Genomic DNA, 71,156 nt, shown 5'->3' with positions numbered 1-71,156 from the left:
AGGCAAGGGGATCCTGATTTGGTATATTCTATAAACCTCTGACACCCCTTGCCTATATATGTAACACCTTTGTTTACCCTAATCAATCAATCTTTCCACGAAATCTTTATTGCTTTCAACCGGGTTGGACGGCCCGGGCGCCGGAGGCGCTCCTGGTGCAGCTATCATGGCGTGTGCCGCGTTTGCCATCGTCGGGCTCCCCTATGATGATGAAGCATTCTCGAGTTGGATCATAGTCCCCCTCACTGGAGTCATTGGAACAGGTGAGGCAATAGTCTGCCGCAGACTGAAACGACAAAAGGCCCCGAGATCACGGATCCCGGTGTAGTCCCACTCCAGGATCACACGGTCGTGCTTGAGGACGTATCCCCCATCTGCGGAGTAGGGGTATGAGCTGTCAGGTGTTGACGCGATGAGGTTGCGGGCCGAGAGCAAGTGATGCCCGGGCAAGTCCTCGTACGCGCTCATGTCGGTGCTGATAGAAGATGTGTAGGTCACGGCAAAGGCTCGCATCCCATGAAGGTAGAGCAGTGGCCTAGATGCGTCCCCCTCCGTCAGCGTCATGGTTGCTTTTGGTGGTGAAGAGGTGGATGTTGGTGCAGAACTAGGGCCAACACACCAAAGCGCTAGAACGAGCAGCGAGCGACGGCACGAAGCAGCGTCGATGCTCAGACCGGTCAGACTGGTCGGGTATACCGGTCAGATCAGTTGTCGCTGGGCAGGCCGGCGGTGGAACCAACGAACATCGCCCGGGAAGGACCCGTCGGGGCAGGCGCACAAAGGGTTGTTCTAGGGTCGGCAGGCCACCTAGAATGCCCTCAATCGACGTAGAGACGAAGGAGGAACAGCAGATAGTAGATGGGAAAAAAGCTTGGGCAAAGAGAAAGTAAAAAGATAAAAGTTTTTGTATTTGATCGATTGGATACCCTAATCGGCCGTGACCCTTTATATTTATAGGGTGGGGTAGACTTATCCCGCAAGAAATCCTATTACAAGATCTAAATCTATTAAAACCCTAGTTGTACTCAGATTCCACTTGGATCGGTCAGACCGGTCGGACCCACGGGTCAGACCGGTCAGCCCTGCCGGACCAGCTACAGCATCTCAGACCGGTCAGACCGCCTGGGATGACCGGTCAGACCAGTTGGTCTAGACTGCTGCCAATTTTGGTCGTCAACATATGCCCCCCTGTTCTTTGGCAAAGCTTGCGTGCCAAAGAACACTGTTCTGGATCAAAATTGTCTAAGGGCGATGAATACATTGTCCATTTTTTGTGCTAAGGGTGATAACAATTTATCGGCCGTATCTTGCTTCTTCTTCAACTTGCTTAGGCCTCCATACCTGCTTCATGATCGCTGACCTTGCTGGTACAACCTCCGCTTGCTGTTCCATGGACTCCTTCTTGCGCATCCGTTGCGGCCTCCTATTTTTGGGTGTGAGACAAGCCTGAGGGACACCACCTCAGGTGTATATACTTTGAATCTTGTTCTGTACTCTCCTCACACTCTTTGCTGCAATCAATGTCCTTTGGGACAAGATTATTGCTAATCGGTCTTTGTGAAGCAAAACTTGGATATATAGGAGGAGAATGAATATAATACGACTGCAAGTGCATCCTACTATAATCCAAAGGCGTATAACAAGGATACCAGCAATACCATGGAGCAATCGGTCCATTAAGTGAATGTGACATTGCAATATTATTACTTTGGCTTGGACAAGAAATCGATTGCTCTTGATGCTTTGATGGTGGCTTCGTATCCTTAGCATCCTTAGCTTTGTTTGGCTCTTTCTTCTATTTTTGAGCAGCTCCTTTCCTTTCATATTTAGCCAAGAGCTCTTTGAAGCTCGGCTTTGTTTTGTTCTTGTTACTGAAATCTTTTGCAGAACTCCCAGAAGGACTAGTCAGACCGGTCTTAGCAGACCTGGCGCCTTTGTTCTGTTCTTGCCCCCCGAGCGTCGAATTCTTCAATGAATCTTCAGGGACCTTCTTTGCTAGAGCTTCCTGGCAAGATTTTAAGAGCTCAGATCTCTCTTCACCAAAAATTTTATTTTTCCTTTTTGCCGATTCGGCTTGATTTGGCCGAATTAATACTTTGGGATTACTCAATTCGAGCATATGTGTATGTGCAGGGAAAGGATTCTGATCCACCTTCATTTGTGGAACAATTATTCGGCCTTCATTAATAGCCAATTAAATTTGTCTCTGAAGTACATTGCAATCATTAGTCGCATGAGAGAAAGTATTATGAAATTTGCAATAAACTCGCCGCTTTAATTCTTCAAGCGGCGGTATGACATGCGACACCTTGATGTATCCATTCTTATGTAATTCATCAAATATTCTCTCATATTTGGATATATCAAAAGTAAATCTTTCTTGCCGATCTTTGTGAATTGGCTTAAGAGAACCGCAAATGCAAGGTTTATCATTGGAGGGACAAACAAATTCAGTGGTATAAACATCTTTACCTTCATCGTCCGAACAATTGGAATCACACCCAAGCACATAAACAGGACGATTAGATTTTTCATTGGATTTTTTAGAATCTCTAGCTTCTTTAGCTCGGCTTTCATTAGCCAGAGCTTTTTGTAGGACTTGACTAACATCTAGAAATTCTTGTCCCTCTAGCTTTGCTTTATGAAAATCAAGTAAACCAGCAAAAGCTAGATCAGCTAAATCTCTGTCAGAAATTGTCATACTATAACATCGGTTTCTAGTATCTCTAAATCTTCTAATATACTTAGAAACACCTTCATGTATTTATTGTTTAACCGATGAAAGATGTGACAATCTCAATTCAGTTTCACCAGTAAAGAAATAATCATGGAATTTCTGCTCTAAATCAACAAAAGTGAAAACTGAATTGGGTGGCAATAAAATAAACCAAGTAAATGCAGCACCCGATAGAGATAAAGGAAATAACCTCAATTCGTAAATACCATTAGTGCTAGCTTCGCCACATTGTATAATAAATTGACCAATATGCTCCAATGTAGTTCTACTATCATCACTAGTGAATTTAACAAATTCAGGAATTTTAAACCCTTGAGGATATGCAACATAATCGTAATTCTCAGGGTATGGCCTTTGATAAGATTGGCATTTGGCTTTAGGCTCTATACCAAAAGTTTGCCGAAATATCTTAATCACCTCCTCTTTAATACTACCCGATCCAACATCATCGGCGTTAAGCCGATTTGTGATCGGTGTACTACTAGGTTGAGCAAGGTTCAACAGTGTAGAATGTCGCAACGAACTTGCTGTCCCATATGGCACATTGGCATTAGGTGATGCATTATAATTAATTCAGCTATACTAATTAGCTAAATTAGTCACAATAGCATTATTAGTTAAAATTGCTGAACCACAGATTGTCTTATCGGTATTAGATGTTGACGCATTATTACCGACAAACTTCATACCAAGATGTATTTCCATTCGGCTAAAACGGTCATCAAACATATCATCCATATTTTGACCAATAAATTCCAACTTATTATTTACATGAGAAGCAACAGCACTATCTATCATATTAGTTACTTCTAAATCAAGAGCAGGCTGTTTATTCACATCAAATTTTACCTCAAATTGTGAAGCATCGAAGGCGGCATCCATCATGACCTTCCCTTGTCGGTCAATGGAGAAGTGCGAGATGTACTGGTTCTTGGCTTCTTCTTCCAGCCTCTGGATCTCTTTCTCCTTCTCTTCTCTGATTTTCTTCTGGATGTCATAAAGAATCTTCTGATGCTCGGCCAGAAGTTGTTGAACATTCGGCCTCCAGGTATTGGCAGCATCAACTTCACTAGGTTTAGGAATACTGGCCATGGCAGCCGATTTATTTTTCTTCCCCAGCGGAGTCGCCAAAAAGTATGTTGGCGCAGAATTAGGGCCAACACACCAAAGCGCTAGAATGCGCAGCGAGCGACGGCATGAAGCAGCGTCGATGCTCAGACCGGTCGGACCGATCGGGTATACCGGTCAGACCGGTTGTCGCCGGGCAAGCCGGCGGTGGAACCAACGAACGTCGCCCGGAAAGGACCTGTCGGGGCAGGCGCACGCAGGGTTGTTCTAGGGTCGGCAGCCCACCTAGAACGCTCTCAATCGATGTAGAGACGAAGGAGAAACAACAGATAGTAGATGGGAAAAAAGCTAGGGCAAAGGGAAAGTAAAAAGATAAAAGTTTTTGTATTTGATCGATTAGATACCCTAATCGGCCGTGACCCATTATATTTATAGGGTGGGTGGACTTATCTCGTAAGAAATCCTATTACAAGATCTAGATCTATTAAAAACCCTAGCTGTACTCGGATTCCACTTGGACCGGTCTGACCCACCAGTCAACCCTGCCGGACCAGTTACAGCATCTCAGACCGGTCAGACTGCCTGGGATGACCGGTCAGACCGGTTGGTCTAAACTGCTGCCAATTTTGGACGTCAACAGTGGCGTCCTCCACCGTGGCGCCAGGTTATGGCACGCTAGCTTCGACCCACTTAGGGGAGCTGATGCGAGCTGCCCTGCGCCGTTCCATGCGCGCTCTTCGCGCGCGCTGACCCGAGCGCCTCCGGCATTAAGGCTGCGGCGCTGGAGCATCGGGGTCAGCTCTGGGCGGGAGGAGCTCTAGGTCGTAACCGTTGCCGGTTGCCCTGAACTTGAGACTCCCGAACCAGATCACCGTATCTGCCGAGAGCGAGCGCGACTCGTCGGCCATCTAGAGATCAAACGGGAATGAAGGATGATTGTCACGCAGCTGCACCTACCTGGCGCGCCAACTGTCGACGTCCAGACCTCGCAGTCTAGCACCAACCAGTAACGATGCTGCGTGTCCTAGTCCCTAGATGGTCAATACAAGAGAAAACACAATTACACCGGATTTATCTTGGTTCCGGCCGGTGTGGCCGTACATCCAGCAGTGAGGGAGCACTGTATTATCTTGCATAGGGTGCTTGTAGTAGGGGGTACAAGCTTTCAGCGAGAGAGGGAGAGAAGCTCCCAAGTCTCTAGATGCGCTAGAGCTGATTGAGGCAAGTGCCAATATGGGGAGAAGAGAGTGCGAGTGGCTGTCTACGTATGCGTCTGCTTTCCTTGCCTGTGTGCTCCTCCCCCCTTTTATAGACTCAAGGAGGGACAGATTACATGCACGGGTAATCTTTGGAGTCGCCCCTTTCTCCCCAAATTGGGGGAGAACAGTCGATGGTTCCTGTTGTCGAGCACTGCGGGGCATGGCGCCGGGCGTGGCCGTCGTCCTTAGGAGTCTTTTGACCGTGCCCGGGACATGTCCCTGTCCTCTGGCGCCAGTCGACGGCGTGGTAGTGGCTGTAGGGCGTACTGTGCTCGGCGTTTGATGAGTGGGGCGCCAAGGGTAATGCTGACGGTGGCCTTGCCCCGGTCAAGAGCCGTACTGCATTCGAGAGGTGCTGCCCACGCTCGCCGAGGGTCCTGCAGAGGAGTAAGTACAAAGATTTGGTAGCATAGTGGCGGTGTAGTGTCAGGCATGTCCGCACAAAGCCGGGAATAGTAGCACAGTGACCAGAGCAGGCGGATGGGACTCCGGTCACATCTGCTGTGCGGCGTGGCTGCTGACGCCACCTGGCTCCCGCCCCATCCCGCGGAAGGGTTAGCGATAAATGCGCCCGTCCCGTCAAGTGGTTGGGTCGCAACTCCGGTTCGCTGGGGGCGGGGGAGTCTCGAACGAGGCGGAGTTCCCCCCGCGCCGAGGCCCCGCCGAGGGCTCGGCCGAGGGGGGCCTCGAGCGAGGCAGAGTTTGCATGCGCTCCGAGGGTGACCCCTCACCCTCGGGCGAAGCGAAGATGTGACGTGCTATCGGGGGTCTCGGTGGGTAGACCTCGAGCGAGGCGGAGGTTGCTCTGCGGCCTGTGAGGCCTCGGAAGAGCCGTACGGTGGCGTTGGGCCCTGGGCCGAGTGTGTATTTGGGCCTTTTACACCTGGAGAGGATTTGGGCATCCAAGTATAGATGATGGTACTGCTCTAGGGGAGGATTTGGCCCGAGTGCCTGATTGCGTTTTGCGCATTTGGGAGCATTTTAGTCCCTAGGTTAGGGTGCCCCTAATTATGGTACCCAACAACAGTTGAAATAAATGAGAAGCAAACAAAGCAAAAGAAGAAAGTTGAATCAAGTGATGGAGAAAGCACCGATGAGGGACTTGCCATGATGGTGAAGAACTTCAAGAAGTTCATGAAGAAGAGAAACATCAAGAAAGAAACCTCACAAAGAAGATGCTACAAAGTGTGGTGAAAAAGATCACTTCATTGCGGATTGTCCTCAAAACAACAACAATGAAGATGAAGACAAGAAGTACAAGGACAAGGGCAAAGACAAGAGTTATGACAAAGAGAAGATGTACAAGGAGAAGAGTAAGGAATACAAGAAGAAGAATGGCAAGGCTCATGTTGGTGAAGGATGGGAGTCAAGTGACGACTCCGACAATGAGGGCACGGCATCACTTGCCTTGTTCACTACTTCAACAACACCAAGGCTCTTCAACAACCTCTCCGATGATGAAGATGATCACCCCATGTGCCTTATGGCTAAGGGAAATAAGGTATCAAACTATTCAAACCCTCCATCCTCTTCTACCTCCACATCTAGTGAAGTAGAAGATGACTTAGAGAAAGAGGAGGCCCAACACAAAGAAAACATGATAAAGAAGTTTGGCAAGGAAGGTTATAAACAAATTAAAAAGCTTGTGGAGAAATTAGAGAAAATGAAAGAGATTCTTAAAGAGAAAGAAGACTTGCTCATCCTTGAGAAGGAGAGAAATCTTTCTCTAAAAGAATCTTTAGCTAAGGAAAAAGATAAGGTTGAGAAGTTGGCAACGGACTTGTCTCTTGCCAATGACTCGAATCTGAGGATGTCAAAGGATCATGCCTTAGCAAAGGACTCACTAGCAAGTCTAAAGAATGCTCATAGTGAACTTCAAGAGAGACATTCACACCTTGAAGATATAAACAAAGAACTTGAAGTTAGCTATAGCACTCTTTGGGAGAGAACCAAATCTAGTTCCAAGGCTAATTTTGACTCTAATGCCTCCACTAGCAAAGGGTGCTCGAAATATTATAATCATGGTATAAATGCTTATGTCACTAATCTTTCCAAGCTAGAAGAAGCAATCAAGGGCAAGAATGATCAAATCCACAAGTTGAACATCCTAGTTGGTAAGGAAAACCTCAAGCCAAAGAGTGACTTTAAGTCATACCCGACTTATGACACGGCTAGAAGGTTTCCAAGCATTGGTGATGGACTTGGCCTTACAAGAGGAAACAAGGTAAATTGTACTAAGATTGTGAATGGCCAAGTCATCCCACTTGGGAAGAAATGAGCTAATCTTTAGGATTTGATGACCATGACTCACAATGGCTCAAAGGTAAATGTTGACCAAGGTAAGAACAAGGTTGAGACTACAACAAAGGTCAACACAAGCAATAAGAAGGTGCCATCTCCCATATCACACAACTACACCTTTGACTACACGGTTGTGATTCAAAATGGGAAGATGGTCGTCAAGTACATTGGTGGTCATATTAGGAAGTTTAGGAGTGTGTGGGTGCCCAAGATGACTTATTCTAACCTCCAAGAACCCAAACAAGTTTGGGTACCTAAAACTTGAGCCTAAATTTGTTTTGTAGGCATACTCCTCCGGTGGAAGTGCATGGTTGATTGATAGTGGATGTTCAAATCATATGACCGGGGAGAAAGACTTGTTCACTTCATTGGAAATGGATAACATACCCAAAGAAACTATTGTCTTTGGAGACAATAGCAAATGAGAAGTTATTGGTTTGGGTAAAATCGTTCTCACTCACAATAATACAATTAATGATGTTTATTGGGTTGAGAAATTGGGATACAATTTGTTGTTTGTCTCACAACTTTGTTTGATGGGCTATAATTGTCTCTTTACTAACGAGGGTGTGACCATTACTAGAAGGGAGGATTCCTCTATTACTTTTACGGATCTTTTGAAGGGCAAAGTCTATATTGTTGATTTCTCTAAGGAGAAGATTGAGCTCAAGACTTGCTTAGTGGCAAAATCCAATTTGGGTTGGCTTTGGCATCGCCAACTAGCCCATGTTGGCATCGCCAACTAGCCCATGTTGGCATGAGGAACTTGGCCAAACTTCAAAAGGACGGGCACATCCTAAGACTAACCAATATTGTTTTTGAGAAAGATAGGTTGTGTAGTGCATGTCAAGCGGAAAAACAAGTTGGTGCTCCACATCCTGCCAAGAACATCTTGACTTCATCAAGACCATTAAAGCTTCTACACATGGATTTATTTGGACCAATCACCTACATAACATTGGCGGTAACAAATATGGTCTTGTAATTGTTGATGATTTTTCTCGTTTCACTTGTGTATTCTTTTTGCATGACAAGAGTGAAGTTCAAGGAATTGTCAAGAAATTCATTAGAAAATGTCAAAATGAATTTGAGTTGAAGATCAAGAATATTAGAAGTGACAATGGCTCGGAATTCCGAAACACCAATGTTGAAGAATTTCTTGATGAAGAAGGAATCAAGCATGAATTCTCTGCTCCATATACCACTCAACAAAATGATATAGTGGAGAGGAAGAATAGAATGTTGATTGAAGCTACAAGAACCATGCTTGATGAGTACAAGACTCCGGATAGCTTTTGGGCCGAAGCAATCAACACGGCGTGTCATGCCATCAACCGTCTCTACATCCACAAGTATTTGTGCTGAAGCAATCAACACGGCGTGTCATGCCATCAACCGTCTCTACATCCACAAGTATTTGGGCAAGACACCCTATGAGATAATCACCGGTAACAAGCCTAAGGTGCACAACTTTAGAGTTTTTGGTTGCAAATGTTACATACTTAACAAGAAAACCAAAAGCTGAAAGTTTGTACCAAAGGTTGATGAAGGTTTTTTACTTGGTTATGGTACTAATGAGCACGCCTATCGTGTTTTCAACAAAACCACCGGTGTTGTTGAGACCACGATAGATGTGAGGTTTGATGAATCCAACGGCTCTCAAGGAGAGCAAGTTGATATGAATCTTGTAGATGATGAAGAACCTCCAAGTATATCAATCATGAGAATGGGTTTAGGTGAAGTGAAGCCAAGAGAAGAAGGGAGTCATGCTACGGTTGAAGCAAGAAATGAAGATCCATCATCATCCACTAGAGTTGAGCCACCAATTTCTCAAGTCCCTCAAGATCAAGGTCATGCTCATGGTGACGATCATGATCATGGCATGGATCAAGGGGGAGTACAAGATGAAGAAACTCAAGAAGAAGTACCTCAAGTTCAACATTATGATGATGGTGAACCTATTCAACCACAACACCAAGTGTCTCATCCAAGAGTTCATCAAAGTATACAATGGGATCATCCCGTTGACAATATCCTTGGGAGTATTCGAAAAGGGGTAACTACTCATTCTCGTTTAGCAACTTTTTGTGAATATTACTCGTTTGTTTCCTCTTTGGAACCTCTTAAGGTAGATGAAGCACTTGGTGATCTGAATTGGGTCATGACTATGCAAGAAGAGTTGAACAACTTCACAAGAAATGAAGTTTGGGAATTAGTGCCAAGACCCAAGCAAAATGTGATTGGAACCAAGTGGGTTTTCCGGAACAAGCAAGATGAACATGGAGTTGTCACAAAAAACAAGGCTAGATTGGTTGCTCAAGGTTACACTCAAATTGAAGGCTTGGATTTTGGAGAAACATATGCTCTGGTGGCTAGGCTTGAGTCAATAAGGATATTGTTAGTCTATGCCGCTCATCATGATTTCAAGCTATATCAAATGGATGTCAAGAGTGCTTTCTTGAATGGACCTCTATCCGAGCTAGTCTATATTGAGCAACCCCCGGGTTTTGAAGATCCCAAGCATCCCGACTACGTGTACAAGCTCCATAATGCGCTCTATGGGCTTAAACAAGCTCCTAGAGCATGATATGAATGCCTTAGATAATTCCTTCTCAAGAACGGCTTTTTAATGGGCAAAGCCGATTCTACTCGCTTTACTAAAAAAGTAGGAAAAGATCTCTTTGTTTGTTAAATTTATATTGATGACATTATCTTTGGTTCTACTAATGAAAAGTTTTGTGAAGAGTTTAGTAGGATCATGACCGAGAGATTTGAGATGTCCATGATAGGTGAATTGAAGTTCTTCCTTGGTTTTCAAATCAAGCAATTGTAGGAAGGGACTTTCATATGTCAAACAAAGTATACAAGTGATATGCTCAAGAAGTTTTACATGGCCGATGCTAAACTAATCAAGACACCTATGGCCGTGAATGGACATCTTGATCTCAATGAAGATGGAAAATCCGTGGATCAAAAGGTATAGCGCTCCATGATTGGATCTTTGCTTTATCTTTGTGCATATAGGCCAGATATTATGCTTAGTGTGTGCATGTGTGCAAGATTTCAAGCTAATCCTAAGAAATGCCATTTGGTAGCTGTTAAAAGAATCTTGAGATATTTAGTGCATACTCCAAACTTTGGCTTGTGGTATCCCAAGGGCTACACTTTTGATCTACTTGGCTATTCCGATTCGGATTATGCCAGTTGCAAGGTAGATCGAAAGAGTACAACGGGGACTTGCCAATTCCTTGGTCGGTCCTTGCTGTCTTGGAGCTCTAAGAAACAAAATTCCGTTGTGCTATCCACTGCCGAGGCCGAGTATGTTGCAGCCGGTGCTTGTTGTGCTCAACTACTTTGGATGAGACAAACTTTGAGTGACTTTGGCTGTGAGTACAAAAAGATCCCTCTCTTGTGTGACAATGAGAGTGCCATTAAACTAGCCAATAATCCCGTCCAACACTCAAGAACCAATAATATTGACATAAGACATCACTTCCTAAGAGACCACGAAGCCAAAGGAGATATTGCACTAAGTCATGTGAGTACCGTTAAACAACTAGTCGATATCTTCACAAAGCCTCACGATGAGCAAAGGTTTTGTTTTCTTAGGAGGGAGCTAAATATCTTGGATTCTCGTAACTTAACTTGATTTATTGCAAGCACTTTGTATTGATGACTAGACTAGGAAAAATGATTTTTTTGTGAGTTTTTCAAAACATTTGATGTTGTGATCTTTGGATCACTCCTTGCCTCAAAAGATCATTGTTATGTATTGTTGAATGTGGTTGATCATTTTTGAGTCAAGGGTCTTATATGTCCATACACTTTTATCATTTCTTTCGGACCCATAATCTCTCATCAAGTTTCTGGCAAAAACTCTCTGGAGGAACCAGGATGATCCGGCCCTACCGTGGATCATCCGACTGTCTGTTCATTTTCGCCTCTGGTAGAACCCGGATGATCCGGCGTACCCCCGGATGATCCGGCCCTGGGACTTTGGCTATAAATAGCCCGCGCCCATTGGAGCCTAGCCTTTCTTTTATTTCTTCCACCGCCACCGCCCTTTCTTCCCTCTCTCCGCGTGCGGCGATTTGAAGTCTTGGCCGTGGGTTTTTGCTGCGGGGGATTCTTTGGATTCCCCACACATCGGAGACTCCGTTCCCCTCCATCTTTCCTCCGATTCGCGTGGGAAAAAGCTCAAGGTAATCCATTCAAAACTCCCGTCGCCCGATCTATCAATGTAGGAGGTTCTAGTTCAATTCCTTTAGGGGATAGCATCCTAGTACTCCATAGAATTCATGCCTAAAGTTTCACAAGTTTTGGTTGGTCGAATCCTCGGTTTCAAAACTTATAGTTTTTCATTCAAAATCCACTTGCCCCGATCTCTTAATGTAGGAAGGTCTACGCGATTTCCTCTGGTGAATCACTTTCTTTATCTATCTAGAGGTCATACCTAGAGTTTCGTAAGATTTGGTGGGTCGAATCCTCGGATTCATGAACTTGATGTTTTTCCCCGCGTAGAGCCGATGATTCGGCCTATGCCCGGATGATCCGACCCCTCCAGGTCCGGATGATCCGGTGCATAGTCGGATGATCCGACTCTGCTCAGGAAAGAGCAACTTGTTCATGATTCCTCATCCATTCTCGGTCATGTTCTAAATCATGTTCCCATATTCTTTTGACCAGATGGTGAAGACAAAGGTTTCCAAGAAGAAGGATCGCTCCACCGACTCTGATTCGGATGATTATTCACCTGGCTCTGTAGGGGAAGCTCGTGGCAGGCCCACTAGCACCAAGAAGGGTATGTCCAAGAGAAATGTGCGAGGTCGTGGTGCCAGCAATCCTCCAGGGCAAGGCAGAGGTAACCCTCCAAGAAAATCCCGTGCACAGTCCAGTTCTTCAGCCTTAGCACCTCCTAAGAGTCCGATAGGAGAGCCTGATGAAGATATCAATCTATCATATCTTGTGGATTCTATGGCCTCTATCAGACGTCCCACTCGTGATCGTCATGATCCTGCTATGGTTAACTACAAGAGGGGTGGGAATTCAATTGAAAATCTGAGATACAGTGAGGATCCAAGGGAGGAAGAGCGTAGTTTCTTTGGTGATGCTAGATTTTGGTTTCCACATCAGGCTGACTGGTATGAGTCAGTTATCATGACCATGAAGCATGTCACCATAGAAATGAAGTGGATTGAATGGAATTATCTGAGAAGGTTAGCAGCTCCTGTCACATAACTAGAGGGTTAGCAGCTCGTTGTTAGGAGATGGATTTAGTTGACATCATGAGCTTCCAATGTAATTGGAATGAGAAGGTGGTGGCACAATTCTATGCCACACTTTTTATTGAGGAAAATGGGAGAATTATTCATTGGCATCTTGGAGGAAAGAGGTTCACTTACAATATGGCTGACTTCAGCATCTTGTTTGGGCATACTGGAAACTCTATCTTTTTTGGTGGTAGCTATATTGTGAACCGAGATGACTCCAAAGTAGACTTACATGCAGTTAATGAGTTTGAGCCCTCCAAGATGCACTTTATGTATGATAGGGCCTATGATGATATTGTGTATGGGCAATTCAAGGGACTCACTCCATTCTATAGAATGCTCAACACTTTGTTTCGCTTTACTCTCACTCCTAGAGGAGGTGATTCAGACAACATATCTCATAGGGCCAAGAACTTGCTTGCTCAGATGGCTCCAGGGAAGCCCAAGTTTGCTGTCATGGAGTTTATTTGGAATGAAATTCTTGAATGCTCATATGATTCCACTAGTGCTTGTCACTATGCTCCGTATATCTTTCACGTGATCAAGACAGTGACACAGCTCAACATCTTGCGTAGTAACATTCATGCTCCATATCGTACAAGCAAGGGCAAGATTGAGCAAGCACTCCATATTGGGACTCACATAACTAGAATTGATCCTTTGGGAGACTTTTCGGGTGTCTATCCATCTTCTTTTGCTCCCGGTGCTCTTGGTGTTTCATCTTCTAGGGCTGCTCCCTCATCTCCTCCTATGGGCCCTTCTACTTCTCGGAGTCGCAAGGCTTCCAAAGCAAAGAAAAGCAAGTTGACTATGATTGCTCAAGGAGTATTTGCTTGCTTTAACATGTGTCGCCAAAATGCGCAAGAGATACGCAAGCAGAAGAGGCATTTGGATGAGAAACTCCTCAAGTTGGAGAGGAGACAAAAGGAAATTATGACCCAAAATTGACCTTCCTCATTCCCCAGTTCATGAGCCTTAGGACTATCCTACTCCTCCTAGAGTCTACAATTCATGGGATGACTTTGTGCCACCACAAAATCCTCTTGGTGATGATGATATTGAGCTTGACTATGGTGGACAAGAGATTTCCGGTGGCGATGATGAAGAAGAAGAAGCGGGAGGTGATGATGATGCGACCGAGTCCGATGGCGATGGCAATAGTGAGAACGATGAGTAGCTTCCTTTTTGGCGCTTGATGCCAAAGGGGGAGTGAATTTGGTGCTTGGAGACCCCCCACATATCTTTATCGTTTATCGCTTTCAATTCTTGTATGGACATGTAAGGAACTATGTGACGGTGTTATGTGTGGTGTGTGCCACGTGAACCATTTTAATTTGTAAGACTTAAATTGCTAGTGTGTTGTTGAACTTGATATCTATCTATTGTGTGATGCCTATGGATGGATGATGTAATGTTATATCTCACTTTATTTGTGTGTTCATCTTGTCATATGCATCACGGTTATTTTATCACATTAAAGCACATATATGCAATGTTCTATCAGGAGTTCACTTAAATATGTGCATTGGCATTTGAGACCACTTTGAAATATTCATGCACATATTTAGGGGGACCTCTCCTATCTCTTGATTTACAATTCACGCATTTTATTCCTCCCTTTATGAGCCCAAATTGGTATTGTCATCAATCACCAAAAAGGGGAGATTGAAAGTGCATCTACGCCCCTAAATTGATTTTGGTGATTCTTGATTATCACAATTTGGGATATGATGCTTTCAATAAGATGTGTGCAGGAATAAACGAAAATAATCAAGAAGAAGATGAATAGAAGGCGCCCAATTCAGATTCATTGTATGATGGATTCTATCGGAGTTTTAATTCTAATTTTCGGTTTGAAATTGAGTATAAGACCACCGTACTATTGTAAGCATCTAGGCCCTCAAGGTATGTTTCGGTGATTAATGACAACTATTATTGTGACTAATGAGTTTGTGCAGCTTAATAGATCATTATCGCTCATTTGGTCATATGTCAAAAGAGGCCCCTCAATTTCATTATTCAAAAAGGCGATCTTGGTATTCAACTCAATTATGTGTCAAGACTAAGGATCTTTCTAGTCCTAAGTGTCATAAGGTTGAGAAGGACACTTAGGTTAGTATAGGTTTTATAGTTTTGTAGTGATCGCACTATTAAGAGGGGTTAAGGCTAAGTAACTTGAGCATGGACTTGGTCATTTGAAAATGGATGCACACTATGGTCACTCAGGTTTCTAGAAGTTCAAGTAAGTGGTTCTCAACTTATATCTCAAGAATATTTGGATTTCATTCAAGACTCAAATCAGAAAAGGCAAAATCAGAAAAAGTCTTTAACACCGGTTTAACCGACGACCTCAATTTTCTATACGTCGGTTAAACGAAGTCAGCAGAGTCTGGACAAGTCAATACACCGGTTAAACCGACGTGTTTGAATTTAACGTCGGTGCATTAGTCCAGAGTTGTTTTTTTTCAGGGTATTTCAAGTTCTATACACCGGTTAGACCGACAATGTTTGAAATGGGACGTCGGTGCAATTGACCCGTGAGATGGTTTTTCCAAGGACTTCAGAAGTTGTACTCACCGGTTAAACCGACGATAGGTTTGAGTTAACGTCGGTGCAGTTGTCCAGAGACTTGGTTTTTCAGTTGATCAGTGGACAACTACACTCACCGGTTAAACCGATGATACGTCGGTTAATCTGCCCAAGTTGTAACGGCTAGTTTTCAGAAGAGGCAGTTTACATTCATCGGTTAAACCGACGATGACTATTGGAGGTACGTCGGATTAACCGGCGCTACGCAGTTTTCTGGCAGCTTTTCTCCAACGGCTCTATTCGTGTGAGCTGCCTATATATACCCCTCCAATGGGTCATTTTGCTACTCTTGACACCAGGCAACATCCATACACTCAATACTATAGTCAAGAGCCACCTTGAGCTTCATCTTTCACATACTTGTTCATTCAATCAATCAAGAAGCAAGATTAAGGACTTGAGTAGAGAGAAGCTTGTGTGCATCCGTTCTTGGTGATCGGTTCTTGCTCAAGTGAAGGCCTTAGCTTGTTACTCTTGGTGATTGGCATCACCTAGGCGATCTTGGTGATCGAGGTGTTTCTCGCGGAGCTTGCCAAGGATTGTGGGAGCCCGGAGAAGAAGATTGTACGTGGCTTGATCTCCACCACGCCGGGATGGTGAACGGAGACTCTTAGTGAGCGCCCTCGTCTCGGTGACTTGGGAGGTGACAAGACTCTTTGTGAGTGTCACAACGTGGATTAGGGGTGTGTGCCAACACATCGATACCACGGGAAAAAATCCGGTTGTCTCTTGTCCACTCTCTTTATTCAAGCATTTTCTTTCATGCAATTTATTCATGTGCTTGACTTAGAGATCATAACTTAGCTCTACCTTGCTAGGCTTTACTTCTCTTTTTATCTCTCTTAGCTTGTGTAGGTAGCTTAGTTATCTGGTTGGTGAATTGGTGCCTTACTAGCATTGCATAGGTTAAGGTTGCTTTACTTTATTTTAGAAATTGAAAAAGGCCCAATTCACCCCCCTCTTGATCCATAGATCCTTACAACTATCAAGCGGGATGCGTTTGATTGATCTAGGTCGTTAAAGTGCTTTATTGAGATGACTTATACACTTGAGAGACACATTTTTCACTCACAAATCACTTGTGCACAGAAGTTTTTGCACAGGGTCGGATGATCCAGTCCTATCTGCCTGTTCGGCTCTGGACACGGCCGGATGATCCGGCCCCTGCAGTTTGTGAGAACCCGAACCTTTCTATCCTAGTCCGGATGATCCGGCACTACTCCAGATGATCCGGACCGGGAACTTTCTGTACATTTCTTCTATCTAAAATAAAAGAATTTTGAGTGAAACCTGATGATCCGGACGTATGCCGAATGATTCGAACCTGGGAGTTTTCGAGTGTGTTTTAGCCTATTCTGTTACCCATCCGGATGATCCGAGGATACCCTGGATGATCCGAAACCCACAAAAAACACACATAACAGTCACCAACGGGGGTGGGGCTATAAATACCCCCTCACCCCCCTCATTTACTCTTCCCTTCTCTCACGACCAACTTAGCTCCAAAAACATTCATTCCTCCACTTCTCTCCATCCAAAAGCTTGATTCTTGCAAGAATTCACCTAGGGATTGAGAGGAAGTGAGATTTGGGAGTTGGTGTGTGAGCACTTCGCAAGCTAGCACTTGTTCATCTCAAGAAGCACTTGAAGCAACCTTTGATTCGTCGATTCGCATTCGTTACTCTTGGAGCTTTGCTTCTAGACGGTTAGAGGTGCCGGTAAGCTCCCATTCTTTTGTGGTTGAGCCTCCGAAAGTTTGTATTACCCCTTCTCTTCGTGAGAACAATAGTAAGTGACTCAATCCTCCTACGTGGTTGATTGGGTGAGGAAAAAGGGTTAGAGGGCAACCCTACTGTTTGTGAGCAGCTCAACGGAGACGTAGCTCCTTCGTGGAGTGAACTTCGGGATAAATCTTGTGTCTCGTTTACTTTTGTTCTTCATATTGTTCTTGAGCTCGTTTTGACCCTATCTACTTTTTAGTAGCATATCTCTTGTGTAGAACTTATTCCCAGACTTGTTTACTTCATTTGTCAATTTTGTATTCAAAGGAGATCATCAAAAGCTAGGTAGATATCAAATCTTGTTCAAGATTCTTTCTTGTTGTCGGATCATCCGACCCTACGCAGGATCATCCGGGCCTGAGAAGGACCGAAAGATTCGATGTAAGGCCGGATCATCCGAACCTGACGTTTTCCTGCCAAATTTTTTCAGGAAATTTTTAAACAGGCCTATTCAACCCCCCTCTAGACCTAGTGTCGATCCTTTCAGGTAGGGGTCACCTCCAACCCTTTTCTCCCCTTCTCCCATGTCCGCACGCGCACGGGATTGCTCGCCAGAACAACCGCGCCGCCTCCCGCTGTCGATCACCCCTCTCCGGCCATCTTCTCGCCTACTTAACCACTCCATCATCTTCCCTGTGATCTCTCCCTCCCAGACCCCTCCTCAGCCCGAACCAAAGCCGGACGGCCATTCTGGCCAAGTCCGGTGAGGCACCGCCGTGTTTGCTCGTCGCCGACAATCTCTCATGCCGTTGAGCTGCTCATGCCGAGCGCCCGAGCTGAGCCACCAGCCAAAGTCGCCCAACCAAGCCATGAGCCCGATCCGCCCGATCCGCTATGTGCTGTTGGATCTTGATCCAATGGATCACAACCAACACAACTGACTCAAACGCACCCCTGTACCGGTCAACTCTTAGCCTTTTTGCAAAATAGCCCCTCTATTTCTCTAGAAGCAATCTGTGGTCCAACCTAGTTCAAAAGTATTTACGAGAAAGTCCTTTCCTTTTTGTTTTAGCCCCTGAACTTTCTGAAAATAGAACCCGCCATCCTTCTGCCCTTTGTTTTCAATCTAACCCCTGAGATTTATGTTTATTGATGTTCTAGCCCTTGTTTTCTTCAGATATAGCCCCTGAAATTTATGTTTCTTCGCAAATAAGTCCCTGAAATCTTGTTTTAGTCATATCTTCCTTTTTTCAACTCCGTTTTCAGCGATTCTTGTGGTCCCGCGATCCTTGCAACACGTACAATATCTTTATCTCCATATTTTTCTTTGTTTATACAGTTTTTTTGTTTTCCTTCTTTATTGTATATTTTTGTTTGTGTGATCTTGTAGATAACGCGCCGTTCGAGGGAAATCAAGCACAACAGTTTGAGGGAGAGACACAACAATTTGGCAAAGAAGGCAAGTGAACTTCTCCCCCTGCATATTTTATTTTCTCTTAATAATAGCATGAAAATTCACTTTACTTTATTATTTTACTGCATAAATTTGATGGGACACCTATTAAGGACTTACTTAGTCTTTTAACTCATGAAACCTTGAACACCTAATTTAATAAATCTAGTTGGGTAGACATGGTTAGATGCTTAATCTTGGGATGGTGATAATGAACTTTTGAGAAATGTTAAACATGCTTTATTTATGTCGATATACCTGAATAATTATAAAATCACTTCATTTAATTGGAATATGGAGAACCACCAGAAAAACAGTACAATCACAAGAACCATATGGCTTTGATCTTGACTAATTAATTAGAGACTCTAGTTTGCAGCGGTCTTACCAAAAAGGCAAGAGAGGTGGCGGTAGATGGGTTATAACCCAGTCCTCTTGGGAGGTGAGCTTTGCTAAGACATTATGCCCATTAGAGAGGTTTATGCTCTAGTACTACTCCGAAAACCTTAGCGGACTACTTCTTACTAGAAAATCGTTATAAAGGTCTCGTAGCGTCTCTATGCAATCACACCTCGTATGGTGAAATTGTTGGGTTCAAAGTTCTTCTGAACTTTTACGCGACTTATGGTGAAAATGTACAGCCTCTGCAGAGTGTAAAACTGATATATCAGTCGTGTTTACGGTTAAGAACGGTCTGGACCTCGTATGATAATTGAACTTGAAGAATAATTTAAATTGTTTAAACTTGAAATTTTGTATAAATTTATTTAATTTGAAATTGTTTGATTCCTTGAAAAACACGAAATTTATATATTTTTTTTGGATGGAGGAAGTAGGAACACAAGATACGTTATTAGAACAGGTGTAGCCAGGTAGGAGTACCCGCAAGCCCAGAAACCCAACGAGTCCGACGGAAGAACCCAGAAGCCGTACACCCAGGCTCCTAACATTTTCTCCTTAATCTAAAAAAAAACATTTTCTCCTTATTATCCTATAAAATATAAACCCTGACGCTACTGGCCATGGCCGCCGCCTCGATCCTGTCCGCCGCCTGCTCCTATCCGCGCCGCCACCCCGCCGCGCCGCACCTCTCCCACTCCGCGCGCTTCAAGGTCCCGGATGCCATGCCGGAAGCTCTCGACTGATGATTCTCGAGTCCTCACGCGGGTTTTACTCACAATTCCTCTTTCCTTTCTTGGTTTCGCAGAGGTTCGACAGGGTTCGCCGGTTCTCGCCCGCCGCCATGTCGACGCCGTCGGGGCCGAAGGAGGCGCCGGGTAATAACCCCGGTCTCCACACCGAGATCGACCCCGCCACCAAGGGCTACTTCCTGCAGCAGACGGTAACCCGAGCTTTACTTCCTGTCTGTCTATTTCACCCAGGTGTTCATCAACATTCAAGCACCTGTCTATGCTATCCTGCTCGGGCTTCCCCTTTTGGTTCTAGACGCGTGAATTTGACATATGGTCGCGCACTTGGTGAAGTTGGGGTGATCCGAATGGTAGTTATTCTAGCAGGGTCAGGGACTCAGGGTATAATAATTCAGGGGGCCCGGGATGAACATGCAATGAAATTGGGAGCTTTGATGATTTTTGTTGACTATTCGAGTAGCACTGTACTGTCGGCCTTGCTTATTTCCCCAATACCCAAACAACTTACTGCTGCTTATGTGCTGCGTGGAATGCAGGGGAAAAAATCTGTTGGATTTAACAAGATAGATCATCTGACAACGATTTGCAGCTATCAATTGTGCATCAGATCCCCTGAGCACGTTCCATTTTTTAAATGACAGAATTGGATCCAAAATGTTTAATGTGCTTGTGTTGCTATTAGGGTGTTTGGAATGCTTTGCAACTGAATGACCATATAGAGTTATTTCAGATTTCACATGCTATACTGATATCAGAGTGTTTTTGCAATTAGACATTGGTAGACAAGGTTGTTATCATGAATGTTTCTGTTGTTATATGGATTTTGAAAATTTACGTTGCTTTTTTTCCAGATGTTACGTGTGAAGGACCCAAAAGTGAGCCTTGACTTCTACTCCCGTGTGATGGGCATGTCGTGAGTTCTCTGTCTTTCTCTTCCTGCAGATAATGTACCCATGCATGGCAGATGAAAGCCTGCATAGCTCATTTCTGTTCTTGGTGTTCTTTAGATATATATGGATGGATGTTTGGGAAGGAAAACTAAAGTATCAGAGTTTTTGTTTTGGTAGTGATAATGGGGATTGGAAACTGTTAGCGTGTATGTATTGGGCCAGCCTCTGGCCGTGGGCTGTAGCTGCGCCGGCCTCCCTGGCAGGGGATAGATGGATGGTGGATTAGGAAAGGATCTCCTCAGATTGTTTTTGATTCTATAAACCAAGCCCTAGGACCTCACATCATCATTGCCTCTCCATAATCAATCTATTATTTCCCGAGCCATATTTGCTCTTAGAAACATTGTCAATCTATACTTGAGGGTTAATTCCAGCCTAAAGGAGAAATGAGCTCTCACATGTTTAGAATGCCAATGGCAATTCTAAATCTGCTGAAGTACCACGTGACAATATAGGCAATTCTAAAACAATTGAAGTACCACTTGGCAATATATTTAAGCAGAACAGATAGTGAAGTTATGGATTCTGAAGTATACGAATTGTATATACATTTGTAATCACTTTTTACTTTTCGTAGTGTTAGCCTAGATAATGATTCAAGTCAATAAGTTATATCCTCGTAGATAGATGATGCTAGCAGTTGTAGTTGCCAACACAAAGAAAGTAATTTCATCAATGGTGTTATGTAAACATTAATGGGAACATGTGTAGCTGATTCTTGCCACTCATAGTGACAGGATAGCAATGGAAGGACTATGTAAACTTTGCTTGTAGCTGCACTGTTTGAAGTTCAAGTAAAATATCACATGGTGGTTGGATAACGTTGGAGTCTTTAATAAAGTATTTGAAGCCTGAACATAAACAATAGTGAACAAATATCAAACACCCATTCACAGGTACAGAATTCAGTTCTACGTCTGGCCTTGAGAACTTGCTCTTAGTATGCACTAAAACAACCTTCAAGGCTGCCTGTTGCACTGATGATGAATGTACATGGATATACTGCTACAATCATTGTCATTAGTTCTGTTTCTGTATGATAGTATCAAACAATTTGATGTTGTGTTCTGTGAAATCACAGGCGAAAAAAAAACTGAAGTCCAAATGTTGACGTGATGTCATGAACCTAGTTTGAGCAGTGTAGTTGGAGTTGGACCTTTGGGCATTTGAGTAGTGCTCTTGTAGTTGCCAACTTGCCATTGTGGGAGCTCTATCACTATTATCTTGAATCAAAATCTTAGAACATCTCTCAAAATCTACAATGGTGGCTTTGTATTCTGAGAATCGTACAGACAGGGCAGACCCCAGTATCAGAATTTGATTTCTAGTTTTTCCCCTTCCCTGCAAATACAACCTACTCTTGGAGGGTGTAGTGGCTATTGCCTTTATCTGGTTATGCAAGATTTTCTACTACATTAATTGACAATAGTATAGTATTTTATATTGGATAATTGGACACCAGTACATTGCATGAGTCAATTCTTTTCTCGAATGGCTTGTTTAACTAGTTCTGTATCTTGATTTCAATCCTAGACAAGAAACATGCAAACTTGAGCTGTCTTGATTGATATTCATGTTTTACCGTTAAAAGTTTGATTCATAGGGGTTAGAGTTAGGACCAATGCCCTTGTGTTGGACAGAATAATGAGTTAATATCCTTAACAAAGGAAATTAGATCAAATCCATTATGCATCAATAAACCCAAAAAAAGCCATAAAGTCAGTTTGGATTGGGATCATTATACATTTAAAACATATTTTATTTGAATTTGAACTAAATCCCAAACATTTCTAGAGCATTCACTTTCTGGATGGGCCCTGAGATTAATGGACAATTGTGTGCCTCAGAGTCAGATGTGTTTTTGCATTTATGTTTTGACTAATGGAAAATAATTAGAAAAGTTCATTGAGAGATAAAGATCTGCGAGAGAAACCTACAGTAACTATACATAATTACATTCAACACTGTAAACAGCTGCAAGCAGTACATTTGTGTGCAGTTAGTAGTAAGGCAATTAAACTGTACTAGTACCACTGCTTTTGATACTAAACAAATTTGAGAATATATGTTTTGTGGCTCTAGATTCCTCTTGATACCATTGCTCCTACTACCGAAACAATTAGTTTGGTCATTGTTTTGTGTTTTGGATCAAAAGGATTTTTAGGTAATTTGTATGTGCATATATTATCTTATGATTTTTACTACCTTTTTCTTCTGCTAGGTTGCTGAAAAGATTAGATTTTGAAGAGTTGAAGTTCAGCTTGTATTTTCTCGGTTATGAGGTAAAAAATTTTATGATCTAGTGGAACCATGCATTGCCTTCAAATATAATTTATATGATATTGCTTCATAAGTTCTTATGTCAATTGACTCTGCTTTGTGCTTTTAGGATGTGGCTTCAGCCCCTGCTGATCATATCAAGCGGACTGAATGGACTTTCAGGCAAAAAGCTACCCTCGAACTCACCCAGTGCGTCTTGATACCCTGCACCTTTGTGGATATGTTGTTCATTTTCCAAAATAGCTTGAACGCTCACCAGCAAGTTTGTTACTCTTGGTAATACTGCAGCAACTGGGGCACAGAAAGTGACCCTGAATTCAAAGGTTACCATAATGGGAATTCAGACCCTCGTGGTTTTGGTATGTGCTTTGAAGATTGATATGCTATTGAAATGATTGTTGCCATCTTTTAAATCATTGAACATAGTTTAGGCAATAATAATAATTATGAATCTCGTAGCTGCCGTATCACTTCTTTGTTTGTTTTTGTTCATTCAGGTCATATAGGAGTAACCGTGGATGATGTCTACAAGGCATGTGAGCGCTTTGAACGTCTTGGTGTTGACTTTGTGAAGAAACCTGATGATGGTAAGTAAATTTGCTTTCTATTGTTACTCATGTGGTGTTGATTGTACTGTTAAGGGTATTATTGTCATTGTACTCTAGTCTATGGTTTGGTGATGTTCAATAGTGATATTCATTCAGCCATCTTCCTCCTTCCCTCTCATTCTAACATTTTATCACAGCAGAAGGTTTGATCGTAACTGGTCGCCTCCGTCGCCGTCTTCCGCTCCCAGGGCAGCAACTTGAGCACCAAACCCATTTTTTTTCTCGTAGTCACCGCCCATCTACCTCCACCTGTCTGGCTGCCGGCGCTCCACCGGCGCTCTCCTCCGCAGCTCCACCTTCTGCAGTTGTTGGACATCGATTCATCAACCCTGGGCACAGATCGAGCGCTGTCGGGCCTTGATCTGGCATATCCAGGCATAGATCGAGCGCTGTCGGGCCTCGATCTGGCGTCTCTAGGCGCTGATCGAGCGTCGCCGACCCAATCTATCACTTCCCCGAGCTCGATGTCTCCGGTCAACGCTTCTCCATTGGGGGTCGTTGGTCGCTATCTTGGGCGCGTGGCACAGCGGTGTTAGATAAATACCCATGCTCTAGCTTGTCTAGGTTCTACGCTGGTAGGGGCTCTTGCTCTTGCTCAGTCAAGGCTGCCTCTTCAATGTTGGGCGGCAAACACTATTGTGTATAGTAGCAGCTGCAGTTGGCAGCATGGTAGCAGTAGTAGCAGTAGCTAGTAGTGGTAGAGGCTGCATAACACTATAGCGCATTACCTTGTAAATGCTCACCTTGACTACTTGTGTCTATAAAAGGAGAGAGCAGCTGCAGCTCACAGATTAAGCAGCTCCACTTCGTGTGCTCTTCCTGAGTCGTCCTTCTTTCTCTCATCTTCTTCTTCCACCTACAAGTAAGAGGGTGTTGTGTGTGTGAGGGAGTGCCAACAAGTGGTATTCACAGCTTGAGTTATCGAGCCTGGTGGCCATGGCTTCCCTGGACCGTGAGCATGGGCGTTCCCCGGGGCGACGTCGTGGCGAGACGACGTACGTCGTGAAGAAGACGGTGCGGGACGTCGGCGGCGCGCAGTACCCATGCTCACTCGCACGAACTACGCCGAGTGGGTGGTCCTGATGAAGGTGATGCTCAAGGCGAGGCGCCTGTGGGCGGCGGTGACCATGGGCACCGCCGACGAAGAAGATGACCAGTCGGCCATGGAGGCCATCCTCAAGTCCGTGCCGGCAGAGTACATCGTCCCGCTCGGCGCCAAGGACTCCGCCAAGGAGGCCTGGGAGAGCTTGGAGACGATGCGGCTGGGCGGCGACCGCGTGCGCAAGGCGAAGGCGCAGCAGCTCAGGCGGGAGTACGAGGCTATCGCGTTCCGCGATGGCGAAGCCATCGAGGACTTCGCGCTGCGGCTCACTTCTCTGGTGAGCCAGCTAGCGCAGATCGGCTTCGACATCGGCGAGGAGGCGGCGGTGGCCATGTACCTGCGGGTCGTGCCGCCCCGGTTCGCGCAAATCGCACTCTCGATCGAGACGCTGCTCGACATGAGCACGCTCTCGATCGAGGACGTAACTGGGCGGCTCAAGGCGGTCGAGGATCGCGCGGAGGCCCCCGCCCGCACGACTGCCGGCGGCCAGCTGCTGCTCATGGAGGAGCAGTGGGCGGCGCGCCTGCGCGAGAGGAAGCAGGGGGAGGGCACCTCTGTTTCGCGCAGCGGCGGCACGCGCGGCAGGCGGCGCGGCAAGCCACGGCGGAAGGCGGAGGGCGCCGGCAAGGACGGCGGCGACCGTGTCGCAGACAAGGATCGTTGCCACAATTGCGGCAAGATTGGGCACTGGGCCCGCGACTGCAAGGAGCCGCGGCGCCAGGAGCGGGCGCATCTCACCCAGGATGACGAGGAAGAGCCTGCGCTGCTCATGGCGCAGGTTTGCGCCCTCAACACCGAGGCAGAGGACCGCGGCGGGCACGTCGAGCTCGACGAGCCGCGCACGCGGGTCGACCTCGGGCGAGCAGAGGAGGAGGCAGAGGAGATGTGGTACCTCGACACCGGTGCGAGCAACCACATGACCGGGAACCGCGCGGCCTTCTCCGAGCTCGACACCGGAGTCGTCGGCACCGTAAAGTTCGGGGACAACTCCGGCGTCGACATCCGGGGGCGCGGCACGGTCGTGTTCCAGTGCAAGGCCGGCGAGCACAAGGGGCTGACGGATGTGTACTACATCCCCAAGTTTCGGAGCAACATCGTCAGCATTGGTCAGCTCGACGAGTGAGGCTGCCAGGTGCTGATCGACGACGGCGTGCTCCGGATCAGGGATTGAGAGCGGAAGTTGCTTGCCAAGGTGGAGCGGAGCAGGAACCGGCTCTACACCCTGGCGCTGCGCATTGCGCGCCCGGTGTGCCTGGCGGCGCGGTGCGACGACGCGGCGTGGCGCTGGCACGCGCGCTTCGGCCACCTGAGCTTTGATGCTCTGGCGCGGCAAGGCATGGTGCGCGGGCTGCCGCTGATCGAGCACGCCGGCGAGCTCTGCGACTGCTGCCTTGTCGGGAAGCAGAGGAGGCTGCCGTTCCCCAAGAAGGCGAGCTACCGCGCCGGGGACGTCCTCGAGCTCGTCCATGGCGACCTCTGCGGGCCAATCACGCCGGCAACGCACGGCGGGCGGCGCTACTTCCTGCTCCTGGTGGATGATTGCAGCCGCTTCATGTGGCTGCACCTGTCGAGCAAGGATGAGGCGCCGGCGGCCATTGAGTTCCAGGCGCAGGTGGAGACGGAGATGGGGAAGAAGTTGCGCGTGCTGTGGACGGATCGCGGCGGCGAGTTCACCTTGGTCGAGTTCGGCCTCTACTGCGCCGGACATGGCGTGGAACGCCACCTCGCGGCGCCATACTCGCCGCAGCAGAACGACGTCGTCGAGAGGAGGAACCAGACAGTGGTCGGCATGGCCAGGAGCATGTTGAAGGCCAAGAAGATGCCGGCGGCGTTCTGGGGCGAGGCGGTGAGCACGGCGGTTTTCATCATGAACCGCGTGCCCACCAAGAGCTTGGAGGGCACGACGCCATTCAAGGCCTGGCACGGGAGGAAGCCGGACGTGTCCTTCCTCAGGACATTCGGCTGCGTCGGGCACGTAAAGAAGACGAAGCCCAACCTCGCCAAGTTGGAAGACAGAAGCACTCCCATGGTGTTCCTAGGGTTCGAGCGCGGGAGCAAGGCTTACCAGCTCTATGACCCGGCTAGCGGCAAGGTGGTCGTGTCCCGCGACGTCGTCTTCGACGAGACGGCATGCTGGGGCTGGGAGTCCGACGATGGGGAAGCGACGCTAGGAGGCCTGAGTAGCTCCTTCACTGTCGAGTACATGGCGTACTCCGGTGCGGGGGAGCTGGCTCACAGCGAGGCGGAAGGGACACCCTCGAGCGAGGCGGAAGGGACACCCTCGAGCGAAGCGGAAGGGACATCCTCGAGTGAGGCGGAAGGGACACCTATGAGCAAGGCGCAGGGGACACCCTCGAGCGAGGCGCAGGGGACACCCTCGAGCGAGGCGCAAGGGGCACCCTCGAGCGAGGCGCAGGGAACACCCTCGACCACGGGGCAGGGGACTCCGGTCTCCGCTGCAACGAGCACCGCTTCGTCGATTCGCTTCGTCACGCCTCCGCTGAGCGCTTCCTCGAACATCGACGCCGATTACTCCGGCGAGCCCCTTCGATTTCGCATGGTGGACGACCTCGTCGGCACGAGTCCACCAGGGCAGGCGGCCCGCGAGCTGGACGACCTCGAGCTGCATCTGGGCAGCGTAGAGGAACCGCCAAGCTTCGCCGCAGCAGAGCAGGAGGCATGCTGGCAGGCGGCGATGCTGGAAGAGATGGCGGCGGTGGAGAATCGCACCTGGGAGCTGGTGGATCCGTCGGCCGGTTGCCGGCCGATTGGGCTCAAGTGGGTGTTCAAGGTGAAGCGGAACGAGCGCGGCAATGTGGTGCAGCACAAGGCGCGGCTTGTCGCTAAGGGATTCGTGCAGCATGAGGGCATCGACTTCGAGGAAGTCTTTGCGCCGGTGGCGCGCATGGAGTCCGTGCGCCTGCTGCTGGCGCTAGCGGCCGGGAGGAGCTGGAAGGTCTAACACTTGGACGTGAAGTCCGCGTTCCTCAACTGGAGCTCGCCGAGGAGGTGCACGTGCAGCAGTCGCCGGGATTCGTCATCGCCGGCGAGGAGCACAGGGTGCTCCGCCTGCGCAAGGCCCTGTACGGGCTGCGTCAGGCGCCAGGCGCGTGGAACATCAAGCTCGACGCTAGCCTTGCATCGCTCGGCTACACCAAGTGCGCCACCGAGCACGCCTTCTACACGCGCCGGTCGAGAGGACGACTGGTGATCGTCGGCGTGTACGTCGACGATCTCATCGTCACCGGCGCAGAGCAGCGGGACATTGACGCGTTCAAGGAGAAGATGAAGTCGATGTTCCGCATGTCAGACCTCGGCCTGCTCACCTACTACCTCGGCATTGAGGTGGAGTAGGGGAGGGACGCCATCACGCTCCGCCAGAGCTCCTACGCTGGGAAGCTGCTGGAGCGGAGTGGGATGGGCGAGTGTAGGGCGTGCCAAACGCCTATGGAGGAGAAGATCAAGCTGTCAAAGGACAGCACTGCCCCCTTGGTGGACGCCACGAGCTACCGGAGCATCGTCGGCGCACTGCGTTACCTCACGCACACTCGGTCGGACATCGTGTTCGCCGTGGGGTACGTGAGCCAGTTCATGGCGGAGCCGCGGGAGGATCACCTCGCCGCGGTCAAGCATCTGCTCCGCTATGTTGTAGGGACGCCCGACTACGGGCTCGTCTACCCAAGGAGGAGCAGAGGAGAGCTGGAGCTGATTGGGTTCAGCGACAGCGACATGGCGGGTGACGTTGATGGACGAAGGTGCACGACTGGTGTGCTCTTCTTCCTTGGAGTGCCCGATCTCCTAGCAATCGATGAAACAGAAGGTCGTCGCGCTGAGCACTTGCGAGGCAGAGTATATTGCGGCGGCGACGGCATGTTGCCAGGGAGTTTGGCTGGGGCGGCTGCTGGCAGAACTCACTGGAGAAGAAGCTCGGGCACCTATCTTGATGGTGGACAACCTGTCCGCCATCGCCTTAGCGAAGAACCCCGTCCACCACGACCGGAGCAAGCACATCGACACCAAGTATCACTTCATCCGTGATTGCGTCGACAGTGGACAGATCAAGCTCGAGTATGTCGAGACAGCTCGACAGCTCGGGGACATCCTCACCAAGCCATTTGGGCGCGTTCGACTTACAAAGTTGAGGACCAAGATTGGAGTTGAGGAGATCAAGCAAGAGCAGTGCAATTAGGGGAAGAATTGTTAGATAATTACCCATGCTCTAGCTTGTCTAGGTTCTACGCTGGTAGGGCCTCTTGCTCCTCAGTCAAGGCTGCCTCTTCAATGTTGGGCGGCAAACACTATTGTGTATAGTAGCAGCTGCAGTTGGCAGCATGGTAGCAGTAGTGACTAGTAGTAGCAGCAGTAACTAGTGGTAGAGGCTGCATAACACTATAGCGCCTTACCTTGTAAATGCTCACCTTGACTACTTGTGTCTATAAAAGGAGAGCAGCTGCAGCTCACAGATTAAGCAGCTCCACTTCGTGTGCTCTTCCTGAGTCCTTCCTCTCATCTTCTTCCACCTGCAAGCAAGAGGGTGTTGTGTGTGAGGGAGTGCCAACAGCCGGATCTACCACCGCCAAGCCGCTCCCTTCCTTCGGCCCGCGCGGCTCCCGGACCCCTAGCCATCTTCCTCACCGGCGCGCTGCGCCTCCACCGTGTCGTCCGTGGCTGTTGTTCCTTCGAAGATAGCTCGCCCTCGAGCTGTGGTGGTCTGGTGGAGGCCATGGCTCCAAAGCGCATGTGTGCCCTTGATGGCTGGCGCTGAGGCGTGGCAGCATGTCCCAGAGACCTTGATTTCTTGGTGCCATGCAGATGCATGCCGAGGAGTTGCAGCTGATCTGCCCCCGCGGGAGAAGCGAGCCAAACCATGGAGACGCCGTCGGGGCCGTGAACTGCTGATTGCTGCAGAGTAGTAACCTAGCAGCAGCGCACACATACTGTAACAGGGAAAAGCTGATCCTTGGGGCAGCCGCTTTGTGGCTGCTGCTCTGCCGCCGTAGCAGAAAGCATGTGGCTGCTGCTCTGCTGCCGTAGCAGAAAGCGGCAGCATCAACGTCGCCTTTCTATCTGCGCGCAGTACCTGTGCTCGACGCCTCGCGAGGAATCCATGTGCCGCCGCCTGTAGCTGCACCGCCACATCTTTACGCACCAAGCTCTCCTTCAACTTCAAGAGTAAGGTTTGGAGCTGTACGCAGCCTTCCAGTATGTTGACGCACAAATCCTCCCACGATGTTGATGGATCACCGACAACAGAAGCCATGGAATCAGATCGAAACCAAAGCTAATTGATACCAGATACTATGCACCTTTGTTCATTTGGGGGATAGGGAGGATAACCATTGCCAGGAAGATGGCCGGGCAAAGTCGGCGTGGAGGGGGACTAGAGTATTTGGGGGATTTGGATTCTTTGTTCTTTCTTCATTGCTTGCTTAGAAGAGATACAATCCCATCTTTATATAGATGGGCTGACTTGACCCTTAAGAAACCAATCTCTAATTTAAGCAAATAACAAACCAATCTAATCTAATCTTTCCTAATATCTGGACCCTATTACTGTTCATGGTGTGAATAGTACTTTCTACACATGACAAGCATCCATTTGAATTTTAGTGCTACTCTGATCTAGAATTCAACAGCATAGCTTAAGCGAAAATGAGTCATTGGGGATTTTTGTCCATAATTAAAAACCAGGTGATGTTGTTTATTTGGTCATCCATCCTGATCATGTTTAGTACATGAGGTTTTTACCTACGTATCATTACAAAAGTTACAAATTACCTGTACACCATCAAAAATTTCTAAAGTTCTTCGGCACCATCCAAATTTTTTTTCTTTCCCTAGGTGCCATTCCGTCGACCTTCCGTCCGTTTGCCTGTCCTGACGTGTGGGCCCGATCAGCAGCGCCACCCCTCCTTCGTGCCTGCTGCTGCAGCTGCTACCGGCAGTGCCCCGGCCGCCGCGCCCTGCGTCCCCAAGCCACCGGCAGGTGCTCTGCTCCTCCGCCGCATCCTGCGCGCCGCCCTCCTCCGGAGTGCGAGCCCCTGCAGCCTCTGGTCCACGAGCCTGCGCCGCTCACGCGTTGGCCCACGCTTGGCCGCGCGGCCGCCGTCGCGCCGGCCTACTGCCCGCGCCCGGTGAACGCGTTCTGGTCCAGAAGCAATTTCTGCAAATCGGAGAAATTTCCAATGGACGCCGGCAGCGCGCCGGTGAGCTGGTTGTTGGAGAGAGTGATGGCCCCGAGATTGGACGCGCCGGTGCCCGCCACCGCCGGGAAGCCGCCGGACAGGAGGTTGTCCTGCAGCTCGACCTGCGTCAGATTCGGGAGCTCGAGGAGCCCTTCGGGGATGGAGCCGTTGAGGTAGTTCTCGCCGAGGCGAATGCAGGAGAGCGCCTTGCATTTCCCCAGCTACTCCGGGATTGAGCCAAAGAGGAAGTTGCCGAGCGCGATGAGCGTCTCCAGCTTGCCTCCGGCGTAGAGGTCCGGCGGGAGGGTGCCGGTGAGCTTGTTCGAGGAGAGGTCGACGAGCTGGAGGCGACCATTGCGGCCGAGGCGGCGCGGGATGCCGCCGATTAAGTTGTTCTCCCAGAGCTGCAGCACCTCGAGGCTGGGCAGGTCGTCGACGAGCTCGGGGATGCTCCCCCTGAGCTTGTTTCGGAAGAGGTTGAGCAGAGTGAGGTTCTTGAGCGCCGCGAAGGTCGCCGGAATCTCGCCGGTGAGCGCGTTGTTGGAGAGGTCGAGCGAGCCCCGCAGCCGCGCGCCGGCAAGCTCCGCCGGCCGCACAGGTATGGAGCTCCGCCGGCCGCGCGGAGGTGATCCGCCGCCCTGTCGTGGGGGAGCTCCACCTACCGCGCGCCACACCGGGCGGGCTCCACGCCTCCGCCGCCGTTAGCAGCAGCTTCGCCGGTCTAGGGGAGGTCCGCCGCCCCACGAGGGAGCTCCACTTGCCGCGCGCCACACCGGGCGGGCTTCGTGCCTCCGCCGCCGCTAGCAGCGGCTCCGCTGGGCTCGGGGAGGTCCGTCGCCCCAAGGGGGAGCTCCATCTGCCGCAAGCCGGCGAGCTCCGCAGGTCGCGCAGGGAGGTCCGCCGGCTGCGCTCGGGGAGGTCCGTCGGCTGCCGCGCAGGGAAGGAGCTCCGCTCGCCACCACGGGAGCTTCGTCGGTCACGCGCAGGGAGCTGCCGCAGCGAGGAGCTCCGCCGGCCGCATCGAGGCACATCGCGGGCCGCGTGTGGGGCTCCGGCAGCCTCCATGGGAGCGTTGCGAGGGGAGTTGAGAAAGACTCATGGACCGGGCCCACATGTTAGTATGGGGGCAAACGGCAAGAATTAACGGATGTCGACGGTAGTGGCACATAGGTAAAAGAAACTTTGATGAAGGGCACAGAAGAACTTTTTAAAATTTGGATGGCATGTAGGTCATTTCAACAATTTATAATGGCACACAGGTAAAAGCCTCTTAGTACATTGAGCACAACAGAGAAACCAGGGGCCAAATTTATGTCTATTTACTCACCTCACAGTCCTCATCGCTAAGTAGCACGCAAATGTGGCATGCCACATAGGACCAGGAATGAAATTGGGCAAACTGATAATTTTGAGCACTAGTTTGATCAGTTTGTTAACATTCCCAACTTACGGAGTATGTGTTACCTGTAGCCACCTCTCTTTTTTGTTTTAGAAAAGCGGCCAATTAAACAGTTCACATCGGTATTGCATAAACATAGTTTTGTAATGAAACAATTAAAGTTCCAGTTTCTTAAAAATTAAGAACAATGATCAAGGCATCGCATAAGATAATTTGCTAATGAAAACATTGAGAGAGCTCCACTGTCTTAAAAATTAAGAATAATGATCAAGATGCTCGCAGTATTACGTTTGATAATATTACCTTCATTCAAATAATGAAACACCTTCACATTCTTTACTTTGTAATGCATAGCGCTGTGATATATAATTGATGTTCTTTGCTGCAGGGAAAATCAAAGGTATTGCGTTCATCAAGGATCCTGATGGCTACTGGATTGAGATTTTTTACCACACCATTGGGATGGTGACCGCTTCGGTGTCATGAGGTGTTGTGGTTCAGATATTATGGAGGCTTTGTGTTCAGGTTAGAATGTTATAATGCCAGTTTTTATGGAACTATAGTTCATTAATTGTATGGTTAACAAGATTGTGCAATTCTGGGAATCTCAGGAGCACAACAGTGGGCTTTACCCTTGAGGAATAAGACTATTGTCTCCTTTTGGCGATTAGTATTTGTATTCTGATTAAGGGCTGGCATGTCCTGACTCTTTGAATCTTGTTGCAATAAAAATCTGTGAACTATGCTGAGTAACGAATTATGGCACTGAAAGTAAAATAAGTTGTTAACAACTATCAGGTAGGCTGCCATTGTTCATTGAATGCCTAGGCAAGTGCAGTAAACTTTTGTTGCCATGGTGTGGTTAATAACTATCAAGTAATATAAGTTATTAATAACAATCAGGTTGGTACCACACTGCACTCCGCCTTAGCCAGTGCTGGCGGCTCAGCGGCCCGCCGCGCTCAGCATCCTTTCTGCTGCCTCCAACCGTACCGGTCACCATGCGCTGGGTACGGATATTTTCTGACCATATTCGAATTCGATCCGGTCTGGAAGGGTTTTATCCGTCCGTATCCGATTTCGAATATCTAATATCCATAATCGATCCGTATCTGAATGCTTAAAAGTTACTTTTTTATGATGTCGATATTCATTACAATTTTATCCGGCAAAAACTAACACTATCTGTATCCGACTCCGTATTCGAACACAAATATAAAAAACAAATACGATATCAGTAATATCCGTCTATATCCGATCCGTTTACATCCCTACCTACTTGGCCGCATCTCGGCCTGGCTTGCGTCCTCCGCTCCCGGCTCAAACAGGGATCCTCTGTGCTAGTTGCTGCTGCACTTAAATCACTGATATGTGGGTGAGTGACTCAACTGTAGAGAGAAGTACCGCAGAGGATTCATTTCCCTTTGCTCGGGTTGCTGCCGCCCCTCCGAGCTCAAGGGGTCAAGGAGCTACGGTGACCACGCTCCTCTCCTCAACGGCCTCCTTCGTTGGTCACACTCCACGCTCCCTTGCATCCCCCATTTTGCACTCGTTGGTCGCGCACCATTGCATCCCCCATTTTGCACCAGCTACGCCCGCCCACGAACCTCCATCCCACTGTGGCCATGCGCTGGTCATACGCTGCACTACTCCCCTTCGGGTGCGCCTCCATCCCAGGGTGCTGGGTAGAGGAAGGAAAGAGATGAGCAGAGGGAGAACAGGCAGATGTGCATGGTAGGTCCCATGCAGCGAGAGTCGCTCGGCGCAGCGACAATGTTTTCTCTCCTCTTCTCTCTTCTACGCGGATGTGTCTGCCCTTAGCTAGCCACCCGTTGCAGCTACCCTAACAATCCCACAACATGTTGCATCAAGTGACCAATCCCACAGCTGACCATGACATTGAAGCATATGGTAGTGATTGGTAAGTTGCATTATTAAATTGCATTACTAGAAACAACAGCGCGGCCTTACCGCGCCAACGTTGGAGGGGGCCAGTGTTTAACTAGCTGTGTACTATAGAGTATATTTGAATTGCGTCCTTTTAGTTAAGCATAATACCATCACTTCAAATAATTTTCAGGCCAAGTCATAGTTTTGGACATCATGCTCGCTTTGATTCCTGCTGAGAAGAGAAGCGTTTGCCGCGTACATGAGAGGAAGACCAGCAAGGGAAGCAAAGGTTTTCCACAGTACTAGAAAAAAAAGGCAGCGTATGCTATGAAAACCAGTTTTTTTGAAAACTCGTACAAACCATAGCAAAAAAGTCGTTTAAATTCACCAAAAAAATCCTACATGCAGATGATATGATGATACACAACCTTGTAAAAATTTTTCTCCAAACTCGACTTCGTTTGTGAGATATAAAAATAACAAAATTCAAACCAGAAAGCTGTCAGCTGATTTGTTAGAAATTTTTTATTTTTATATCTCACAAACGAAATTGAGTTTGGACAAGATATTTTACAAAGTTGTGTATCATCATATCATCTGTACGTGTGATTTTTTGGTTAATTTAGATGACTTTTTTATCGTGGTTTGCACGGATTTTCACAGCATGCTGGTTTTCATAGCATATGTTGTCGGAAAAAAAAGGCTATTGGTACCGGTTTTTGTAACTGGTACTACGAAGCTGAGACTAAAAAGTCTCGATCACATCACTGGGTAAATAACCCGGTGCTAAAAGGATCCTTAGCACCGAGTGGTGTTTCCACCATGTACCAAAGTGTACAAGCTCAAATAAAATACTTTGAACCCCAGTGGAGGACCGCACACTCGCATGTCGTAAAGTCACAATTCATGCAATTTTTTCAAGCAAAATGAATGTGTGTGCGGTGCGAGGATTCAAACTCCTAACCTCTTGACTCACGCGGTACCTCCTTACCATCTCACCTACATATCATTTGTTATGGGAAGAGAGATGTTTTAGATGCTTTCCTTTTGAAATAATCCGTGGAGTATCCTTTAGTACCGGGTGATAATATAAACCGATACTGAAGACTATACATTAGTATCGGGTGGTGTTAACAACCCGTACTAATGTGGGTGGAGGCATTAGTACCAGGTGGTAGCCCCAACTGGTACTAATGTCGTTGTTTCAGTCATGGCTAGTAAATTGTGCCATGCTTCTTCGTAGCTTGATGGCCAACACTCAATGACAAGAGATTTAGACTGGTTCGAGCAATCGCTCTATGTCCAGTATAGGGGTTGTGCGTTTGATGTTCTTGTGTTCTGAGTGTTAGGTGCTTACAACGGGGTGCTTGTAAGCGAGTGAGATCGTTGTGCCTCAACCAAGGTTTTAAATCACCGGCTAAGATGTTTAGCGGCAGAGCTGCCGCTACAGCGTTTAGCGGGCTATAGCCGGCATTTAGCGGGCTATAGCCGGCATTTAGCGGGCTATAGCCGGTTTTAGCGGGCTAAATGCCATAGCGTTTGGCCTTCCTAGAAGCTATAGCCGTCTATAGCGGAAGTTATAGCCGGCTATTTAAAACCTTGGCCTCAACCCTGGGTCGGCGATCTGGCGGAGAAGGCCGAGAGTTCTACAAGTGTCCTAGGCTAGGGTCCATCAGTCAGTTGCGCTCCCTTGTATCCTGAAGCCAAGTCTTGTCCATCCGCTTCGCGGCGTAGCTTGACGTGTCTTCAGTCTTGTTCGTCATTACCGTGGTAGGGCATGGCGTTGGTGTACTTGTGGTACGCTTGTCCAGGTCCGCCGGGGGCAAGCCTCTCGTTCCCTTTACTCCGAAATCCGCTGGGGGCAAGCCTCCGCGGAGGACGGGGGTCGGGCATTTGCTGCCTTTCCCATCGGCACGGTGTGAGGGCCACTAGCCCAACGTGTTCCCCCTTACCCTACACCTAGCAGCGGAAGGTGATCGGACGTGGCCTGTCCCGTCAACCTGACGGAGGAGGCACAACCGCCGTGAGCGCCGGTCGCGGCGTCATAATGGCCCAGTTGACCGGGGTTACTTCCGCCGGTCCTCCTATTTGCAGGCGGCGCCACTACCCCACTTGTCAAGCAAGGCGCACGCATGCATGTCTTGTTGGGCTAGAGCATTTAATGCCACCTCGAGTGTTCCCGAGGGGCTTACATGGTTGTACTCTGCTCGGGATCGTCACGGATCTCCTAGACCCAGTGGCTTGGTGCGGGTCGGGAAGGCTGAAAGCTTGTAGACCTCTAATTAGAGTTTTAATAATTAATGATAATATTTATGGACTAACAATTTCTTGATAGAATTTGAATATAAGTTTGGTCCATCAGAATGTGTGCATGAGTTGATGTCATGAAAAGAATTGGAAATGATTTGGAGGTGATGTTCAAGGCATGAGCTCAAGGCAAAATTATATGATAGGGATTTTCTATTTTGCTGGTCATGAGGTGATTAGAGGATGATATATGACCGGATTAATAGGATAATAGCCGTATTATCAAGAGGGGTTGTTGTGCCCGTGCTTGACTGTTCTTTAGTGCCATTTTGCTCAAACACTTTGCATTACATGCATGAGGGTTAACTTCGTTTGAAAAATGGCAAATCCAAGTTTGAAAACCAGAGCTGACTGCTAGGGGCGGACGGTCTGGCCCTGGAGGGCGGACGGTCCGGCCCTCCTTTGAAATTACTAGACAGAAGCAAGTGTTTCTGTGGTGTGCTGGACGAAATACTGGCGGACGGTCCGGCACCTGGGGATAGACAGTACGCCTGCAACCAAAGATTTTGGACAGAAACAAGAGTTCCTGTCTTGGCGCTGTGAAATGTAAGGCAGACGGGCCGGCCCTGTGAGGCGGACGGTCCGCCCCCTAACCTCGAACTTGGACATAAACTTTGATGTTTCTGGTGGGTTGCACATAGTGAAGGACGGACGGTCTGCTCAAGGGGTGCGGACGGTCCACCCCTCAAAATCCAGTTACGTTTTCTTCTCTAAGTCGTTTGGACTTTGAACGGTGGACGGTCCGCCCCTTGTGCGCGGACAGTCCGCCAGTGATGTAGTCTTCGACTCTGACACGTAATAATTGTAGATCTACCTGTTGTTGGTTTCGAATGGCGGACAGTTCGTGAATTCTTTGTTTTCACGCGTTTTAAGTGATATATATATATATATATATATATATATATATATATATATATATATATATATATATATATATATATATGACCGGTCTATTTAACATTCCGGGTGTTGAATATTATTCAACACGCACGGCGGCGCTCTCGCCGGAGCTCAGACAGCTCTGAGTAGTAAAAGCTGTGAGTACTTTACTGTCTGTCCATTTTAAATTAATGCTCCTTTGACCAAACAGTTGTCTGTGTCTACTGAGTTAATGCTCGCTGTATATAGCCTGCAACCCCGCGGTGATTTTGGCGTGATTTCAGTTGGCTGGTTGGCCAGTCGTTGTGCGCTGCAGCGCAGTTGTGGTGCCTCCGGCGTTCTAAATATTACAGTTTTTGGTGTGGGTGGGAGTAAAAAGCCTTCCGTGGCAGCTTCCTGGCAGCCTTGTTTGGTTTGAATGGGGAGTAAAAGATTTACTACTACGCGCATCTAATGTACATCTGTACACGAGTCATTTTTTTTATCTTCAAGCATGAGTTAGGTTGAAGTTTTTATTAATTATGGATGAAGCAATGAGTTCGGTTTAGAGGTGTAAAATGCTCAACATTTGGGAAGTAAAAATAGTGAGCAACATTGTTTGATTTGGTTGGGAAGTAAAATTTTTACAGCAACGATACAGGCATGATTTTGCCAGTTAATGCTGTAGCTCTAAGAGGATCGAACCTACGACTCTTGCATAAATACAACTGCAGCAAATAGATTAAAAATCAAGAATCAGACTTGTGGTATATTTAAAAAAGTGACGTGTTCATGTTTCAAAATATTTAAATACCATGTTACATGAGCTGATCACGTATCACACAAAAGTCATAGAAGCAATGCCACAACATTCGCCAGTCGCCACCATGTGGTCATGCTATCCCACAAGCTCATTGTTCGACAAATTCCGATGTAGCATTGCTCCCAAGAGTGTCTCTGTGACAGCCCTATGCCTCTCCTTACCACCTGCATTACCAAGAAATATTTATTGTAGTGTGTCTAAATTGTTGAATATGAAAATTGTAAAAATACTACTCTAACTCATGAAGCAAATACTACTCTAAATTGTGAAATTACTGCTTGAATACGAACAAAAATACTACTTTGAATTATGAAAAGATACTACATAAATTGTTTAAAACTGAGAGGAGTAATTAATATTAAAGAAGTAATTACCATATTAGGATGAGTAATATTCAAAGAATTAATCATCCCGTGCATGCATCTTCCCCTGAATCTTTCTAGCTTGGGGATTATCTAATAGAAACACATACTACTCTAAATTGTGAAATTAATGCCTAAATATAAATAAAAATACTACTCTAAATACAAAAAAATACTACATAAAATTCTTTAAAATTAAGAGGCCTAATATTCAAAGAAGTAATCACCCATGCATGCAACTGCCCCCGAATCCTTGAAGCTTGGGGGTTATCTAATAGAAGCTCATACTACTCTAAATTGTGAAATTACTGCCTGGATATGAATAAAAATAATACTCTAAATACAAAATACTAACAAGTGAGGTTGGGTGGCTACCGTAAAAAAGTATGAGTGGCTGTCGTAAAAAAGTATGAGTGGCTGTCGTAAAAAATACTAATGATGTTGAAGTAAAAAAGTATGAGTGGCTGGCGTAAAAAATACTAACAAGTGCCACTGCCATGGAATTGGGTTCGTTGTGTATTTGTGATTCCTAATCCTTTATTTGGCAGACTCATGTATGTGGCTTGCATCTAGGAGGCATCAGTTCAACGAAATTAAGATGATCAAATGTGGTAGCCTGTCTTACCTGTTGTATCCACAAAATGTGGCTTCCGCGGCCGCTGACTGTCGCTGCCGGATTCGTGCTAGCAAAATCGATTGGGCGGCGAATAGTGGAGTGAATCCCGCGGCTTCCCGGTGCGTTGGTGGAGACAGCCGGCGATGTAGACAGCAACTACGGGTAGTGGGCACTTAACCCGGCGATGGCCCCCAAGCAGTTCCGTCGGGGAGAGGGGGCGCAGGCACGCGCAACTAGCAGGGGCGGCCATGTGGTGGCCACCAGGGGGCACCGCCAGCAGGTGGCGCCGCCAGCAAGCCCGATGACCAGGGGGATGGGCGGCATAGGGCACGCAGGCCTCCAATCCGGGTGTGTTGCAGGGGGTGGGGAATCCGTGGAGAAAGCCGTATGGGTGGGGTGAGCGAGCACGCCGGCGGGCGGGGGTGAGATTTTCTCGTCGTGCGGCGGTGGATTGGGTGTGGATCAATGTTGAGGGAGGAGGGAAGGTGGGCTCCTAGTTCCTTGCACTGGGAGCATAATCGGAAGCGTGATTTCCGATGGTTTGAAAACAACGTCCTTCATTATCTACACTCAGTGCTCGGTGAGGGGTTTTTGAACCGTAACACTATGTTGTTTTTACGACTGCGCTGTTTGATAATTACGATCCGTGAGTGTCTGGTTTTACCTACAAGAATGACGGCCCTTTAATTACGCATTTGATTTGGTGGTTTTATTGCACCCTCCGTGCATGCAGGTTTCAGGAATTAACTGCTGCGAATTAAATGTGGTGGTGGTTGGCTCGCCGGAGAGGTGGCAGTGCCGCCGGCTTGCTGATTAGTATTCAACATCCTGGGAGTCAAATATATATATATATATATATATATATATATATATATATATATATACACACTTGTTCGTCCGTGGGGAGCTCTCTTGACCACTTTGAAAGCTTCCTTGACATATTTGAGCTGGTTTTTCCCTCTCTCACACACTCTTAGCTTAGGGATTGCATACTTGTGAGTGTGAGAGCATTCTAGTGCATTGCATCAAAAGTTTGAGCTTTGTGGTACTAGGGAATCTTCAAGCAAGCATCCGCGATTTGTTACTCTTGGAAGTTTCCGCTCCCTAGACGGCTTGGAGAAGGTGATTTCGTGAAGCCCTTCAAGAAGACTGTGGAGGAGCCTCAAAATTGGTTGTGAGAGGTCTTTGCGCTCACCTCGTCGGAGCGGTGAAGAGCAATTCTAGTGAAATCGAGGTTTGGAGAGGTTTATTGATCCATGCCGGCTCAAGATCAAGGGGAGCCTCGATAGAGGAGCGATTGATTCTTTGAATCTACCTCAATATGGATTAGGGGTGAATGGTAAGTCATCGACACCATGGGAAAAATTTCTTGTGTCAAGCTCGGTTATTTCTTTGCTCATTTCAATTCTTGCAATTTACTTTTCTAGTGCTTGAATTGCCTCTTGTCATCTTAGGTTGCAACCCAACTAGTGATAGATTTTGCTAGATATAGGAGCTCTCTTGTTTTACTTATTAAATTTCTCTAGTGTTTGTGTTTGAAGTTAAAAACCGCCTATTCACCCCCTCTAGTCGGTGTCCTTGATCCTACAAAGGCGCCATGTGTCCGGCGTTCGCTCGCCTCATTCCTTACATCGTCTGCCCATCTGGAGGGCCGGTGCTGGTGGTACTTTTGTCAGGCAGGCTGATTATCCTATCAGAGGTTGGCTAATTCCTAGATCAGGACCATGAGGGCCTGTTTTTGGGGTACCCGTGGTATTTGGTACTTTCAACTAGTGTGTAGGTCTTAGAACGGGTTGGCGTTATCAATCGGTACTAAACACTAATGGAGAGATAGTCACCTATCCGGTCCATTTGTCCCTGCTGATTTTGTGTCCGGGCCCAACAGCTAGAATCACCGGGGGGGGGGGGGGATTAATGTGGACATTAGTCCCGGACCAACAGCTACGATGGGGGGGGTGGGGAGAGACTTTAGTCCCGGTTGGTAGCTCTGTCCTGGATTTAATGCATTGTTTTTAGTCCTGGGTCGATCCACCTACTGGGACAGCGGTGGGTGGAGTAAAGAAAACATGGAGTTTGATCGAAAATAGACATGGACTTGTACTATATTCTCTTGACAATTAAGGATGGCAGCGGGTCGGGTTTGGGGTGGATATCCGCAGGTTTCGGGTTTGCGGGTTTTGGGTTCGGGTTCTGATTTCACCCGCGGATTTGCGGGTTTGGGTACCTGAAACATTTTGGGTTTCGGGCGGATTCTAGAATTGACCCACAGAGTTCCATTGGAGCCCCGAAATATTCAACCCAATAGAAGCCCACTAGAAACCCTAGATATATAAACAAAAAATCCCCTCAACCCACACCTCCCAGTTCACCCCTGCACCCCCCACCCCGTCAGCCCAGCCATCACCCTCCCTGGCATCAACGCATCGCACTCAGCGCGGCGCCTCGGCGGGTCCTCGGCTTGCCGCTCGGCGCCTCAGCGGCTCCTCGGCCGGCCGCTAGACGCGGTGCCCCCACATAGGGCCCACCCACCTGGCGACCACCCCGCATGGCACAGTCGCATGGAGGAGGGACGTAGTAGGAGGCCGCCCTCGCACCGTAGGACCCCACACCGCACGCAAGCCGCCCGCCCTCCACTCCGCGAGCCACGACCTCGGCCCCTCCTGTTCGCGCTCCGCCCTCACCCCATGATCGCGAATTGCTCCGCTCTCAACTGTACTCTGTCCTTGGTTGCTACTTGCTAGAATTGTTGTCCTTGGTTTTGCTGGAATTTTGTTGCTGTCCTTGGTTGCCGGAATGTTGTTGCTAGTTTGTAAAAAAATTCTGGTATCGGATTATGCGTTGGGTTTTGGGTATCCGCGGGTTCCGGTTTTGGGCATTGATTCTCACCCGAATCGAAGTTCGGGTCGGGTTCGAGTTTTAAGTTTGAGTTTCGGTTTTGGGTGCCCATATACTTCACCTGAACCGAACTTGGCCCGTTGCCATCCTTATTGACGATAGAAATGGCAACACTTATGATTTTTTTTCATTTTTAGTTAAGTTTTGTGCTGAATGTCGTTCCATGCAATACAACATCCTTGTCCTGCATTGGTACCATGGTGGCGAGGACGCAGGAGGAAGAACTTTGGGACCATGTCCACTGGGCGGCTGGGGCGCAACTCCTGAGCGGCGGCGAGCACAATGGCAGCAAGCAGAGCAAGCGCGGGGCATAGGGCTTTTTTTTATTAATCATTGGTAGTGTTTGGTCCCTATTGGTAGTACCAACCGGGACTAAAGATCGGGACATTTAATCCCATGCGGATATGCCGTCTTTGTTGGGAATCCGAGACTAAATTTCTTTTCGAACCTGGACTAAGTCAGCTTTTGTAGTGGTGAAAGATCCCTGGACCTTTCCATCCACCCAAAAATACCGGTAGAAAGAAGACTTGGTACTAATGCTACAATTAGCACCGAGTCTTCTTTTCCGACATTTTTGAGGTGGACCGGTAGCATGTTTATTACTAGTGCCACAACCATCTAAATGAGGGACGTGTCACCGTAGAGCCAAGCATTTTGCAGATGAGAGAAAAGGATTACCCTAGACGTAAATCCAAATATATCTGGCGCTTCTACTAGGTGCAAAGCTTCTATGAGAAAACAAGACACGTAGTTGGGAGAGAGCTTAGAGCATGTACAATTGTGTAGACAGTTGCAGTCTATAAGTGTCTCGAACACTGTATACAGACAGTAAAATAGACAACTTATACAACGGGGTGTCTATTAGTGTGTCTGTTAGCTATTTAATTCATGTATGGGCACATAAAATATGATGATCAAGTATGTAATTGATCTTTGTATACCATTTTGTTGTTTCTTAAACATAATACACAGTTCGCGCCGATGGAGAGAATACAAGTAAATTTGAAGGATTGTTATACAATTTCTTACTTTATTCCATGTCATTTTGCTTGCAAAAAGGACTTACTATATGAGATAATTTTCTTCTACGGTGATTGTATTACTAAATTGTAAGGGCTGAATGGTAAAAGAGATCATCTAAAATATCTGCCATGTGTGGTTGCGAGAGCGCTTCTATCCTCTCGATCTTTCCTCTCTCTCTCCTAGTGAAAAAAATGGCTATCCTTTCACTCTTCGAGCCTTCTCCGCGTGGATTCTGAGCACCCCGGCGGCGGCGTCCATGGCGAGGACCAAGACGCAGACCACCACGGATTCCACTCTCGCCATGGCCCAGCTTCTCCGTCCTCCTCCTCTCTTGTGCTTCACCTTGGGATGCTCTGGCGTGCAGAGCTAGCAGCTTAGTTAGGTAGTGGAGTAAAGAAAAACAGTTGCAAGGAAGTTACACCTCTGAATTTGCGAGGTGTAGCTTGCCACCTTGACAGAGTAAGGTTGAGTAACAAACCAGCCTCCTTTCAAATCAATAAACAAGTGGCAAAAAGTCAGCTATCTTTGGTTTCGAAAAGCCAAGACACAACTTGTGGTAACTAAATGGAAATGACCCCACTGCACAACTAAACTTCGAGGCCAGATTGTCAACAGTTTCTGGCGCTATGTTGATTGGTACCATCATGGATTTTGAAAAGTTCACTTTGAGACCAGTAGCATTTGTAGTTGGTGCTAATGCTAGGGGACTTCTGGCAGTATCATAACTGCCTGGGATGACCGTGCCTGTACTCTTCCATCCTCTAGCGAACGTGGTTACTCCTTAACCGCTTGCTTCAACCTTTGTGCAAATGGCGACCCCCTTACACTTACCAACGTTTATGCCCCGATGAAACACGAAGAAAAGCAGGTTTTTTCTCGGAGATGCTGGATGTCACCTCATCCATCTCTGGCCCTTGGATTATCTTGGGCGATTTCAACCTGGTCCGTGATCCCAGCGAAAAGAACTCCACCTCTTTCGACGGGCAGGAGGCACAACACTTCAATGATCTCATCCCTAGCTTAGCCCTGATTGAGAAACCTTTGGTTGATTGTGCTTACACTTTGAGCAACAAACGAGATTTTTTTTAGATAATGTAAAAAGAGTACTCAGCTTGACCTCAGGAGAGGCTACAACCAATTATTACAAAGTTAGCAGCCCTTCCGTCTGCTATCACACTAACAAGATTAAACAAAAGGTAACATACACTACTGGATTTTAGGGCTGTCACAACCGTGCAAAAATCGTTGCAATAGGCCTAATATAGTTGCAACATGTTCAAATGGCAACAATAGAACTTTCGTTGCAACCCGTTGCAATTACTTTTGAGCAATAGGTGCATTGCAACAATTTTTGTTGTCATGTTGCAATACTTGTAATTGCCACGTAAAGAAGCATTGAATTAGAGAGTTGTTGCTATTGCCGATGTCATGGCGACACAGTGTATTGCCACACAAGTAAGCATTGCTATAGTAGTGAGTTGCAACAGACTGCCACCGTGGCAACACATTATATGGCCACAACCAACATCGTTACGATAGATTAGATTGTCACACATATATTACATTGCGATTGATCCTATGACATCAGAAATTAGTTCGTTGTAATAGACTATATTGCCACAAAAACATATATGGGAGCAACAATTAGTTTTGCAACCAAAAGGTAGTTCGCAGCAAAAAAAAGATGCCACAACAACATATTGTTCGATTTTATTAACTACTATAGCATCAATCAATTTTGGTAGCAATAAAATGTATCGATACAAAATAGAATTGTGGCAATAAATTGCAGCAACGAACTAGAATTGTTGCATTCATATATTTTTTGCAACAAAAAAGGTATTTGTTGCAATGGATTATGCATTTGATATATTTTTTATAATGAACCATTTTTTTGGATAAGAAAACAATTATATAAAAATTTAGAACTCAATCAGCACGAATATGAATAAAATCCATCATTATACATGCCTAGTACATGTACATTATTCGAATTCAAAATAGTTCATTAGAAAGGAGATAGTATGTAAAGTGGCGAATACATGATCCAAATTGAACATAGTGTTGTGCGAACACAACCACATCCTAAGTAGGCTACAGAAAACATTGTTTGATATTTCATAACTCCTTGTATCGTCAATGTCATGACTCCAAGTCCAAAGGATCCATTCAAGTTTAAGTTTCCTGCAGAATTAAAAAGAATCATATGCATTAGCAATTTTCAGTAGCAAGTCTCAGGCAGATATGTTGTCTCAAGAATAACAAAGGCTGATTAGTTTATTTTATAATCAGTAATTACTTGTCACATTATTATAGCTGATACATCACATCTTTTGGCAGTAGATAGTATGCATATAGAAAGGGTTTAAAATTTGATAGAAACCCATATCAGCACAACATTGATTAGATAGTTGCTTTACTATGACCATAGTGTTGTATTATATCATACTGTAGAGTAAAGGCTTAGGCAAACAAAAATAACCTCCTCTTTTATATGAGCATGTATTCATTTCAAAATAATAGACAATTTGCTAGTATGGTTTTAAAACTAAATAGACAATTAACTAAAACTAGTTTCGAAATGTACAAGTTATATCATGCATCAACCAAATAGACAATTTAGGAGCCCATGTATTCGTTTCAAAATAGTCCCAGTTTCACACATAGATAAGTTTATTACTGCCACAAAAATCACCCTTCACAGACCTGCCACAAAAACAAACTGAATAGGTTTATTACTCTAGAGGTCCTTTTGTCTGTTAATCAAACCTTGCATTCTCCAAGTTATTATTTAAAAATAGAACATTCATCGTGCTTTGCACGCCCTATCATGATCCTAATATTATATTCTAAAAGTATAGCAATACAGTCTGTAACGTTCTATATAGTCATATGTTACATGTCAATATATATCATGACCCTGTTCCGCTAGGCGCTAGGCGCAATCTAGGCGATGACCCTCAGCCTAGAGACTAGTCGGGAGTAATCGCGCCTAGGCGCTGCTAGGCGTTTTTCTAGGCGTTTTGCCATACAACTTATATATATAATATATTATGTATATATAGCAAAAAATGCTGAATATATATAGGCTACAGTAAATAAAAGATAGGGTCAGTAGACATACCTGATAACTTGGTGGCTTAATCTTGCATGTTCCTTCCTCCTGCATCACATTTTGACATCTTGTAAATACTAAATAGTCAATAGACAGCAGTTCATGAAAAAAAATAGCAAACAAGTTGTCACTTATCTCAATCATTTCAGCCACCTCCAATCCATAAGCATACTATATCAGCAGCTAATAATTAGAAATTTTAAAGCATAAACACAAGCACATAGCAGCAGCCAGCAGTACAAGTGCACAACACAATTTATAAATAAAGGACGTCACAGCACTACAGCAGCAGTTCATACAACACAAACACAAACACAAGCACAAGCAAATAGTTCATACCCCTCAAGGGTTGACACAGTCACATAGCACACAACATAGCACACAACAGCAGTTCATAAGAGCTCCCTTGCCTCCCTCACTCATCCTCATCCTCATAAGACTCATACTCTTCTTCTTCAGATGAAAACTCTTCTCCTTCATAGAGCTCCCTTGCCTCCCTCACTCTACCACTTCTACGCCGCTCAAGCTGCTCTTCTACTCCCACTACCTCTCCAATAACAACCCAAGGTATCCCTGTACCTTCCATCTCATCCTCCTCATCTCTAAAGACAACTAATGCACAATCATCTCCACCCTCTTGGAGAAAACCTTGAACTTCAGTTGTATAACTAGATAAGAGAACATCAGTGGTCTTCTTTGTCTTGATCTTTTCTCTCTTACTAAGCAGCCTGTTGTTGAATTGAATATAGACCAACTTTTCGAGGCGGGCTGTAGTAAGTCTATTCCTCTTGTTAGTGTGTATCTATAAATTAAAAATAAGAGCATTTTCAGTTGTGCAATTTAATTATAATGCTGCTGAAATGTTCATAATGGATAGGTACTAACCCCTTCAAACCCGCTCCAATTTCTTTCACAACCAGAAGCACTTGATGTCTAAGATAAGATCCTTGTAGCCATCTTCTGTAAAGCTGGTGTGTGGCTTCCATACAACCTCCACCATGAGGCTGAAATAAAAGAAAAATACCCCTATTAGTTAGAAAACAGCAAACATCCATGTTAGAAAATAGCAAACAGCCATGTATTTGTTACTTAACACCTCTACCTGGATTGTAATCAAAGTTTTCAAAAGTCCTTGCTAGCTTCTTGCTAAATGCTCCTTCTCTATTTTGAAACTTTTTCAATTCAATGTTGGCAGCTTGATCTTGCTTGTCCTCATCATGATAATAAAATTGCTCGACACAAGCTATAAATGCTTCATTCATTTTGGGCTCATCAAAAATTGATGGGTTAGTAAAGCTATAGTGTGGATTGAGCAAATAAGCTGTCAAATGCAATGGAGAATCAAGTCTTCCCTTCATCTTCTTCTCAATAACAGCTAGTACATCCTTGAATCGAGTCTCATTATTGCCAAAGACCTCTTTGATCTCTCTCTTTGCCTTTAGTAGTTCTCCATAAATGAAACTCATGGATGCCTTCACATCCCCATCAGCCAAACGGAGGACTTTGAACAATGGCTCAAAAACAGCCAATATTAGGTTCACTTCCTTCCAAAAGGTTGGACTCAATATAGTTGCTGTGGCATCTTTTACTTTCTTTGATTTCACATCCTTCAATGAGTCCCACCTAGTATGAACCACCATTTTTCTTAGCTGGTCCTTCTTCTCTAGCATGCTGTTCAAAGTGAGAAAGTTTGAAGCAAACCTAGTCACTCCTGCCCTCACTACCTCTTTCCCCTCCGTGAAGTATCTCAAGCAGTCCAATGTTCTTGTGTGGCCATAGACAAATATGGTAAATGACTTTGCTTGGTCAATCACTTTCTTGAACCGAGGCATGTTGCCAATTCCTTGGAGCATCATGTTGATTGTGTGAGTTGCACAAGATGTCCAAAATATCTGTGGTCTCTTCTCAAGCAATAGCTTCTTTGCTCCCATGTTGTTGGAGGCATTGTCGGTCACTACTTGCACTACATTTTCTAGACCCAAGTCATCAATTGCTTTGTCCACTAGTTCAAAGATGACTTCACTTGTGTGTGACACATCTGACATATCTTTTGAGCTGATGAATTCAGTTCCTTCAGCACAATTAGTGCACAGATTCATTATACTTCTCCTCTTCCTATCTGACCAAGCATCGGTCATAACAGAGCACCCATTTTTCAACTTCTCAGCTTGACGTTCCTGCATCAAACTCTTGGTTCTTGCATATTCTTGTTCCAGCAATTTCTCTCGCAGTAAATCATCACTTGGAGGCTGAAATCCAGGTCCAAACTGTCCAATTGCTTCACACATTTGCTTGAAGTCATCATTGTCACATGCACGGAAAGGTATTGCTGCAAATGTATAAAAAAAAAGAAGCCAAATTTGTGTTCAGTACAGAAATAACAACAGCTAATGAATTTTAAAATGCAAATACAGATTAGTATAGTAGTAATTTACCATGATTATAGACCCATCTTGCAATATACTTGTACACCTCATTTGATCTTTCTTTCCAAAGTTCTTTGTTCAGCTGCTGTTGCTTTAAAGACTCAGTCTTGGTAGCTGTAGGATCAATAGCACGTGTCCATTTGTCAATAGGTCCTAATTTGTGAGGCTGTGAACTACCAACACAAGTGACTTCCTCTGTCTCTCCAACCCTAGACACATCCACTTCCGCTCTAAGTTCTAGCTCACGGACAGTCTTCTCCTCCCTCTTCCTTTTTGCATCTTCTAGTGCTTTCTTGCACTTTGCTTTAGCCTCCGAAGCCTGCTGTGTTCTAGCTGGACATTTAGTCACATTCTTTCCTTCATGAGCCAAATGCTGCTTCAGCCTATAAATCCCTCCCCTCATCTCCTTATTACAAAGGTTGCACCTGACCTTGTCCTTGTTGTTAGCATCAACAAGAACACCATACTCCCATCCAACATCATCTGAGTTCCTTTTCAGCAGATTCACTGCCTCAGTGCTGGCTCCATGAACTTGTTCATTCTCTGATGTCGGCATCCTACAGTTAGGCAATGGGCATGCACTGAAATAACTCAAATAAGTGATTCATTCATCATTCAAAGCAGTTTCAAATCACAAAAACACCACAATTAAGCCTCTGTACACGAGTGCTCTCAGAACAAGGACATAAACATGATATAAACATGAACATGAGTGCTCTCAAATCTGACATAAACATGAGTGCTCTCTGTTTGCTGTAAATAAGCAGTGCTAAAACAAGGACATAAACATGCTTACATGCATTTCTGTACAAACAACATAATTCTCTCAGCCTAGGAGCAGCACTTGCCACCAACAACATAATACTCTGTCAGCCTAGGAGCAGGGGAGGGGACTGACCTTGGAGCAGGATGAGGCCGTCGGCGGTGAGGACCTTGCAGACTTGGAGGCTGGAGCAGTGCAGCGCAGCAGCGGGGAGGAGGTTCGAGGAGCAGTGCAGCCGGCGGAGCTTCCCAAGCTTGGAGGAGCAGCGCCGGCGGGTGGAACTTCCCAGGCGAGGAGCAGCGCCGGCGGGTGGACCTTCAGGCGGGGAGGAGCAGAGCCGGCGGGTGGACCTTCAGGCGGGGAGGAGCAGAGCCGGCACGGGAGGGGAAAGCAGAGGAGCAGGTAGGGGAGCAGCCGGCGGGATAGGGGAGACGAGCAGGGAAGTGGAAGCTGCAGGCAGGGGGGAAGGCAACTCACGTTGAGGACGAGCGGGGGAAGCAGCCGGCGGTGGAAGGGAGAGGAGCAGCTAGCGCCGTTGGGGACGAGGAGCTTCCAGGCGGCGAGTCGCGGCCGTCGTTCTTCTCTCCCCCTTATCCTTTCAGCTCGATTTCGCACCGCCAAATCCAGTTGCGCGCGCGCCGGGCCGCCCCATCTGCTTCCGCGCAGGAAATCGAGCGCGCTCGCACCGCGGGGCCAAAGTTTTCGCGGGAATCGGCAGCGCGTCCGCCTCGGCGCCGCCTCGCGCCGCCTCGCTCCTCCTAGCGCCCAGACTACTGCCTACCCCCCTAGGCCAGGCGATGGCCGTCGCCTAGCGACTAAGCGCGCTTGGGCGCCGTCTAGGCGCCGCCTAGCGGAACAGGGTATCATGATCAAAATTTGTAGCTACCAAACAATTGAGCTATACTGATCCAAATGAGGAGATCAGGAGAATAGCGAATCATTATTTATAGCCATGAGCTTAACAAATGCATGTATCAGTCTATTTTTGAAGATCATCGGACTTCAATCACCAAACAACCAGACACATAAAAGGATGATTGGAACTGATAGAGTAGCACCAGATTAGTAGAAGACTGAACCAAGTAAAGTAGGAAAGGTAAACCTACCCTTGCAATGTGCTGTAGATGCACACAAGAGAAGGCAGCAACAGCTCCAAGCTCTACTCAGCAGCACCAAACAATCTAAAACCTCAGTTCTTCCTATAAGAGAAACAATACTGGTAAACCAGAAGGAACTATATATAGATGACATTATTCTTCAGTTTGCGAAGAAACTAACATGTTGTTTTCTACTGTCTATTTATCAGGAAAACCACATGTAACTTCAGTTCTTCCTATGTCAGTAAGTAATATTACATAGGTAAATAGCAAAGCCCATTTCTTCCTAACAGATTGGCACATAGATCCTACGTCCATTGAAATCATATGTTTTGCTAATAGCAAATGTGAACTTGGTCGCCATGTGGAAGAACTTTATCCTGCAGGGGAAAAAATTCTCTAAATCCTGAAATAATAAATTTCAACAGAGCATAATTACATGAAGTTCTAGCATGTACCTGAGATACGTTTGTGCAGACACATGTAGCCTGCTACCCAAGCCCTCAAACATTGACTCAGTTCTAACATCTGCGAGATATCCACCTGATCACCAGCCTGCATCAAGCATAAATCTGATCACTACCTTGGTATTTCTAAGAATTAACTGAAATCATAGAGCCAAATAAATTATGCAAACAACCATTCCTGAAATATTCAGGAAATATTATTGACCCACATAATGTCTTAAAGTTCGGACTGTCAATCGAATGGTATTATAGGGATACTAATGTGATAAATTATTCATAGCTAGGAGAACATGACTAAGAGTAGTGTTTTCATATACCTAGAAGACTCCTGTAAAATAAATCCATATAGCAATGGACCAAAGACAAAAAAGGAAATCATTTTACCTGGCAGGGCAGGCTACCTCCTGTGCCTGCATCTGAGTACTGCTGCCGGCCTACCTCTGATGCATGCGGTGGATGACAATGCTCGACCAGCCAGTTGAGGAGCAGGCGAGAAAGAGTGCCCCAGTTCACTGCTGCTCTCGCTCATGCTTGTCATGCTGGATGACGTCTTTGACAGTGAGGCGGCAGCCCGGCTGATTGCTCATAGTAGTCCACTTTCACGGGAAAAAAAATACTAACTGCAATGCAAAGTTCACAAATAAAGTGACGACAGTGGAAACAAACAGTACACATAAAAGGGGAAATTAGGCCGTGTTTAGATGCCAAAATTTTTTGGCAAAATACATCACATCGCATGTTTGGACACATGCATGGAGTACTAAATGAAGTCTATTTACAAAACTTTTTACATGGACGGGTTGTAAATAGCGAGACGAATCTAATGAGCCTACTTAATTCATGATTTGCAATAGTGATGCTATAGTAATCATCAACTAATTATGGATTAATTAGGCTTGTTATATTCGTCTCACGATTTACAACCCATCTATGTAAAAAGTTTTGTAAATAGACTTCATTTAGTGCTCCGAAATAGCAAAATTCCCTTTCAAAAATTTTACCCCTAAACATCTAAACACAGCCTTAGTAGTCGAGTCTAAAGGCCAAGCTCATCTCGGCTTTGTTCAAATCACATTACCATCATCCACAACTAATCCAATCTTTAGGAACACCGTTTCTGTTTATTCTCCCTCCTCCTCTTGGGAACAACTCCAACAGCGAGCATACTAACGAATGCGGACACCACTAAATCAGCCTGATCTAACACTAACAGGTCCTAAGAGATGACCACGACGAGCTGAACAATGGAATACAGCTAGCTCCGCACCACATCAAAATCAAAATTATTATTAGACGAAGATCCGATCCCATCCTTGGTAGGAAACAACCGCAGGCTGGAGCAAAGAGCCAGCGGCGGATCGGGGGACGTAGAAGGTGCGAATGAAGTGAGGCAGATGCATACGCTGCTCCTCGTAGCGGAGGCCGCCCTAGATGGTGGATCCAAGGCGGTCCATGGCCTGGCCTGTGCCGCAGATCCACTTGCCGACCGTGAAGATCACGCACCAAAGGGTCGCCATACCTCCCCCTGGTGCTGACGCTGTGACGCACGCCCGCTCGCTCCTCCGCGTGCCTAGGTGGGTGAGGCTTGCCGCCGGCCGCCGCGCGCCGGGCTGCGCCGCCTTGCTTGATGGATCCAAGCGCGTGCAAGAGAGGGAGAGGGAGAGGGAGAGGGAGTTGGTGTCGAGGTCCTGCGGCCGTAAGCTGGTGGCGGCTGCCTTCGTGAGGAAGATTGGGAGAGGGAGTAAGAGAGAGAGTAAAGTCCATTTTTAGCCATCCAACTCTCGTCTCGGTTTGATTTTGGCCATCGAACTACAAAACCAGGTATCTTCGACCACTCAACTATCAAAACCGGTCACATTTGGCCTTCCGGCTGTTTTGGTGGCCAGTTTCGCTGACGGGGACGCCGCATGGCAGTGGGGTCCACTTGTCAGCCATCCTCTTTCCTCTCTCCTCTTTCTTTTCTCCCTCTCTCTCCTCTCTCCTCTCTCCCAGTTCCTTTGCTCGGCGGTCATGGCGGCTCCGTGGTCCGCGGCGGTCCTCCGTGCCTTCCTCCTCCTTGCCCACGGCCGCAGGCGTGGTCCGCGGCGGCATGCAGGCGAACCAGCGGTGGTGCTCGTCCTCGAACAGACCAAACCCGCCGCCGTGACCCGTTCCCCACCAACGGGAGCACCACGTGTTTCGGGAGAAGCAGGCGCTCAGTCCGAACAGCCGGGGGCTCCGGACCTTCCGTGGAGGTCTGGACCCCCCATGGGGTCCCGGACCCCCTGTATAGTAACCGGACCCCTCACTAAGGGAAGGAATTGACACCCTGCCCCGGGGAGGTCCGGAGCTGCCACATGTCTGCAAGCACAGCACGTATATAAAGCCACTTGGTCTCCATACTAAAGGTTCACCTAACGCTGCATTCATTGCGGTAGGTGGACGTCCGCATTGATATAGCAGAAGCCGAGGCGAGTCTTTGACCAGGGGACACTATTGATCGCGTATTTCCAAGACGTGTAGTGGAGCCGCTGGCGGCGTGCGCCCACGCCGCGCCTGTCAGTCTGCCATGACAGATGGACACGACGGCTCAGTTTCACCCATTATGACGCCTACATAATAGCCTCAACAGGCCACGCCGCAAGCTACGTTTCCCCAACGGGTACCTTGCTGACGGGACAAGAGAAGACCTCCCTGAGTCAGAGCGCCAGCAGGGTATGGAAGCATATCGGAGAAAAGATTCACAACTACTGTAGCCATTTAAGTACTCTGCACAGTATGCTACACAGTCACGTTGGGCCCACTTGTCGGGCCTCAACGACCAATGTATCCGCACCCCTTGATCTATAAAAGGGGGGGGCGCCCACTAGAAGAAGGCTCGGGCTGAAAAAAGTCCAAGGCCGGGCAGAGGATAGGTTCATATACAACCAAGAACAATACTTCTCCCAGTGGACGTAGTGTATTACGCTCCGGCGGCCCGAACCACTCTAGATCGTGTGTTCATGCGTGCTTGCCTCAGTGCTAGATTAGCCTAACCGCCTAGTATTTCCCCGAGTTCTCACTCACTGGGAATAGGCGGGTGCGCTCCGCCACCCGGCTGTAGGTACCCTAAAAATCCCGCGACAATAGCAATTAAATATAAAAAGTCCATGAATTGGTAGTGTATGATTTTAAAAAAAAGGAAAAGAAATCAGCAATTTTGGAGTTTTTATGAGGAAGAAATGTTAATTACAAATTTTGATTCCAAATTAAAAAGAAAAAATGCATCATCCAAGTGTACTTCATCTTCTCCTGATGTTGCCACGTGGCAGAATGGGATTGGTCCAAGCAGTCCCCTGCCAATCTGTTGGGTACCACGATTAGGGACACCCTAATCGGGGTACTAAGATCACCCTAAAAACACAAAACACATATTAGGCAATTGGGCCCACGAAGGCCTATGACCTCCTTCCAACCTGGAGAAAAGAAAAGGACTCAAAGAAGCCCAGCATGCGGCCCATTCGCACCCCCTCGGACTCGCAGGGTGATCTCCGTCTCGCTCGAGGGCTCCCAGCGAGGCCCCCGACCGCGCCCCGCGTCTCCGCCTCGCTCGAGGGTAGCGAACCTACCCTCGAGCAGACGAATCATCTCCGCCTCGCTCGAGGGTAGCGAACCTGCCCTCGAGCAGGCGAATCATCTCCGCCTCGCTCGAGGGTAGCGAACCTGCCCTCGAGCTGGGCGAATCATCTCCGCCTCGCTCGAGGCCACCCCTCGACGAAGAAGACAAACGGCCCTTCCTCTCACCCGCCCGTCGTACGGAGGCATTAAATGTCAACCACTCCTCTACAGCACCCGGGACAGACGGCGTCAGGCCGCCATTCCCCACAGCGGTTGTGACCGGCGACCCATCCGCCAACTCCGGTCACTGCTCCGCCATCCCAGACGCTGTGGCAGCACTGTGGAACCTGCGACGCGGGACGAGACGTGCTCGGCACAGCTCCCGTTGCTGTTCTGCCAACTCCAACTGTCCAGACTCCACTTCACCACACGTATGGCCCCGGACCGGCCCCCTGCTCGGGGAAGGGTCCGGTGTCGCCACGTGCCCCTCAAGGAGGGACGCTCAGCACTAGCAGCCGGAGGCCTGGACCTCCCCCCTCGAGGGGTCTGGGACTTCCACGTGACCCTCGGACCTCCTTAGTGCACATGTCAGCACTCCGTCCAGGGGGGTCCGGGACCGCCGCGTGCCCCGCTACCGCTGGTGCACGTATATATGCAAGACCCTGACCTGCAGGACCCACGGAGCGTCACCACGCCACGTTTGGAAGACTGTACATCCTACAGCGACGACCACGCCGCCTGTTGGGGCTGGCAGGACGCCGGCGCGATCTCCGCAAGACCAAGGACGATACCCAGGACGACTGCCATGCCCGACGCCATGCCCCCACAGTATACTTACTACAGTGTTCGACCACTGCACCCCCGCGATTCGGGGGGAAGACGACGACTTCCACGATCCCCTGCGCATGTACACCGTCCCTCCTTGTGACTATAAAAGGAGGAGGCGTGTTTTCTTTTAAGGGGGACGTCCGGGACATCACAACACTCAGCACCCGATATTGACACTCGCCTCAATCGACTCCTTCTCTAGCAGAGACCTGGGAGCTTCCCTCCCTCTCTCACCACGCCTGTACCCCTACTACAGGCACTTCCGGTGCAAGATAATACAGTGCTCTCGCACACCCACTTGCTGGATGTACGGCCCCGTGGCCGGAACCAGGATAAACTCATGTGTTACTGTGTTGCCTCTTACATCAACATCTGGGACGAGGAAACACGCAACATTACTAGTTGGGATACGGACCCCCCGGGTCAGGACACCGACACAATCGCTGCCACATGGGTAGGAAGCCATGGAAAAATCACACTGGTATGTGCATATATGAATTAAATATCAAGTGGAAGCACCAAATAAGTTGTAGCGTAGTGATAAGGCATGCAAGTCTAAACGTTAAGACTTGAGTTCAAATTTCTGGATTGACTTTTTTTACTATTTTTTAGCCTGACACGCAAACTGACAGTATAGAACACCTAAACAAAACACTTGAATTAGACAACAAAGATTAAGTGGCGCAGCGATCCGTGGAGACGGAATTTTTTAACCTATTTTTCAATTTTATTTTAAAACAAGTCACCTAGACAAATATTTGCAGATTTAGTCTTTTTGTCGCGCTGATAGCGTGGCGTGACAAAAACACTCTATTGCGTTACATGCATTGGTGTGACAAGGTATGCCACATTGGCACGCTTCGAAGCGCTGGGAAAGAGTCTGCCAGTGCATATTACGCGTGTTAGAGATAGACGACTGAGAATTGTTGGGCCTTGCCACCAAGCAGGTCTTGCAAAGTTCTTCAGCCCGTTTAACGTTTTTCTTGGAGATATATAAAAAATTCAACTGTTTTTTAGAAACAATTCAAATCTCTTTTATCAAATAACCACATAATAATTACAATAATATCTAAATCTGCTAAAAAAATTTACAAATTAACATGACAACATAGATTTGGTCCATAACCTTGTCCTAAAAATATTGATAGTTTTCATAAACTGAAACCATATTTTGTTCGCAAGATATACTTCTTGCATAGTTTAATATAACTTATGTCAAACTTTGTGATTTAAATACCTTACAAATTGAACTCATATAGGATTGACCCACATGGCCTCACAGGATTGACCCAACCCGTTGCACATGGATCACTCTCAGCGTGATCTGTTGCCATACTGGTAATATTTGGTTTCTACAGTAAAAATTTCGCGGAAAGAGAATTTTATATATATGGAGTAATAAATGTAATTTATTTATAAAATCTTTTTAGGGATGAGTACTAAATGTAATTTATTTGTAAAATCTTTTTAGATATGAGTGTAATTTTTCGCGATGAATCTAATAATGGTAATTAATCTATGATTTGCTATAGTGATGTTAAAGTAATTATTCTCTAATCGTGCGGTCAAAGACCTCATTAGATTGGTCTCGTGAATGCAAGTGGTTTTATAATTAGACTTTATTTAATACTTTAAATTAGTGATCAAAGTGCATAAAGTTTTGGCGAAATTTTTTTCACCCCAACTCAAATCGCCATTGCGCGCGCACTAATTCCTCTTCGATTCGCCTTCGCGCGCTCATCCCCATCCACCGCATCCTCCTACTCTGCCACCGCCCAAACCTAGCCCCTCCAAAATGTTGCCTGCCCCTCGAGACTGCCGCCACTCCCGCTGCCTCTCGCCGCCACTCCACCCGCTGCCTCCCGTCCCGTGCCGCCCTACACCAGCCGCTCCTCTACCAGCAGGCATGGAGTACTCTGTTTGATTAATCATTTAATTTCCTAGTTCTTACTTCAGATTTCCTTTCCTTTATGTACAGTTTGTATTGCTAATATAAATGCCGTGCCGATATAATTTAAGCTGTGCAATGTTCACTGGTTGATTGCAATTCCTGTTGGCGTACTCTGTATATTTAGATAAAATACTTAAGTTGTCATTTGTCCTTGCAATTATTTGTATAGAGGGTCTAGCTTTGATTTTTTTTTTGAAACACAAACAGAGCTACTATCTTTGCTTCCATTGTTAGGAAAAAATTCTGCTAATATATTTCAGTTCATTTTAACTCTGCCTATGCTGACTGGAAGACTCTCTCTCTCCTGAGTCGTCTCAGCATAGCCGGTCCCAAGCCCGGGTAAAGGAGCAGGGTTGTGTTAGGTTTTGGCAAACCAACATAAAAAATAGCAACTCTAATGGATTTGAAACCCACAAAAAACTCGTTGGGGCGTAACCCTTTTAGCGACGCGCTACATCGGAACTCGGGTGTGGTGATAAATGGGCAAGGGCCGGGTCGCCATCCCCCCAAGGGCGTGTCGTATTGTGACCTGGGTACGATGATAAGTGAGCAAGGGTCGGGTCGTCACCTGAATGGCGCGCTACATCTACGCCCGGGTGTAGTGAAAAATGAGCAAGTGTCTTCGCACTTCCCTCGACGGGTGCGAAGGGTAAGGAAGCTAGCCGAGCCAATTAGGATTCGTATAGGTAGCTGGAACGTAGGGCCCCTAACGGGTAAGTTGCGAGAGCTAGTTGATGCAGCAATTAGGAGGCGTGTAAATATTCTATGCGTTCAGGAGACTAAATGGAAGGGCCAGAAGGCGAAGGAGGTTGAGGATACTGGCTTCAAGCTTTGGTACACGGGAGCAACTCCAGGTAGGAATGGTTTAAACATCTTGATTGATAGGAGCCTCAAGGATGGAGTCGTAGAGCTTAGAAGGCAAGGCGACCGGATTATCCTAATCTGGTTGGTAGTTAGAGATTCGGTTTTGAATGTGATCAGTGCCTATGCCCCTCAGGTAGGCCTTAGTGAGAGCATCAAGATACAGTTCTGGGAAGATCTAGATAGCATGGTTAGTACCGTGCCTACCAGCGAGAAACTCTTCATAGGAGGAGATCTCAACGGCCATGTGGGTGCGACTAATGTTGGGTTCGAGCGAGTGCACGAGGATTTTGGGTATGGTAGCAGGAGTCAAGAGGGGGAGGATGTGTTGAACTTCGCGTTAGCCTACGACTTGTTGATAGCGAATACCGTGTTTAAGAAGAGGGAATCCCATCTTTTGACGTTTCGTAGTGGACAACACTCGAGCCAGATCGACTTTATCCTTGCTAGGAGGGAGGATAGACGTGATTGCTTGGATTGTAAGGTGATACCTGGGGAGTGTGTTGTCCCTCAACACAAGCTTGTGGTGGCGGACTTTCGTCTTCGGATACGTGTCCACCGGGACAAACGTGCCAAGATTGCGAGAACAAAGTGGTGGAAGCTTAGAGGGGAAGCGGCACAAGCGTTTAAGGAAAGGATGCTAGGTGAGGGGCCTTGGGAAGAAGGAGAAGACGCAGATGACATGTGGCTAAAGATGACAACATGTGTTCGGAAGGTGGCCTCAGAGGTGTTTGGCGTGAGTACGGGAGGCAAACAGGAGAGGAAAGACACCTGGTGGTGGAACGACGAGGTGCAAAGGGACATTAAGGAGAAGAAGGAGTGTTTCAAGCACCTCCACCTTGACAAGAGTGCAGCCAACATCGGGGCTATAAATTAGCGAAGAGGGTTGCAAAGCGAGCTGTGAGTGTAGCAAAGAGTAAGGCGTATGATGACCTGTATCAGCGGCTAGGCACGAAAGAAGGGGAGAAAGCCATTTATAGGATGGCTAGGATCCGAGAGTGGAAGACAAGGGATATCAACCAAATCAAATGCATTAAGGATGGGACAGATCGACTGCTAGTGAAGGATGAGGAGATCATGGATAGATGGAGATAGTACTTCGACAAGTTGTTTAATGGGGAGAGTGAGGGCTCTACCCTTGAGTTAGATGACTCTTTTGACAATACCAACAGACGTTTTGTGAGGAGAATTCAGGAGGTAGAGATCGGGGAGACTTTGAAGAGGATGAAGGGAGGTAAAGCGATGGGCCCTGATGGTATCCCCATTAAGGTGTGGAGATGCCTAGGAGATAGAGCAATAGTATGGTTAACTAAGCTTTTTAATCTCATTTTTCGGTCAAACAAGATGCCGGAAGAATGGAGGAGAAGTATATTAGTACCTATCTTCAAAACCAAGGGCGATGTTCAAAGTTGTACTAACTACCGTGGGATTAAGCTGATGAGCCATACGATGAAGCTTTGGGAGAGGGTTATCGAGCATCGCCTAAGAAGAGTGACAAGTGTGACCCAAAACCAATTTGGGTTCATGCCTGGAAGGTCAACCATGGAGACGATTTTCTTAATACGACAGTTGATGGAGAGATATAGGGAGCAGAAGAAGGACTTGCACATGGTCTTCATTGACCTTGAGAAGGCATATGCCAAAGTACCGAGAAATGTCATGTGGTGGGCCTTGGAGAAGCACAAAGTCCCAACTAAATACATTACCCTCATTAAGGATATGTACAAGGATGCGACGACGTTTGTCCGGACATGTGATGGCAACACCACTGACTTTCCTATTAACATAGGCCTACACCAGGGGTCAGCATTGAGCCATTATTTATTTGCTTTAGTGATGGATGAGGTCACAAGGGATATACAAGGTGAGATCCCTTGGTGTATGCTCTTTGCTGATGATGTGGTGCTAGTTGACGAGAGTATGGCAGGGGTTAATAGGAAGTTAGAGCTGTGGAGACGCACGTTAGAGTCGAAAGGGTTCAGACTTAGTAGGACCAAGACCGAGTACATGATGTGCGATTTCAGCGCGACTAGGCATGAGGGGGGAGATGTTAGTCTAGATGGGCAAGTGGTGGTCCAGAAGGATACTTTTCGGTATTTAGGATCGGTGCTACAAAAGAATGACGACATTGATGAAGATGTTAGGCATAGAATTTCAGCTGTCTGGTTGAAAATGGCGGCAAGCTTCTGGCATCCTTTGTGATAAGAGGGTGCCACAAAAGCTAAAAGGCAAATTCTATAGGACAACAATTCGTCCGGCGATGTTATACGGCGCTGAATGTTGGCCTACAAAAAGGCGACATGTCCAGCAACTGAGTGTAGCAGAGATGCGGATGTTGATGTGGTTTTGCGGGCACACAAGGACGGATAGAGTCCGGAACGAAGTTATTCGGGATAGGGTCGGGGTGGCACCAATTGAGGAGAAACTTACCCAGCATCGGCTGAGATGGTTTGGACATGTCTAACGAAGGCCTCCTGAGGCGCCGGTGCGTAATGGGGTTCTTGAGCGGGTCGATAATGTAAAGAGGAGTAGAGGTAGACTTAAACTGACGTGGGATGAGTCGGTCAAGAGAGACCTTAAGGATTGGAATATCTCTAAAGAGATAGCTTTGGATATGAGCGCTTGGAGACTAGCTATCAATGTGCCTGAACCTTGAACTTATTTCTTTTGGGTTTCATCTCTAGTCTACCCCAACTTGCTTGGAAAAAAGGCTATGTTGTTGTTGTTGTTGTATATTTCAGTTCATTTGTTTGAGAATGCAGACTTGTGATTTATTTTAGAGCATGTACATCTAAAAAATGTCTTGGCCATGATAACCTGCCAGCTTTTTTGTTGAAATACACAAGTAGAGCTAGTATCTTTGCTTCATTTGTTAGGGAAAATCCAGCTATTATCTTTCAGTTCATTTGTATGAGAGATGCAGATTTATTTTTGAGCATGTGAATTTGTAAGAGCCATTTATGCCTGTTGTATAGGTGTTGAGTGCAAGGACCATCTTCTTGCGAAACTTTCATGTGCTTAATTAATTAGGTTAGGTTCCTGCCTGCTGCTTTGATATATCTATGTAGTAACTCATATTACATATTTATAATTGTTACACTTTAAATGGGTTTCTTAGGACACCTTGCAGGTGAGATGGCATCTAATAATCTATGTTGCATTGTTTAATTGGTCTTGGATGGTGTTACTATTAATATTGAGTCCATCTATACAGTGCCAGCACCATTGCACTGATGGAATGATGATGCTAGATTAACATGGCTTATGGAATCTAAAAATAAATTAAACAAATGATGCAAGAAAGAAAAACATTGACTAGTAATATGCTAGATTGAATAAATTGGAAGAATTGTTTTGGTGACTGAAGCTTTAGCTTGATTTTTTTCCCTTTTTGCAGCTAGCACCATTGAGCACGACATTGGGTGTGCTATCACTTATCGTCACTCGGCCCAATCTTTTCCTATAAAGTATGCTTTGATTCCTAACCATCTGATTTTTTTTCTTCACATTTTATGTTGACTAGTGGAGATGCACGTACCACAGGCACGTGTTTAAAATTAAATTATTTAAAAATTATTGGATTACATTGAACTACTTCTAAAAAATCTCATTAATAAATAGCAAAGTTTCGTTGCCGACCGGCAAGAAAGAAAACATTGAGTTGACCTTCTCGAATTTGTAGCTTGAAGCAACGGTACTCTCTAGTGTTGACGTGATGCCGGAATCCTCCACCAGCTATCATTAAGAGACACACTTGTAGCTTAAATTAACCTCGACAGCTCAAATGAGCTTTGCCATACAGGTACTTATAGGTTGTTTTGGCAACTATCTTGGAACTTACAAAGAAGAAATCCAACAGTATAAGGAAAGTTGACATGAGTAAACTACACTTAGGGACCTGAAAATACAGCAAAGTTTTTGTTCCATGTTTTTTTCATGTGTTATGTATGTTTAGTGGAACGACATCAATCTATGCTGTTATTACCAGCAAAGCAATTGTTTACTAAACTGTACACTGAAATCAACAAGCTAAGCCACCATTTTAATCAGCATCGTTGATAATCGTACATCAAACAAAAACACTTAATATTGGCATCGCTGAGTAGGGATTAGCATAGATTATAACCCCAAACTATTTTATATTATATGTGAAAGGTGACACAGGAGAGTCAATTCACAATGTGTTTAAACGGCAACCTGACACAATTTAGTATATGGAAAGGAAATATAGAAAGATAACAGGAAGGAAAAGAAAACACCCCAAGCTTCTGTAATTCGATCAAGTTGATGACATGGCCGACTATTTGATAGTGAAATTATAGCTTGAACTGCTGGTGAATATTTTTTTTTGGCGGAATAAAAGATGATCTCTTATAATTGAGGGAGATTAACTTCATAAGCGATCACATTTAAACTGCAAGCAATCATGGTTAAAGAAAAATTTTACCCAAGGTCAAATAGATGGACATTGTATAATCCTGCACAAATAAAAAAAATAGATGTGTGAGCAACTCCAAGAGACTCTCTATATTTTTCTCATTGTTAGAAATAGAGGTTTAGATAGAAAAATACCTTCCAATAGCTTCTCTAAGTGGCTATCCAAATGTAGCCATCCTCTATCCCACATTTATCGCTAGCCAAAGATAGATAATGAAAATAGCTTTCTAAAGTGTACACAAGTTATAAAAAAGCTGTTGGAGAGTGGAAACATATAGAAAGCGATTTTTATGCAAAAGGCTCTTCAAATGATAATTTAGAGAGTGAAATTTAGAAAGACTCTTGAAGATGCTCACCAACACCTTGGTTATTGATCACCACAGCTCAATATGCTCTTCAGAATAGGAATAAACATGGATGTGTTTTACTCATGTATCACAGGAACGAAGTAGAATATAAGCCTTTGTTAAATGCAGAGCCTTTCTATTACATATAATGGACGGGTATTCAATCATTCTCAACCGCAGAAGAGGAACCACCCATTAATTTGAATGATTGGTTCCAAACATTAAACAATATCATAATCATCTTCTATGCTTTATGTATAGAAAATTAAAAAAAACAATGCTGATTAAAATTTTGTCGTACATAACAAAACGAATCAGTTCATGAACTGCAATATTTTTCTACATAGCTTAGCTGAATGCTTGAGTTAAAAATGCGAGGGCTCAACCAATCACCTAAGTACACTTGCTTTTCTACAATACGTGCACAAATCAGCCAATTTTAGTGTCAAGTTCCTACCTAAATTCTTTTATTAGGCATTCAACAAATGTGGGACCGAAGCCGGCGACCAGAGGGGGGGGGGGGGGGGTGAATGGGAGCCGATCAAAATTTCTTCCGAAATTTAAACCGTCGGCATATATCCCAAAATTGCCCAAACCCTCAAGCGTTCGGACCAAAGATTGGAGTAGCTATTGAAAAGCTAACCCAACACAAAAGGCCTCGAACGAGCGAGCGAAACCACGAAGCAAATCGGAAGCGAATTGGAAAATCTGCAGCACTGATCTGCCAGGACCGGTCTGACCGGTGCGCTGGACCGGTCTGACCGGTCGTGCCTACCGGTCTGACCGGTAGCACCCAGAAAACCCCCGAGAAATTTGATTCAAATGATGAATCCCGAGCAAACGACCACGAAATCCGATGAAACTTGGGGGATTGCTTCGCCCCTACCCCGAGAACATATCCCCAAAAGATCTCGTCCTAAAGATCACCGAATCGTGAGAATTATGGGGGAGATCAAAAGGGATTGGGGTTTTCTCAAACACTCAAGAACTCGAATTCGAACACGCCAGTGATTCCAGAGGGTTTAGGTTAGAGTTGGGAGCACGTGAATCACAGCAAAGAACTCGAGGTCTCCTCTCAATCAAGTGTGCCAAAAACGAAATCTAAAATCCATTGCACAAGGCACAAAACCAGGGGATTGAATCAAATCGAAAGCCCAGAGGGCACGAGGAGGATAGGGCCTCCTTTCCCAATCAAATCCCTTACAAGGTTTCAACAATCCATGGACAAAATCAACTCAAACGAGAGGAACAGAGGGAGGAGAACACAGGGGCGGCGGCCTGGAGAAACAGAGAGTCCACGAACAGAATACAAAAGCCGCCATTAACCTAACACAAGTGAAGGGGTATTTATACCCGCGGGACCGGTCAGACCGGTACGCTGGACCGGTCAGACCGGTGTGTTAGACCGGTCAGACCGGTGCTAGGGACCGGTCAGACCGGTTGGCCTGCAGCACCCCCTGTACAAGATCTCATCCGACGGCCGAGGTTCTTTCTTCGAAACGAAGTCTTCTCCGCGATGCCGCCATCTTGATGAAGATCCAGTCCGCGGTTTTGAAGGGTCCGCGAAACCCGGGTAGATGGCCGGTTTTGAGAAAACCGCCAAAACCTTACGCGCGGGAAGATTTCCGCCTCCACGCCGTGGCCCTAGACGCCGTTCCCGCCTCGGCCTTCTGACGGCCCTAGACGCCGCCCGACGCCTGTCACCTCCTCGCCCGCAGCGAGGCCCTAGACGCCGTCGACGCCCGTCGCCTCCGTCAGTCCCGAGACCGACGCCCGTGCCTCCACGACTTGGCGTCTTCAACCACCGTCCGCCTCCTTGGTTTTGTGGCGCAAACCAAGAAACCCGCCTTCCGTCACTGCTTGCGCCCTCGATCCAGGAGTGGACGCCACAGCTGCCGCCCGGTCCGAGCTCCGGTCCCGGCTGCCCTTCACCGCCGTCCACCGCACGGTCCATCGGCCACAGCACCTCCACGGTAGCTCCCCGTCGACACTCGACGCCCGTGTACCTGCAATCCAAAGACCAAGCGCACGATCACACCGCACGGTTGACAATTCACTCATCACAAGCAGGATAGAGTACTCAACATTCCTCAATCTCCCCCTTGATGAGTGCATTGTCAACACACCACAAACGAACCAAGAAAAGTGAAACTAGAAAAGAACAAAGAAGCACAAGCAAGTGACAAAAGGCTCAGAAAGGCAAGAACAGTCACTTACTCAAGCAAAGATTGATCCCCTAAAACAAGGGCAAAGGCTCGACGCAATCGATCAAAAGCCAAAACATGACTCCTCAAAGACAGAGGTAACGCTCGACGCAGTCATGCAAGAAGCAGAGGGAAAACGAGGAAAACCAGGAGCCAAGAACAAAGCAGAAACTCCCCAAGCAAAGTTTTTCCCTCTCAAAAGTGCAACTCTCCCAAAATGATGCACTCTCGAAGCCCTGTGCACAACAAGTTTTTCAAAAATCAAACAAGTCTCCCCCTTGTTCGATCACTTCTCTCAAAATTCTCCCCCTTATTGGCACATGCACACATCAAGGCTACAAAGACCTAGAGCTCCCCCTGAAGCTGAAACTCCCCCTGAATAGATGCTATGCAATGAATGCAATGCAGGAGGTGTAAGTGAAAGTATTCAGGGATACAAAGATATGAGCAACATCTAGTCTCAAGCACGTGTGCATCCATAAACAGGACCTGCATCTAGCTCAAAAGGGTATATTAAATCAGTCTAGAGCTAGGCAAGTTCAGTTTAGGAGAAGTAAAAGCATCACCCATGATCTAGCACCAACAAGTAGGAAATGGAAAGCAGTGCTACTCAAACTCATACAGGTGAGCCAAAACAGCCAAAACAGCCAAAACAAGTTGCCAACATTCCTTTTTCAATCAACTTTATCTCAATCAATTCTTAATGCCAGGGGTTGAAAGCTTGTCATGCTTCACTTAGCAACGAGGCCAAGCCTATGCCAAAAGACAATCAGAAGCTTAAAGCACTCGTTTCAGTCATGCACAGCCTTGCCCGGGTTCTCACAAGTGCAAAGTGAGCCGTCCCGAAAGCTCGATCAGTGCGACAAGCAATCCCACCTGGATCTTTTCAATCCATTTCAAGAATAGTTCAAGCAATTTTATCAGATTTAGATCATTTCAAGTATGAATTGCTGAACTAAAAGCCACACTAGCATGAATAAGATAGCAAAGCATATCAACACGCCCTAACATGCTAGTAGCCAAGACAGGGTGATCATGTTTTCAGATTTTCAAATCAAAATAGCTTAACTCAGATGATGTCATATACACAATGGAGCAAGCTATACATGATCAAGTTTATCAACTCATACTAGCAGGCACTAGAAGATCATAGCAATGCATACAAGAATGCTAGTGCAAGTGAGACAATGCAAAATGCAAACATGTACAATGCATATGCACAATGCAACTACCAAACCTTAAAAAACCTAAGAGAAAGACAAAGAAAAGCCAAAAGCAAAGCAACTGAAGAAATCAGCAAATACAACGGCTCAAAGACACACAGGACTAGACCAATGAATCCAACTGAGTACCATGGAAAAGGCAACAATCAGAAAACCACCAGTCCATCCTGAGAGGAAAACGTACAAGCCAAACGCACACATACCTTGATGAAGATCCCGCTGGACCTAGAGCATAGCGAGCTCGAGGTCACCTGCCCTGCGTCCTCAGCGGGTCCACCTTCTGCTCGACCAGGTTCTTGTAGAGGTGAACGATCGAAGTGGAAGTAGTGGTACTTGATCATCCTCCTGAGCTGAGGTAGTCGAAGCAGAAAGGGGCCGGAGCCTGCAGCCGGCGCAGTAACTCCGGATCATCATCGGCACCTGAGGTAGAGCTCCTCCTCAACAAGTGATACCTAGCACAAGAGAAGCTAGGACACAAGGAAATAGCAAACACCAAAGATCCAGAGCAAAACTCAAGCAAATGGTTAGGTGTTAGTCAAGCTACATGCAAAAGTATACCAAAAGACACTCTAGAATATATTAAGACAGAAGATATTTCTAGAAAAGTCTAAAGGCACTCAATAGCATGAACCAATGCAGCAAGACTATATGAAGAAGATACTTGAGCTAGCAGCCAGAACTAAGGAGCAAAAGCTACACAAGCATGAGGGGACTGGACAAAGCACACACCCTGAGCTAGCAAGAGTCATGACAATATGGAAACCACAAAAGCTAGCATATAGAGTGGCTAGTCCACCAAAGCACAAGTACAGACCTAGCAAGCAAAGCAAGTAGAGAAGTAGAATCTACAACATGTCACACGCAGAAAATGTACAAAGAACTCAAAAGACAAACTCAAATGTACAAATGATACACAAACCACCACGGGCTATCCATCAGCCTTGGAGAACCATCAAGTCTTGATCAAACCTGCATAAGACCAAGATCCATGGAGCACTTGTTCTCCAAGCCACCAACCTGCATCACCAACGAGACATAGAGGGAGCAAACGTCTCGACACTGGGGTTAGCAAAGTGAGAACCAAACCAGTGACGAGCCATTTGCTCTATAGAAGGGTAACCAAAGTCAGGCAAAGCGTATCCCCTGTCCCGTCTACTGCAAGGCTGACGATCACCACCGCGAGGAAAGCGTGGAGTCTCAAAACCTCCTCCAAAGCCTCGGTCCCGTGGTCCATAGCCGTACTGAAAACGACCAGGAGCACGGCCGGCAAAGCGACCACCCGCTGGAGCACGGTAACCACCACCGTCTCCCTGACCTCCACCTACACGGCGCGCCCTAGCATCTCGCCTATCACCACGCCGAGAAGGACCATGCACCCGAGCAGAGTACATGTCCGCATTCCGTCTCTCCTGCTCTCTCCTCACAGCCCGCTTCCTCCTGAAGCAAAACTCCTCCAAGTGACCTTCCCTGTCACAGAACTCGCAGTGGTACCTCACCTCACGCTTGGGAGGTGGAGGCCTAGCCTGCGGACGGGGAGGAGCAGCCCCCTTCTTCTGGGCAACCTGGGCTGTGGCAGCAGGGAGCGTGTCGAGGGAGTTCCTCAGCTCATTGGGCTTTGGAACCCAAACCTGCTTCTGCGGAGGTGCTTTCGGTGGTTCTTTAAGCACACCATCCGCGGGGTCAACAAGCGAAGGCTACGTGCTCGTGCTAGCAGTGTTTCCAGCAGCCTTGCCAATCTTACCATACAACCTGTCAAAGTCTGACTTCGTGTATGTGTAACCGACCCCAAACCCATCACCACGCTTGAACTGCTTGATCATCATGCCCAACTGCGGCTCACTAGCAGAAACCCAACTAAGAATCGCCCTAAGATAGGTATTCTCATTCTCCTGGTTGGCTTTCTCTACCGCAAGATTATCCAAATCAGAGATCAAACCAGGGCAAACAGAGCAGTCAATAGGTGGGCTAGACTCTATGACCTTAGTCTTTCCAAAAGACTTGATCAAAGCGTTCTTCTCCTCTAGCTCCAACCTAAGCGTGGGACAAAGCTTACAAGCACCAAGCAAAACTGGCCTAGACTTCATCTCCTCTAGCTCGCACACAACAGTAGCAAACTTGGACTGCAACGAAGCTAGATCGGACTTAAAGATAGGACACTCCTCGCATTCACGCACATAGCTAACAATAGGAGCATCCTTAACCAGTTCTAGTTCATGCTTGGCCTTAGCGAGCTCATGAGAAACGTCAGCAAGCGAAATCTTAGCAACATCTAAGTCCGCGACGTTCTCATCATGCTTGGCACGGAGAGCAACAAGATCGTTCATGTGAGATATGCAGCCAGCGCACTCATCCTCACTAGACTTCTCCCTAGCACAAGCCAGCTCAGCCCTAAGCTTTCTACGCTCTCTAGCTGCTTCCTTAAGCAGCCTCTTCTGGTTGTCGAGAGCGGCGTATAACTCCCTAACCTCTGTATCAAGCAGGTCGATCGTAGAGTTTACCTCTGAATCGCTCTCGGATCCAGGAGAAGAGCCGGAGTGCGTCGGTGTAGCGTGTCCACTCGAAGACGCACGAGCACCATTGGCTTCGCCCGCCATGGTGCAGAAGCTCTTGCGCCGACCGGCCGCCAAGCAAAGGCCGATGAAGCCGGTGGCTTCCTTGTCCCGCTTCTTCTTCTTCTTGTCATCATCGTCGGAGGTCGGTGAAGAAGAGCGGTCAGTGTCGGAGCTCTTGTCGAGGTCGCTGAGCTGCGCCAGGAAGGCCTTCTCCCGCTTCTTGGCCTTGTACTGGAAGCGCTTCTTGAGTGACTCCTTGTCGAAGCATCCTCCCCGGTCACGACTGCGGTGCTTGTGGCGCCGACGCTCCTTGTTGGAGCCTCCCTCGTTGCGGTCGCGGTGGCGGTAGTAGTCGAAGGAGTTGTTCTGGCCACCGCCGGACTTCTTGGGGCAATCTGCGATGAAGTGGTTCAGATCGCCGCAGTTGTAGCACCCGGGGTTCTTCTTCCTCTGCCTGTTGTGGTAGACGCGCTGGAACTTGCTGATGAGGAGGCACAAGTCATCGTCGCCCAGCGTCTCCAGCTGCTCATCTGAAACAGAAGGCAAAGAGGCAAGAGAAAAGCCAAGAGCAGAGTTAGCGTTAGAGCTCGATCCACCCGGGCCAGTCACAAGAGCAACGCTCTTGGAAGGAGGGGCACCATTGAGCTTGGCTCGTGTCTGGTTATCCACCTCCGTGGCCTTGAGCTTGCTAAAAAGCTCATTCACGGTCAGAGTCTCATAGCCTGCAGACTCAATGATCGTGTTCACCTTGAGATCCCACACAGAGCGATCAAGTGCGTAAAGCAACTTGAGGGCCTTTTCGTGCTCTGTGTACTCAAGGGCACCAGCAGATCTGTTCGCATTGACCTTGTTCACAATCGACTGAAAACGACTGAACATCAGGTCAATGCTCTCACCCGGCTCCTGTGTGAAGTTCTCGTACTCACGCCGGTGAGTCTCGAACAGTCTGGCCTTCACCTGAGGTGTACCCTCGTGGTAGTTCTCAAGGCACGTCCAAATCTTGTGGGCTTCCTGAAAACCCTGGACGCGTGAGAACTCCGCACGAGAAACGCTAGCGAACAAGGCATTGACGGCCTTGGCGTTAGCCTCGTGCTGGGTCACCTGAAGAGGCGTGGTCCAAACAGCCAGCACCTCGTAAAGCTGGTTCTTGGTAATCTCCCAGACCTCGGCTCCCATGCTCTGCAGGAAGGCTCTCATGCGAACCTTTCAGTAGGCATAGTCCTCGCCGGAAAACACCGGGATCTTACCAAGACTCGCCATGGTCGCCGAGTGGTTTTCGAACCGGTTAAGGTACTGAAAACCTCAACCAAGCTCTGATACCAATTGTGGGACCGAAGCCGGCAACCAGAGGGGGGGGGGTGAATGGGAGCCGATCAAAATTTCTTCCGAAATTTAAATCGTCGGCATATATCCCAAAATTGCCCAAACCCTCAAGCGTTCTGACCAAAGATTGGAGTAGCTATTGAAAAGCTAACCCAACACAAAAGGCCACGAACGAGCGAGCGAAACCACGAAGCAAATCGGAAGCGAATTGGAAAATCTGCAGCACTGATCTGCCAGGACCGGTCTGACCGGTGCGCTGGACCGGTCTGACCGGTAGCACCCAGAAAACCCCCGAGAAATTTGATTCAAATGATGAATCTCGAGCAAACGACCACGAAATCCGATGAAACTTGGGGGATTGCTTCGCCCCTACCCCGAGAACATATCCCCAAAAGATCTCGTCCTAAAGATCACCGAATCGTGAGAATTATGGGGGAGATCAAAAGGGATTGGGGTTTTCTCAAACACTCAAGAACTCGAATTCGAACACGCCAGTGATTCCAGAGGGTTTAGGTTAGAGTTGGGAGCACGGGAATCACAGCAAAGAACTCGAGGTCTCCTCTCAATCAAGTGTGCCAAAAATGAAATCTAAAATCCATTGCACAAGGCACAAAACCAGGGGATTGAATCAAATCGAAAGCCCAGAGGGCACGAGGAGGATAGGGCCTCCTTTCCCAATCAAATCCCTTACAAGGTTTCAACAATCCATGGACAAAATCAACTCAAACGAGAGGAACAGAGGGAGGAGAACACAGGGGCGGCGGCCTGGAGAAACAGAGAGTCCACGAACAGAATACAAAAGCCGCCATTAACCTAACACAAGTGAAGGGGTATTTATACCCGCGGGACCGGTCAGACCGGTATGCTGGACCGATCAGATCGGTGTGTTAGACCGGTCAGATTGGTGCCAGGGACCGGTCAGACCGGTTGGCCTGCAGCACCCCCTATACAAGATCTCATCCGACGGCCGAGGTTCTTTCTTCGAAACGAAGTCTTCTCCGCGATGCCGCCATCTTGATGAAGATCCAGTCCGCGGTTTTGAACGGTCCGCGAAACCCGGGTAGATGGCCGGTTTTGAGAAAACCGCCAAAACCTTACGCGCGGGAAGATTCCCGCCTCCATGCCGTGGCCCTAGACGC

General features: G+C 47.0%; 2 protein-coding genes across 14 annotated transcripts; one reads left to right on the top strand and one right to left on the bottom strand.

Annotated features, from left to right (window-relative positions):
- The first annotated feature begins 19,350 nt into the window (after positions 1–19,350).
- Positions 19,351–33,324, top strand: LOC120639678 (lactoylglutathione lyase-like). Of its 3 annotated transcripts, none has more exons than XM_039915551.1 (9): positions 19,351–19,510; positions 19,606–19,740; positions 20,401–20,462; positions 22,721–22,781; positions 22,889–22,968; positions 23,068–23,138; positions 23,277–23,366; positions 32,462–32,598; positions 32,977–33,324. In XM_039915551.1, exons 1-8 carry the CDS (start codon positions 19,421–19,423, stop codon positions 32,557–32,559), a joined length of 687 nt encoding a protein of 228 aa, XP_039771485.1. In that variant the 5' UTR covers positions 19,351–19,420; the 3' UTR covers positions 32,560–32,598; positions 32,977–33,324. The 3 variants fall into 3 exon arrangements, with proteins under 3 accessions (XP_039771485.1, XP_039771484.1, XP_039771483.1); XM_039915550.1 differs by lacking the exon at positions 32,977–33,324 and adding an exon at positions 32,685–32,867; XM_039915549.1 differs by lacking the exon at positions 32,977–33,324 and having other exon boundaries at positions 32,462–32,867.
- Positions 33,325–44,782: 11,458 nt separating this feature from the next.
- LOC120639676 lies at positions 44,783–52,439 on the bottom strand. 11 transcript variants are annotated; one of them, XM_039915541.1, is made up of 9 exons: positions 52,118–52,439; positions 51,100–51,335; positions 50,707–50,803; positions 50,430–50,628; positions 50,258–50,350; positions 48,398–48,969; positions 47,065–48,291; positions 46,848–46,966; positions 46,198–46,764 (listed from the first exon to the last, which is right to left on the bottom strand). In XM_039915541.1, exons 6-8 carry the CDS (start codon positions 48,942–48,944, stop codon positions 46,896–46,898), a joined length of 1,845 nt encoding a protein of 614 aa, XP_039771475.1. In that variant the 5' UTR covers positions 48,945–48,969; positions 50,258–50,350; positions 50,430–50,628; positions 50,707–50,803; positions 51,100–51,335; positions 52,118–52,439; the 3' UTR covers positions 46,198–46,764; positions 46,848–46,895. The 11 variants fall into 11 exon arrangements, 9 of the variants coding, with proteins under 9 accessions (XP_039771479.1, XP_039771475.1, XP_039771476.1 ...); XM_039915542.1 differs by having other exon boundaries at positions 48,398–48,945; XM_039915543.1 differs by having other exon boundaries at positions 50,507–50,628.
- Positions 52,440–71,156: the final 18,717 nt, after the last annotated feature.

The sequence above is a fragment of the Panicum virgatum genome, chromosome 7K (assembly GCF_016808335.1).
Source record: "Panicum virgatum strain AP13 chromosome 7K, P.virgatum_v5, whole genome shotgun sequence".
Classification (NCBI taxonomy): domain Eukaryota; kingdom Viridiplantae; phylum Streptophyta; class Magnoliopsida; order Poales; family Poaceae; genus Panicum; species Panicum virgatum.
This window is presented reverse-complemented; position numbering and strand designations above follow the sequence as displayed.

Bases quoted from the DNA above. Each gene is read 5' to 3' on its own strand.
- LOC120639676 (XM_039915541.1), bottom strand. From the start codon at position 48,944: ATGCCGACATCAGAGAATGAACAAGTTCATGGAGCCAGCACTGAGGCA. The intron at 48,292-48,397 runs GTAAATTACTAC...ATACATTTGCAG, and splicing joins AAGATGGGTCTATAATCATG to CAATACCTTTCCGTGCATGT. The intron at 46,967-47,064 runs GTAGAGGTGTTA...CTTTTATTTCAG, and splicing joins AAACTTTGATTACAATCCAG to CCTCATGGTGGAGGTTGTAT.
- LOC120639678 (XM_039915551.1), top strand. From the start codon at position 19,421: ATGGCCGCCGCCTCGATCCTGTCCGCCGCCTGCTCCTATCCGCGCCGC. The intron at 20,463-22,720 runs GTGAGTTCTCTG...TTCTTCTGCTAG, and splicing joins TCCCGTGTGATGGGCATGTC to GTTGCTGAAAAGATTAGATT. The intron at 23,367-32,461 runs GTAAGTAAATTT...TCTTTGCTGCAG, and splicing joins TGTGAAGAAACCTGATGATG to GGAAAATCAAAGGTATTGCG.